Consider the following 71,579-nt stretch of genomic DNA (forward strand, 5'->3'; position numbering starts at 1 on the left):
TTGTGCGGCGCAGGCAGCGGTGGCTCTCTCTCTCTCCCCACAGAGCGGTTGTGTCGTCTCTGGAGCGGAGCGTGTGCAGCTGTGCGTGCAGTAGAGGGAGATGCGCCAGGATAGCTAGCGCCTGTGTTTGATGTTGTATTTGGGAATCGCTAGCTAATTCACATGGGAACATGATGGAAAATATAAACCAACACCCAGGACTGTTCTGTATGTGAGCACTGTCCTTATACACTGGCTGTTCAAGCGTCATATTTTAATTCCCTTTGTTAGTAGTGTGGAAATATAGATTGCTCATTATTAGTACAGGATCACTGTGGAATATCAGCGATATGTTTTGTTAGGGTTGGGGTTAGATGTAAATGCTGCTGAAGGAAATATAGTCTAAGCCATAACTGACCATGCAATACCATCAGTCACTTTTCATGGATCCCCACTGGACACAGTGTAGGGTACAGCAGTTAGCAGTGAACTCTGGACAGCTCCTGGGGCTGAACCTAGTGGACAGCTCCTGGTGCTGAACCTAGTGGACAGCTCCTGGTGCTGAACCTAGTGGACAGCTCCTGGTGCTGAACCTAGTAGACAGCTCCTGGTGCTGAGCCTAGTGGACAGCTCCTGGTGCTGAGCCTAGTGGACAGCTCCTGTGGCTGAACCTAGTGGACAGCTCCTGTGGCTGAACCTAGTGGACAGCTCCTGGGGCTGAACCTAGTGGACAGCTCCTGGGGCTGAACCTAGTGGACAGCTCCTGGGGCTGAAACGAGTGGACAGCTCCTGGTGCTGAACCTAGTGGACAGCTCCTGGGGCTGAACCTAGTGGACAACTCCTGGGGCTGAACCTAGTGGACAGCTCCTGGTGCTGAACCTAGTGGACAGCTCCTGGGGCTGAACCTAGTGGACAGCTCCCAGCTCCCCAGTTCTCCTCTATGCGAGATTCTCAATTGGGAAAAAGTTTGTCCTCTCCTCTACTCCTCTGTCCTCCTCAGTGACCCGGAAACTGATAAGTGGGCGCCATATGGAGAAGAATGTCAATTCGTTAATAGTTGAACGGAGTAGATTGCTCACCTCTTCGACAGCCTCCTCCGGCGGAGTATACTCAGGTTGTAGTACTGCAGATGAGTTTTGCAATCCGCCCCACACCCTTTGAATCAGCTGTTGTTTTATCGGAGGAGAAAAGCATGCACACATTTAAAATCGATACGCAACTTATTCATTTACCTATAAAATGTCTAGCACAGCTAGCTAATTATTTTGACCACTTTACACATGTATCTTGGGATTATTCCTCTGTGAACAATTTGCCTGACGACATTCCAGTGGAGAAGGAGCGTTATGTTTCATTTAGATTACTTTTGACCTTTTTCAAAAGGAGGTGAGGAGAGGACGCAAGGAGAGGATGCGAGGAATCAAGCTAATCTAATTGAGATTCTCTCTATGCACAGCTCCTGGTGCTGAACCTAGTGGGCAGCTCCTGGTGCTGAAACTAGTAGACAACCATTAAAAACTCAGCACTCTCAGGGGGGCGAGAGAGAGAGAGAGAGAGAGAGAGAGAGAGAGAGAGAGAGAGAGAGAGAGAGAGAGAGAGAGAGAGTGAGAGAGAGAGAGAGAGAGAGAGAGCGAGAGGGGCAGAGACAAAGGACACAGACTAGCAAGACTACAGTGTAGTCTTTGTGTGGGTTGTGTTACCTTCGAGCTGAGGTGGTCAGTATAGAATAGTGAGGCTCTAGACTTTACGTCGGTCGTAAAGCAAAATTGCTCCTGAAAACAGAGGTTGGATGGTCACGCTGTGAAAGTGTTGAAAAGTCTGCAGCCTAAATGGCACCCTATTCTGTATTTAGTGCACTTTGTGGGGAATAGGGCATCTGTTCTGAGGGTCAACAGAATTAAAGAAAGTTAAAAAGTTAAAAAGTGCCATTTTTATGTCCTTGTGGAAATACCAAATCATAAAAGCTTTTTTGTTGGTGTTTTTGCACTAAATACTAAGATGGTCTAGGTATTTGTTCTAATATGAAGAATTAAAGCCATTAACTTCTAGTGATCAGGGACATTTCTACCTTTCTCAGTTTCCAATAACATATTTCTCCAAGGTGCTCTGTTATTGGAGGGAATCTAATTTACAGTGGCCGTAATGTGACAAAGACGTATCTGACAATCATAAAATTATCTTTAATTAATAATATTGACTCAAAACTCACTACCCGATGATAAATCCGGGCTGGAAAGCCTCCCGATCGGGAGGTGTGATGTATTGTACTGCTCAAGGACAACGTTCCCCCTCGATGCTGCCTTTAAAAAAAGACGGATCGATAAGATATATCGTGCTTCACAGTGTCCCCCCCCACACGCACACACACACACACACTCACACACTCACCGCACACACAGAGAGGCACCGAGATATGAATCACACCCAGCCAAGACAGGCTCTGTTGCAGGCAGCCAGCATCAATGCCTCCCCTATTAAGCTTGCCTACAGTCTGTCTGGCTCTCCTCTGCCTCTCTGCCACAATACAACTGTCTGTGTGGAGGGGAAATGGAGCAGACGGGGTGAATGACACCCGGCTGGGCTGAGAACACACATAGCTGGGCATGGTAAACTATCCCCATGTTCTATAGACAGGGGAGAAACATAACCAATAATTAAGGAAAGGCTTTGAGGGAGCCAGGAGAGGCAGGGGAGACTTGGGAGAAAAAGCGGGGGGGGGGGGGACCTCCTGTGTTTTCTGTGCTGAGGCAGAGCTGTGGGATGATAGAGGGGGAATGGGGGGTGGAGGAGGGAGAGAGGGGGTTATGTCTCCTTGGTGGCAGTGACAAATGGTGGGACGATAGGACTGGGGAGCTTTAGGGATCTGATTTACTTCCACACACAGTATCTGTGCAATGGCCACGCACACACACACACACACACACACACACACACACACACACACACACACACACACACACACACACACACACACACACACACACACACACACACACACACACACACACACACACACAGTCATTACCCCTCTCCATAGGGTTCTGTCTCTCTCATCCCCCACCACGCGCCTCTCTCCTGCGGAGCCCGGCGGAATGCGGCAGCCCCCTTGGTTATCCAGCCAGCCAAACGAGCATAGCCCTTATCAGCCATGCAAATGAGGGGGAATTCATTAACACAGCCAGATGGTCCACTGGATAGATGGTGATGAAGCAGAGAGAGGGGAATCAGACCAGAGAATCTTATTTCTCATGATCTGAGAGTCTTTAGGTGCCTTTTACTGAGGAGGGGCTTCCGTGGCCACTCCACCATAAAAGCCTGATTGGTGGAGTGCTGCAGAGATGGTGGTCCTTGTGGAAGGTTACCCCATGTTCACAGAGGAGCTGACAGAGTGACCATCGGATTCTTGGTCCTGACCAAGGCCCTTCTCCCCAAATTGCTCAGTTTGGCAGGGCGTCCAGCTCTAGGAAGAGTCTGGGTGGTTCCAAACTTCTTCCATTTAAGAAAGATAGAGGCCACCGTGTTCTTGGGGACCTTCAATGCTGCAGAAATGTTTTGTTACTCTTCCCCAGGTCTGTGCCTCGACACAATCCTGTCTCGGAGCTATACGGACAATTCCCTCAACCTCATGGCTTGGTATTTGCTCTGACATGCGCTGTCAACTGTGGGACCTTATATAGACAGGTGTGCCTTTCCAAATCATGTTTAATCAATTGAATTTACCACAGGTGGACTCCAATCAAGTTGTAGAAACATCTCTAAGGATGATCAATGGAAACAGGATGCACCTGAGTTCAATTTCGAGTCTCATAGCCAAGGGTCTGAATACTTATGTAAAATTTAGAAACATTTTATTATGGGGTATTGTGTGTAGATTGTTGTGGATTTTTTAATTTAATGGGTCAGAATACTTTGAATACTCTGAGTACTTTTTAAAGGCACTGTATATAGAGACAGGAGAGAGAGAGAGAGTGAGAGAGTGAGAGAGTGAGAGAGAAAGAGAGAGAGAGAGAGAGAGAGAGAGAGAGAGAGAGAGAGAGAGAGAGAGAGAGAGAGAGAGAGAGAGAGAGATCCTTCTGCAGCTGTATAGGCTGAGAGACCATCATAATAAGCCCTGGTCTCCGTAAAGCTCCGACTAACACGTTGATTTAGTCACTTGATTTGTGGTGCATTTGCTGCATTTGACATGCAAAGTGGATGTGTTGATTTGAATGTGTTTCCTGTGGGAGATGTTGGCTGGGCTGCCCAGCCCCCGATTTGTCTCAAAAAAAGGGTTCACAGAAGGACAGGGGCAGTAGAGGGCATATGAACAGACTCACACTTCCACACGTATATACACAGTGCATAGCACACAGATAGAGAGGGATGGAAAGTGACAGGGGAGAGGGAGAAAGGGGGAGTGTGTGCGTGGTGTGTCGAGAGAGGGAGGATGCAAACAGAGAGGGAGAGAGATGATTGAACGTCAGTGTATGGGGGTGTGCTGTTTGAAACTCCAGCCTACACCAGCAGAATGTAAATCAGCAGGGACACCAGGGATACAGAGGCTGTCCCTGGCCCCCCTCTACAGGCAGGGACCGTCAAACACACACACACACTTGATCTCTGGTTGTTTCTCATAGGCATGCAGTAGCAGAGCCTACCTCCTCCTACACAGAGCAGACAGTCGGCCAGGCTCTGAGCTTAAGCCCTGAAGCCCCAGCTCCATTAGTCAGTCTGCATGCCTGGCTCATAGACACACACACACACACACACACACACACACACACACACACACACACACACACACACACACACACACACACACACACACACACACACACACACACACACACACACACACACACACACACACACACACACACACACCCTTCTCAACAGGCCTGGCTGGCAGAATAGCGTACTATAGGTTAGAATACGAAGTAGAAAATAAAATAATTCTCAACCATTCCGTTAGGTACCAAGTCAGCGTTAAAGGGAAAGCACTTGTATGTCTATGTCAACCAGGCTAGTAGCAGATCGGGTGAGATTGCTAACTGTCTAATAAAACATCTAACTGGAGTAAGGTGAAATAAATAAAGAACGCAGAGAGATAAAATGAAGTTAGGACCAAACGCCTTTTGCCACATGCACAAGTCAGAATGTACGGCCGTCATTAAAAAGTTAATTCATCTTAATTAACTTCTCTTTTGTCACAAATTTCTTTATGGCGCTGAAATGATTTACCACACAAGGGGAAGGAAGGAAACAGGGTTCAGTCTAATCCTGTAATCAGCCCACTGCAGGAGGGAAGGCACTGGAGCCGCTGATTGCTTTTCTGACAGAGACTTACGCTCTGAAGCGCCACCGCTTCTCTGCCCCAACATTTGAAGAACAATCTACATCGATGGTAGCTTGAAACGGAAGACTGCTAATCCAAAGCAGCAAGGAGCTTTAGGCTTTCTCGAATGGGTATTTCTCCATCTTTCTCCCCAGACTTCCTTTCCTTCCCCACTGCTGCTGTCCTGTGCTGCTGCACTTTCTCAGGCATTATGTAGCCAATGCCACACAACAGCTAAAGCCTAGGAGGGGAGGGCCATGGAAACGTGAACCTGTATTGGGGGTGTGTGGGATATGTAGGGTGTGTGGACTGAGTATGAGGTGTGTGTGTGTGTGTGTGAGTGTGCGCATTTGTGAGTGTGCGCAGATGTGTGTCTGCGGGTGTCTCTCTCTCTCTCTCTCTCTCTCTCTCTCTCACACTCTCCCTCCCTCGCTCTCTTTCAACACCCCCCCTGTCTACTCTACTCATCCAGGCTCCACATGAGTGCTTGAGTGGTGCTGGGTATGGCGGTGCGTGTGCTGAATCCCAAATCACTCTGAGGCACACGGAAAAGAACAACAAACGATTTCTCCCACTGTTTTCCTATGCAGTACGCTGCTGTTATTGTCATCCCACACGCTTGACGGCTGCTAGTCTCCTTGCCTCAGAGGAACCTGTTTTCATGCGCAACATCCACACACACACACACACACACACACACAAAAACGAGAAGCCTTCGTGACGGAAAGGCTAATGTTACTCTTATCAAAGCCTTCCAATGAGAGCTGAGCGTGTAGTCAGGCTGGACTCTAAGAGTTAGTCTTTCAAACAGCTTCAACTGCTCAAACTTCTATCTCACACACAACACCACACACAAAGTAGCCTACATTCTCCCTCTCTTCCGCGATGCTCTGCACTGCAGTAGCTTCTATGGCATCAGACGTAGTGAGAGTTGCTGCATTCAGACCCAAACAAGGCAGTGGGGTGTGTGACAACTGGGCAGCTCTCCAGATTCCAGATGGTCTTTATTTGGTTCCAGCAGCACGTCCCCTATCTGCCTGTAAATATGGAGGAGGGCAAAGAGCAGAGCTCGACGCCCAGGCAGCCAGGGGAATGCTGGGAGCTGGCGGTGGCCATCTTGCTCGCGACGTTATCTCCCTCCCATATGTTCACCCCAGGCAGGCTCATCTCGCCGTAATTGACTTCCTCCCATGGAGCCCCAGCCTGTAGCTGGAGGCAGAAGTGCACTCGTGGTGTCTGCTTTCACCCTGATAAAACTACTACACTCCTGCACATTTCCCCGGCTGTGGTGAGCAAGTCTGTGTTTGTGTATGTGTGTTTCTAAAGGCAGTGCCTTGCCTATGTCTCTGTGCGCCCGTATTTATGCTTTGTATCCATTGTCGACGAAAACAGAGGCCACAATATTGATAATTGACCTTGACGAGATTACAGTCCCAAGATTACAAGAGCCATGGGTTTGGCTTAACGTTACATACAGTACACATGTACATCTTCCATTACGTACGTTACGCCACAACCAAAACCACTGCATAAAGCTCCTATCCTCTCCGTCCTTTGTATTGTTTGCAGCACTCCTCTGGGCTTAGCCGTACTGGAGCCTGCTAAGGAGGATCTATGGCAAACAATGGTGTGGAATACTAAAGAGCTGCCTATTATTTCCTCTACCAATACATCTCTCTCTGCCGTTCCCCAAAGTATTTGAGTGACTGGCGCCGGAAAACGCTAGAAAGTCGCTAGAAGACCTGTGGCGGTCTTCCTAGAGCCACCTGCGTTGCCCGGGATCACCTGCTCGCGGCAGCCCTTTTGAATTCAGGGGCGTTGATTTTCACCGGCGCTCATTTACTTGGTTAATTTTATTGAGGCTTGTCATGTTGCGGAGGGAGGGAAGGCGGTAAATTATTCATCCCCCTTGAAATGCAAAAGACAGATGAGGCGAGCGAGCGCCGTTATGTAGGTCACTTTCTCTCGCTCACACGGCCGCCGCCACACTGGAGGGGGGAAGAGAGAGGGAGAGAGAGAGAGAGAGAGGAGAGAGAGAGAGAGAGAGAGAGAGAGAGAGAGAGAGAGACACACAGAGACACAGAGACACACACACAGACACAGAGACAGAGACACAGTCTACAGTATGTGCTGGGGGGTTAGGGTCATCTGTCCAATCTGGTGAAATGATCCTGTCTTATCTGGTGTCAAATCAAAAAAATCGAATAAAATCAAACTTTATTTGTCACATGCGCCAAATACAACAGGTGTAGACCTTACCGTGAAATGCTTACTTACAAGCCCTTAACCAACAGTGCAGTTTAAGAAGAGTTAAGAAAATATTTACCAAATAAACTAAAGTAAAAAAATGTCAAAAGTAACACAATAAAATAGCAATAATGAGGCTATATACAGGGGGTACAGCGAGTCAGTTTGCGGGGGTACAAGTAGTTGAGGTAATTTTTACATGTAGGTAGGGGTGAAATGACTATGCATAGATATTAAACAGCGATTAGCAGCAGTGTACAAAACAAATGGGGGGGGGGGGGGGGGTCAATGTAAATAGTCCGGTGGCCATTTGATTCAGCAGTTCAGCAGTCTTATAGCTTGGGGGTAGAAGCTGTTAAGGAGCCTTTTGGTCCTAGACTTGGCGCTCCGTTACCTCTTGCCGTGCGGTAGCACAGTAAGCAGTCTATGACTTGTATGGCAACTGCTCGGCATCTGACCGTAAGGCGCTATAGAGGGTAGTGCGTACAGCCCAGTACATCACTGGGGCCAAGCTTCCTGCCATCCAGGACGTATATACTAGGTGGTGTCAGAGGAAGGCCAAAAAAACTGTCAAAGACTCCAGTCACCCAAGTCATAGACTGTTCTCTCTGCTTCCGCACTGCTGCTACTCACTGTTTATTATCTATGCATAGTCACTTTACCCCTACCTACATGTACAAATTACCTCGTACCTGTACCCCAGCACATTGACTCGGTACCAGTAACCCCTGTATATAGCCTTATTGTTACTTTTTAATTGAACATTTTTTACTTTAGCTTATTTTGTAAATATTATCTCAACTGTATTTTTTTTAAACTGCATTGTTGGTTAAGGGCTTGTAAGTAAGCATTTCACGGTAAGTTCTACACCTGTTGTATTCGGTGCATGTGACAAATACAATTTGATTTGATTTGAAGTGCTCTTGATTCTGCTTTGTGGTTTCAACAGTCGAACCCATGCGTGTGCTTTTATGCCTGACAATACCCATCAGCAGCACCACAGGAACACAATCTACCGTACCTCCTCAATCCCCATCAGACAGGCCAGCCGGGCCACACAAAAGACACTTGTCATAGGTGCCTCACTCTCTGAGTGATCTGGCCCTCACCGGTGGCTGGTGTTACTGGGGATACAAGTGACATTGGGCGTAAGGTCACGGGCTGGCGTGAGGGCGTTAGAGTGAAGCCCAAGACAGGGAACGTTATCCATCAATGCTCACCCTTACAGGCATTGGCTGAAGAATCGATAAGATCTCAAGATCACGCACCACACTGAACAGACCTCGCCGCCACCATCTTCTTCTGGGCTATTGTTCGCTCGACCATTCATCATTGGCATTGGCTTATAGACTTCACATCTGAGTGCACCCTACTGTAAGGAATACCAATGGAATAGGGTGGTTCTTTGTTAATTTCTCTCTCTCTCTCCCCCTTCTCTCTCTATTTCTATCTCACGCTCTCTATCATCCCTCTTTGTCTGTAAGACAGCATGACTGTATTGCCCCCCCTCCTTGGCGGGGGGGAGGGGGGGGGGCGTCTTTTCGTCTCGGTAGGAACAGGCAGCCATTTTGGCTCGTGGCAGGGAACCTGATGGCGTAAATAAGGCTGCCATCAATCATTCTCAGGAGCCTAGCGGCGATAGAGGCTCTGATCCGAGCAGCAGCACTCACTCACAGGACAGACTCACTGGCTGGGCTCAACGCGCCAAAAGGACTGGGGGGGGAGAGGGAGGGAGGTAGGGGGGGAGAGAGGGCTTGCCGTTTACAGTACAGAGACTGTGGCAGAAGGAGAGGGACCAGGGATGTCACCTGAAATTGACATGAATAGACATATTTCGATATCAATGCTATACGTGGTCCCTCATTTCTCCTATATGAATCCAATATAATCTGTGGATGCAGAGGCTCTGCAAATGCGGCGCCAAATGAAAAAGCAGGAACCGACTTGAGGAACTGAGAGAGAGAATACATTTAGACATGTCAATACATGCTATGTGCGATCTTCCTAAATGAATCTGACATAGGATGAACTAATGGACGCGGAAGCCAGATTTCAGAAATAGAGAGAGACAAAAAAAGAGAAGAGCCTAGTGAATAGCCTGAGACAGTAGGAGGTTGATTAACATTTAATAAAGATCCATGAACTCTATTCAATCACTGGGGAACGGTGAGAACGCCCAGACCGCTGGAGCGCCAGTGTGGACGGAGACGCTGGCGGAAAGCTAATGAAAGAGGAAAGGTCGTAACTCACGGGCAAAGATTAGCGTACATCCGCTATCATTCGCTCCCCGCAGACCCCCACCATCCCCATGCATCTCCTCGTCAACCCACCCCCAGAAACCGGCCGGGTCCACGTCAATAGAGAGGAATTACCATTTACCCACAAAAATATGTTTAGCTTGTGTGAACCAATAAAATCGATGGCGCTGAGGAGAAAACAGATCTTCATTGACCTTTGACAAAACAAGCACTCATCACATGCATAGCGAAGGAAGGCTGTTTCATGGTGGAGATATCGATCGGCAACATCTCTGCACCTGCTATGGTTATGCCTTCCCTCATGTCAAATCTTTACTCGGCATCTGATGAGTCTTCCTCTGCTGGAACCACTGCCAGTCAAGTGAATTCATTAGTGAGACAAAAGAGAAAGTTGGGGATTTTAGGGATGCCTCTCACTGGCAGAGTAATAGGGCTTCCTTACAGCACAAATTAGTCGACACGGACAGGAGCCAAAAAGCAATAAGGCTCTCTTGTCTCTGTATCTCATTGAGGACACAACAGACTTTAATCTAATTCAAACTTAGAAAGAGGAGAGAGGGTGGGGGGGGGGGGGGGGGGGGGAAGAGTGAGAAATAATTAAAGATTGAGAGAGTAGAGAGAGATAGGAGACAGAGAAAGAGAGAGATATATAGAGAGAGATATGAGACAGAGAGAGAGAGAGAGATAGAGAGAGATAGAAGACAGAGACAGAGAGAGATAGAGATAGGAGACAGAGACAGAGAGATATATATAGAGAGAGATAGGAGACAGAGACAGAGAGAGATATATAGAGAGATATATAGAGAGAGATAGAAGACAGAGACAGAGAGAGATATATAGAGATATATATAGAGATAGAAGACAGAGACAGAGAGAGATATATATAGAGAGATAGAAGACAGAGACAGAGAGAGACAGAAGACAGAGAGAAGACAGAGAGAGAGAGAGAGAGAAGACAGAGAGATTGAGAAATAAATACAAGGGAGAAAAGGCAGCCCAGGTAGGCTTCCTTATGAGTGAAATTAAATTATGCTAATAAGTGGATTTTAAACCCTGTGTGAGACTACTTCGTGCTTTAGTTACAGTATGTCTGGCAGAGCTGAGGGAAAGGGAGACTGCTTTATAGCGTAAGAGAAAGAATGTGTGTGTGTGTGTGTGTGTGTGTGTGTGTGTGTGTGTGTGTGTGTGTGTGTGTGTGTGTGTGTGTGTGTGTGTGTGTGTGTGTGTGTGTGTGTGTGTGTGTTGTGTGTGAGCATACATGCATAATATTTGCATCCCCATCAGTACTGGGGAAAATGACTGGGTTGCCATCCTCTTCTTCACCAGCCTTCTATTTGAAATGCCGCAGTGCCCTCAGTTGGCAGTGCCACTCCACAGCCCCCGCCTGCTGTGCCAGGCTGACTTCGGAGCTGGAGAGGAGCCAAATCTGCACTATACCTCAGCCTTCACTGAGCCAGAGAGCTAGACTGACAGATAGCCAGACAGATGCACTGCACACCAGCCCTGCCTGGACATCCCTGGCTTCATGTGGTGAGCCAGGAGGAATCTGGAGGTGTGATTTGAATATTCAATATATTGATAAAAGTACTGGTTCATGAAATAATGTAGGGTCCTATATGGATACCAATGTGCAAACACACACACACACACACACACACACACACACACACACACACACACACACACACACACACACACACACACACACACACACACACACACACACACACACACACACACACACACACACACGAGAGAGAGAGAGAGCACCAGGCTCTAAATCAATAGTGAGGTTTCAGCCAGGGCATGTAGATGTGGGCTGCGGGCTGGGTTGTCAAGGTGACAGAGGAGCTGGGAGCTCTGTGGGATGTGTGATGAATCGGTGGAGGATGAATGACCCCCTGATCCACGGGTTGGTTGCTCTGCTGCTCGGCTGTGGGTAGGCTCCACTGGGCTGCTAAGGCTATGCTAGCAAGCTAACCGCACGCTGCCAAATGGAGGGACTCCCATGCATTACAGGAGGGGCAGGAGGCTAGACTAGCGTAAGGGATCTGACTGATATGAACATGCTGTACTTTGCAGACCTCAACAGAGATTTCACTGACATTACAGTGAATCATATAAAAGAATACGATCATGTATACACGGTTGGTTCAAAACAAGTGCATACTTGTAAAATCTTGTGCTGATTTTTGATCAAATGTGATGTACTATTACTGTACATCTTTAAACTGTTCTCTTCCCCCCCAAAATTGTCTACAGATGGTGCTCTCACGCCTTATGTGTTGGAGATAAAGACAGTAAGAGAGAAGAACACTGATGTGACTGACACTTCCGCAATGTGTTCATGCCATCTGCTCAGCTTGGCACCAGCGCTGGCACCCATGGGTTCTCTCTGATGATGAAACGCCTGTGCCATGTTGAGCAGGCTCTGGGGGGGGGGGGGGGGGGGGGGGGGGACTGTGGACCTCTCCAGGGGGCTACTTGCCAAGTTGGCATGACTGTGTGGCATGTGCCCATCAACACCCTATCACAGATCATTGTGAAATAGACACTAATTGCTTACTCAAAAATTGCGATAGGCACACACAATTTTGTTCATAATGTATACGTGTCTAGTACATGATTTTCATGTCCACCACATTATTTTATTCATAGTACATTTGTAGCTAGTAACGTTAAATGTTTTCTTATTAAACTATTCCAATTTGTTGTGGCTAACATTAGCTAGGTGGCTAACGTTAGCTAGGCTAGGGATTAAGGTTAGGGCTTAAGGTTAGGGATAGGGTTAAGGTTAGGGTTAGCTAGCATGCTAGGTAAGTAGTTAAAAATGTAGTAAGTAGCTGCAAAGCTGCTAACTAGCTAAAGTGCTAAAGCCGTCAATCATGTGACTCAAACACCCAATGTTTCGGTTGCTAGACCTTTGCATTATGCGCCTACCCATCCTCCCAGTAAAACCTCCCTCCTATCGTTTCTGTCTTAAGTAACCTACTGCCTTCATCTGCTATTGAAATGCACTGTATACAAAATCATGTTGTGGACACAAAAATATTGGTCGTCACGAATTTCGCACAAGTAATTCACGTCTATTTCACAATAATTAGTGATAGTGGGTTGGTGCCCACAGGTGTCTTTAAGTGACTCATACCGCAGTACGACCATGAAGGTTTAATGTGCCTCAAAAACATACCAGCAGTGTCACAGTCAATGGGCATAGGATGGAACACACACACATGCACAAAATAGTAGTGCACACATACACACACACACACACACACACACACACACACACACACACACACACACACACACACACACACACACACACACACACACACACACACACACACACACACACACACACACACACACATAAAGAAGCGCATGCATATGCATAACCAAACACACAGTGTAGGCTGGGGAGACGTCTGAACAGATTTGAAACTTTAGTTACTCTCCCTTTCACCAGAGCTGTTGCCTGCACTCATGAAGGCTCATTTAAACCACTCTAAAAATGCTCACGAATTACATCCTGTCCTTGGCTCTCTATTCAGGTACGGGACACAGTGGACAACTTTTGTTCAGAATGGAAAACACTATGCTATTTGCAGGGATTTCAGAGCTGCGTTTCCTGCAGAGACGATTCATACTTCAACGAGAAAGCGATTCAGGCATGACAACAACAACAAAAAACTTTGCTCTGACTCATCTCCCAATACAGGCAGTCAGACACACAGAAGCAAATCCACCCAGATTAAGTCTCCCTGCTGTGGTCTAGGTTGTGTGTGCCTCCACCGTCAGTGTACGTGTGTGAGAGAAAAGGAGAGAGAGAGAGATCCAGGATCTAAGATCTAACCATTTCAAAGAGACCATAGGGGGCTTCTCCTTGATATCCGCCCAACAAACCCAAGGTAGAGTCTCCAGAGGCTTCCTTCTCTCTCCCCTGCCTCCATATCCCACCACCTGCCTCCAGAGCCAGAGCCAGGCGAGCAGGGAGACAGGCAGGCAGGGAGACAGACGGGCAGGGAGACAGGCAGGCAGGTGGGCCTGCGCTGCATGACGCACACTGGCTTGGCCTGGTGCCATCAGATTGGAATCTCTCAGGGACCTAATTAACTTGACAGCAGGCCCTTACTATTCACTGATGAGCAACAGAGGAAGTCAAGCCTTGGTTGGCTATGGTCTGTGTCTGGCTATGTCCTCAACCAACCAGTCCACATTATCCTTCTGTAGAGGTCTTATCGTCTCAGCTCCAAAGGCGCTAGGGAAAGGCTATGGGATTGGAATTTGTACAGAGGTAACCCCTGTGGAATAGTAAAGGGAATTCTCCAGTCCAGACCGCTTGCTTGTCCATACACCTGCCACACTTCTGTGTTCCACATGAAGTCCAACTCACTGTTTTAAACATGAGTTTGATGTAATAGCCTAAATGGATTTAAATCCTCAAATCAAAGTAATTCAAGTATTCCTAAAACCTTATAGGATAGCACTTTATAATAACACCTTGTAATAAAGCATCTATAATGGATTAGTAAATATTCTATTCATTTATACAACGGGTGGGTCTAATCCTGGATGCTTATTGGTTAAAACCGCATTTCAGCCTGTGTCTGTTCCACAAGTTACCACCGTGAAATGCCTATTTACTCTATTCCATCTCACTGCGCAATCCGCTGTCTCATCAGCCCAGCCAGGCAATTTATAAACTTGATCTCCACTGTAAAAGCATCTAGACATTATCTTCCATTTCTTTTAGATTATCAATAGCGGAGATTTATATAAACCTTGCTGTCATTCTCTTATATTTGCAAAAATGTTCAGTATTGAAATTCGACCTCCAGCTGTCCCATAGTAATGAAGGTGTCGGGAGTCGGGATGAGACTGACAGGTAGGCAGCTTTTCTCAGCCAGTCGAAATCATGAATCAGCATAATTCTTATGGATATATACAAAAGAAATGTCAATAGAAAACAGGAAAAACAAAGCAAAGTGCAGCTAGTTTGCAGTCTTTCCAGCTTCAGTTTGAAGTGATTGTGTTAGCTGTGTTGTTGCTGTTGGATAGCTCCTCTGAACAACAGTTTCCTGACGAGAGAGCACATTTTCTATGTCAGGTGAAACCATGCATCATTAGCGCATTGTTAAGGATGTATCCAAATAAATGTCACTAGAAAACATCTTAAACAAACGCAAATGCAGCTACTTTGTTGTTAATCTCGCTGCACTGTTTGACATGACTTTAATTTAGCCATAGTTGGCTAGCTAGCAAGCAAGGGATAAGAACGTTGCCAGCCAGTTTGGCAATAGAGCATTTAGAACAAATGACTGCGTCGCTTCCATAGATACAGAACAAAAAGACTTAACGACTGGGTCGCGTCTCTGACAACCAAACCGATAGAATGAACGACCTGCCGGCTTGGGATGCAACCCTAGATTTGTGTCGGGATTATATGTTGTGGAAGGATGAAATATTACGAATACATTTATCAAAATAAAGTTTTTTATGAAAATATGTAAATCATTATTTGAATATATTGGTAACCCCTTGTATAAATGTGATATTGCCCTCGAAGCCGATGTTTGGAGGATATATTGGCACGGTTTACAACAACCGTGCCAATATATCCTCCAAACACCAGCTTTGAGGGCATTTTCACTTAATTATTAATCATTACTCCCAAATTTGTAAATGTTATTAAGCTAGTTACCGTTAGTCACACATTTATAGAAAAAAGTATGTAATAATGATTCATAAGATGTCAGGCTACTCCCGCTCCCTCTCTCCAGCGCTCGACGTCGCCGGTCTACTAACCACCAGCCCTGGCAACCATTATTACGCACAACTGCTCCCCATCATTACGCACACCTGCTCCCCATCATTACACACACCTGGACTTCATTACCACCTTGATTACCTTCCCTTTATTTAGCACTCAGCAGCCGCAGTCATCAGGCAGTATTGGTTTGTTTTCATGTTCACTATGCATTCCGTCTGCATCCTGTTCATTTGCCTTGCATCATTGTTATTAAACTCTCCTTCTGCACCTTACAAACCATGTACTAATCATAACTTAAGTATTTGTGTATGCCCTAGGAAACAGGACTGCCCGAAATTAGTATTATACAAACGTTCATTTACACTTAAAACATGCAAATTCACCTTCAATTAAACAATTGGCCTCTTAAATTTACCTTAATTTTAAAAGGCAAAGGGGGACCCATTAAACATACCCTATTACATTTTTGCAAATGTATATAAAATAAACTACAGTGAGGGAAAAATGTATTTGATCCCCTGCTGATTTTGTACGTTTGCCCAATTACAAAGAACTGATCAGTCTATAATTTTAATGGTAGGTTTATTTGAACAGTGAGAGACAGAATAACAACAAAAGAATCCAGAAAAACGCATGTCAAAAATGTTATAAAATGATTTGCATTGTAATGAGGGAAATAAGTATTTGACCCCTCTGCAAAACATGACTTAGTACTTGGTGGCAAAACCCTTGTTGGCAATCACAGAGGTCAGACGTTTCTTGTAGTTGGCCACCAGGTTTGCACACATCTCAGGAGGGATTTTGTCCCACTCCTCTTTGCAGATCTTCTCCAAGTCATTAAGGTTTGAAGGCTGACGTTTGGCAACTCGAACCTTCAGCTCCCTCCACAGATATTCTATGGGATTAAGGTCTGGAGACTGGCTAGGCCACTCCAGGACCTTAATGTGCTTCTTCTTGAGCCACTCCTTTGTTGCCTTGGCCGTGTGTTTTGGGTCATTGTCATGCTGGAATACCTATCCACGACCCATTTTCAATGTCCTGGCTGAGGGAAGGAGGTTCTCACCCAAGATTTGATGGTACATGGCCCCGTCCATTGTCCCTTTGATGCGGTGAAGTTGTCCTGTCCCCTTAGCAGAAAAACACCCCCAAAACATGTTTCCACCTCCATGATTGATGGTGGGGATGGTGTTCTTGGGGTCATAGGCAGCATTCCTCCTCCTCCAAACACGGCGAGTTGAGTTGATGCCAAAGACCTCCATTTTGGTCTCATCTGACCACAACACTTTCACCCAGTTGTCCTCCGAATCATTCAGATGTTCATTGGCAAACTTCAGACGGGCGTGTATATGTGCTTTCTTGAGCAGGGGGACCTTGCGGGCGCTGCAGGATTTCAGTCCTTCACGGCGTAGTGTGTTACCAATTGTTTTCTTGGTGATTATGGTCCCAGCTGCCTTGAGATCATTGACAAGATCCTCCCGTGTAGTTCTGGGCTGATTACTCACCGTTCTCATGATCATTGCAACTCCACGAGGTGAGATCCTGCATGGAGCCCCAGGCCGAGGGAGATTGACAGTTCTTTTGTGTTTCTTCCATTTGCGAATAATCGCACCAACTGTTGTCACCTTCTCTCCAAGCTGCTTGGCGATGGTCTTGTAGCCCATTCCAGCCTTGTGTAGGTCTACAATCTTGTCCCTGACATCCTTGGAGAGCTCTTTGGTCTTGGCCATGGTGGAGAGTTTGGAATCTGATTGATTGATTGCTTCTGTGGACAGGTGTCTTTTATACAGGTAACAAACTGAGATTAGGAGCACTCCCTTTAAGAGTGTGCTCCTAATCTCAGCTCGTTACCTGTATAAAAGACAACTGGGATCCAGAAATCTTTCTGATTGAGAGGGGTTCAAATACTAATTTCGCTCATTAAAATGCAAATCAATTTATAACATTTTTGACATGTGTTTTTCTGGATTTTTTGTTGTTGTTATTCTGTCTCTCACTGTTCAAATTAACCTACCATTAAAATTATAGACTGATCATTTCTTTGTCAGTGGGCAAACGTACAAAATATCAAATACTTTTTTCCCTCATTGTAAAAATACCTAATTTACATAAGTATTCAGACCCTTTGCTATGAGACTAGAAATTGAGCTCAGGCGCATCTTGTTTCCATCGATTATTTTTAAGATGTTTCTACAACTTGATTGGACATGATTTGGAAAGGCACACACCTGTCTATATAAGGTCCCGCAGTTGACAGTGCGTGTTCAATAAAAAAAAAATGCTATGAGGTTGAAGGAATTGTCCATAGAGCTCCGAGACAGGATTGTGTTGAGGCACAGATCTGGGGAAGGGTAACAAAACATTTCTGCAGCATTGAAGGTCCCCAAGAACACGGTGGCCTCCATCATTCTTAAATGGAAGAAGTTTGGAACCACCAAGACTCTTCCTAGAGCTGGCCGCCCTGCCAAACTGAGCAATCGGGGGAGAAGGGCCGTGGTCAGGACCAAGAATCCGATGGTCACTCTATCAGCTCCTCTGTGAACATGGGATAACCTTCCAGAAGGACAACCATCTCTGCAGCACTCCACCAATCAGGCCTTTATGGTAGAGTGGCCACGGAAGCTCCTCCTCAGTAACAGGCACATACAGGACTCTCAGACCATGAGAAACAAGATTCTCTGGTCTGATGAAACCGAGATTGAACTCTTTGGCCTGAATGCCAAGCGTCACGTCTGGAGGAAACCTGGCACCATTCCTGCGGTGAAGCATAGTGGTGGCATCATCATGCTGTGAGGATGTTTTTCAGCAGGAGGGACTGGGAGACTAGTCAGGATCGTGAGAAAGATGAATGGAGCAAAGTAAAGAGGGATCCTTGATGAAAACCTGCTCCAGAGCAAGACTTCACACTCGGGCGAAGGTTCACCTTCCAACAGGACAACAGCCCTAAGCACACAGCCATGACAACGTACTAGTGGCTTTGGGACAAGTCTCTGAATGTCCTTGTGTGGCCCAGCCAGAACCCGATCTAACATCTCTGGAGAGACCTGAAAATAGCTGTGCAGTGACGCTCCCCATCCAACCTGACAGATTTTGAGAGGATCTGCATAGAAGAATGGGATAAACTCTCCAAATACAGGTGTGCCAAGCTTGTAGTGTCATACTTAAGATGACTCGAGGCTGTATGTACTGAGTAGAGGGTCTGAATACTTTTGTAAATGTGATATTTCATTTGTTTTATATATAAATTAGCAAAAAAGTCTAAAAACCCGTTTTTGCTTTGTCATTATGGGGTATTGTGTGTAGATTGAGGAGGGGGAAAAAAATATTTAATCCAATTAAAATAAGGCTGTAACGTAACAAAATGTGGAAAACGTCAAGGGGTCTGAACGCCGCCGCTACTGAATAAGTGTGGAGGAAACACTGGGTCTACTTTTAGTAACCTGAAATTTCCAGTTAATTTTCCATTTTGTTTCATACACAGCTGAAGACACAAAGCTGAGGCTAATTAATGTCACCCCAGACTTCAGGAGTAAATCTGAAGTTTGGTACACAGACCTTTACCTACCCTAACTTAATCGAGATACAGTATCGCCTGCCGTATGTCAGGACCAAGTCAGCACATTTTCTTAAAATAACTCAATTTCATTATACATCTAATAGTTGTAAAGCAATGTGAACAAGACTACATATTGTGTTGTCTGTTTTATATGAGGGCCAGTATCTGTGGTGGAAAAGCACTTGTGTGCACCCTGAAAGAAGAGGAGAGGGAGTGGAAGAGAGAACTAGGAGAGGGGAAGAGAGGAGAGAGAGTGGAGCAGAGGAGAGCAGAAGTTAGGAGAGGGAGGGGGAAGAGAGGAGAGGAGAGGGAGGGAAAGACAAGAGAGAGGAGAGAGTGGAAGATGAGAGATAAAGTATTGAGAGAGAGAGAGGGGGGAGAGAGGAAAAGACCAGAGAGAGGGGGAAGAGAGAGGAAGAGGAAGGTGCAGATATAGAGGAAAAAAGAAGAGAAGACAAGAGAGAGGGTGAGGTCAGAGAGAGAGAAGAGACACTTAGAGCGAGCAATGGGGGGGTTGGCAATATGTTGACTACAGGCCCCCAAAAGTATTTAAGCCCATTAGAGGGAAGCGAAAAAATAAATAAATACTATTTAAAGCCTTAATAATAAGGCTTTCAATTTGAGACAGTGTCTTTCATTTTCCTAGAATCTAAAGGATAAAGTATCGCTGATGTTTTTTAACTTCTTTAAAGTGAACTGAGTTTGGTGTTTCTCCAGGGTCATTCCAAATATTTTAATTCAGACTTAATTCTTACTTGGAAAACTTAAGCATGTGTACATACCCAATATCCTTGATTTTTCTTTTTAATGTTTTCAATTTAGCTTTTAAGGGAAATTAAGGTGAAATATACGTGATTTGTAAGGAGTAAAACCCCTGAAAACCACTTACAACAGTCGTTAATCAGTTGGCTGCAGTTGCGCCTTCTTCACCACACTGTGTGGGTGGACCATTTCAGTTTGTCCGTGATGTGTACGCCAAGGAACTTAAAACTTTCCACCTTCTCCACTGCTGTCCCATCGATGTGGATAGGGGGGTGCTCCCTCTGCTGTTTCCTGAAGTCCACGATCATCTCCTTTGTTTTGTTGACGTTGAGTGAGAGGTTATTTTCCAGACACCACACTCCGAGAGCCCTCACCTCCTCCCTGTAGGCTGTCTCGTCGTTGTTGGTAATCAAGCCTACTACTGTTGTGTCGTTTGCAAACTTGATGATTGAGTTGGAGGCGTGCATGGCCACACAGTCATGGGTGAACATGGAGCACAGGAGGGGGCTGAGCACGCACCCTTGTGGGGCCCCAGTGTTGAGGATCAGCGAAGTGGAGATGTTGTTTCCTACCTTCACCACCTGGGGGTGCCCCGTCAGGAAGTCCATGACTCAATTGCACAGGGTGGGGTTGAGACCCAGGGTCTAAAGCTTAATGATGAGCTTGGAGGGTACTATGGTGTTGAATGCTGAGCTAGTCAATGAACAGCATTCTTACATAGGTATTCCTCTTGTCCAGATGGGATAGGGCAGTGTGCAGTGTGATGGTGATTGCATCGTCTGTCGACCTATTGGGGCGGTAAGCAAATAGAAGTGGGTCTGATATGGAGGTAAAGTGGCGGTGGTATGATCCTTGACTAGTCTCTCAAAGCACTTCATGATGACAGAAGTGAGTGCTACGGGGCGATAGTCATTTAGTTCAGTTACCTTAGCTTTCTTGGGAACAGGAACAATGGTGGCCATCTTGAAGCATGTGGGGATAGCAGACTGGGATAGGGAGAGATTGAATATGTCCGTAAACACACCAGTCAGCTGGTCTGCGCATGCTCTGAGGATGCAGTTAGGGATGCTGTCTGGGCTGCGGAGAAGGAGAGCCCACAGTCCTTGGTAGAGGGCCGCATCGGTGGCACTTTTCCTTTTGTAGTCCGTGATTGTCTGTAGACCTTGCCACATACATCTTGTGTCTGAGCTGTTGAATTGCGACTCCACTTCGTCTCTATACTGACATTTTGCCTGTTTGATTGCCTTGCGGAGGGAATAACTACACTGTTAGTATTCAACCATATTCCCAGTCACCTTTCCATGGTTAAATGTAGTGGTTCGTGCTTTCAGTTTTGCGCGAATTCCGCAGTCTATCCATGGTTTCTGGTTAGGGTAGGTTTTAATAATCACAGTGGGTACAAATCTCCTATACACTTCCTTATAAACTCACTCACCGAATCAGTGTATATGTCGATATTATCAGGTGGATGGATGATATTGGCAAAGGAGAAATGCTCACTAACAGGGATGTAAACAAATTTGTGCATAAAATGTGAGAGAAATACACTTTTTGTGCCTATGGAAAAATTCTGGAATCTTTTATTTCAGCTCATGAAACATGGGACCAATCTTTCTTATATCTCTCAGATATAAGACAGCCACTTCCTTTAGATTTTGGGGGGGATTATCTGTTGCTCCATATAGTTAATCTGTTATTTAATGTGTGTGTATGGGCTAATAGCAGTAAGGGCCAATTTTCTTTTTCATCATCATCATCATCATCATCATCAACAAAAAAAGAATTATACTTAAAATTCAAAAATCAAAATCATCCTTGGTATGACCTTCCTAAAACACTTCCATATTGCTTAGTAAACCCCCCCCCCCCCTCTCTTTCTGTCTGTCTGTCTGGGTGTGCTGTACTGCTGCTAAATCTCATGTGTGTGATGTCTGACCAACATTTTAACACCCCTGGTTGAGCCCGAACGTGTGTGTGTGGAAAGGGTGTGTGTGCGAGAAAGCGAGAGAGAGGGAAGCCGCTCACCGAATCCCAATAACATCTAATAGAAATGGGTGTTGCGTGTCATAGACTGGATTATCAGGCAGGGGGAACTATGGAGCAACTCCCATGTCTGTACAACACTACAGTGAATACAGGAGAGGTGAGTACTGTTGCAGCCAATAATATGACAAAAAGCCCTCTCCTCTCCTTCTGACCTCTCCTATCAACAACCCCATCCTCTTTCCACAGTCTCTACCCCCATGACCTCACCCTCTCCTATGACCTACTGTCTCCTCACCCTCCTCAAACATTCCCTCTTGCACAAGTCTCTTCTCTCTTTGGGTCACTCATTCCCTGCTCCTCTTATTCTATCCCGTCTTTTCTTTTCTCATCTACTTCCTCACAGGTTTTCCTAGCGTCGCTCCGATTTCTTCTCACTTCTTCTTGCCCCCCCCCTCTCTCTTTCAGTGCCTCACTCATTTCCCTGGGTCTCTCACATCTTTCCCTCAGTCTGTCTTCTCCATCTCCTCTCTCCTTCCTGTCCCGCCCCCCTCCCCCTAACACAGTTCTTCTCAGTTGGGTTCCTGCACCCCACAGTTTCTTCCCTGAATTCACCTCTCATTACGATGAAATATGTGCTCTAGGTGCTGCACAGGGAAAGCCTGGGGCGTGAGGGTAACCTAGGTTCAAAAGCTGATAGCAGCAATTAAATCTCTTTCTTTAGCCTCCGTGAGAGAAGCATAACAAAGATTTTTCTGACTTACTCAATGCAATGTTTTCACAGCAACAAATAGTTTTTTTTGGGGGGGGGGTTCTTTCTGGTGCTGAGAAGAATAAATGCTGCCATGAGATGGAGGGGAAAATACTAGGATTATGGACCCGGGCTTGTCCTACAATCATTTTGATGCTCTGCTGGTCTGGCTAAGCTTGTCGACATCAGCTTTGTGTGGTAGTGCAGTACAGAAATATTGAATCTTTATGTTCTGAGAATGCAGCTTTCTGTTTTGCTATTTTGAGCTACATTGCCCCGTCTAATGACAATTCCGAGGCACTGGATGTACCGAGCGCTGGGTGACAGCCCTGTCCTCCTCCTCCTGTCACCCCCCCCCCCCCCACACACACACACACACGGCCAGAGAAAGAGAGAGCAAGAGAGAGCGAGAGGAGCTCCCATCTGCGTAATGACATCTCACGCTTGGTTAGGGATCTGCAGGATAATTAGAGCCCTGGCGTGTGATGGATGGCACTGCAGCGGCGCGCCGCGCGGCCCGCCTGACCTTGGCATCATTATGGGACGGCAGGGCCGACTGGACCGGCTCGAGCACAGGCAAGCAAGCAGCTGCTGACTTTAATGGGACCATTTGTCCCCCCCTCATCCTCTCTTTCTGTGTATTTTTTCTCCTTCTCTCTCTCTCTCTCTCTCTTTATTACCCTGGACGGCTGATACTCCCCTTGTTTTGTTCTCTGGAAGGAGTGCTGAAAGCTGCAGGACCATGATGAAGGGTACAGTATAGGAGGAGATGGGGCTGGCAGACATACCCTCAGCTGGTCCACAGATAGATGGCTCTTCCCAGACATGACATTACATGCCAGACAGGCGCACAGATCATTGTCATTAGTGCCCTACTGTTGCACCTGATGTATGTTCTCCTGAGTACATATTATCAACACACCTACTACAATTGCAACAGGCTCTGTAAGATAATGTTCTATAAATAATGTAGCTTATAGCATTCTCAAAGAGAAAGAAAAGATTGGTACAAACACAGTTCCATTGACACAGTTGCATGCTGGCAGTACAACATATCTCCAAGGCAACATGAAGGTTGCATTTGATAGTCACATAACATATCATAATGCTACCTTTCTCTCTGATTCAACATAAAAAACCAACAAAAGGAAAATAATAAGCTGAACCCACAGTCTTTGTAATTTTGTTTTAAAAGAATCACTGCATGTCTAATAAATCAGTGTGTGTGTTTATTTAATATTTTTTATCATTTATTTCCCTGAACTTCCTTTGGCCCTTGAATTGCTCAGTCTGATTGTGTGGGTGTTATGAAACACGTTTTAAGATATTTACATGCACCGCCCTGATTGGCTGATAGGGGGTGGACTTTAGACCATCCTTAGCCAGACGAACAGACATTGGTCTATTATAAACAGATCACATTGTGAAATCATGATGTGGGACAAAGGTTTCATACCACCTGAAGTGCCTGAATTTCCAGGCATTTGTTTCAAACAGCTCTTATACAGAAAGGGCATCATCTTCACAATGTCAGTGTTATTTCGATCTCATAGTGTGGACATATCAAAAAAGGAAAATCACATAACTGCCCTGCCCCTTTAATCTAAAGAAAGCTATTGTGACCCTGAAGTTAATTTACACATTCTGCACAAAACACTGACCCCAATGTTCTAACGTGTCCAGGTAAAACTCAGTCATAATACACTCACAATAGTTATTTGTTACTGCGGCGTGTCTGTGTAGATGTTTTTATACAAGCCAGCAGGGGACAGTAAAACTTCAAGGCCGTTCTCTTTCCACAGGCACACACCGGAGCTTTTCATCCCAAGCAGCCTCTGTGGAGAAGAGAGACTTAAAAATGTCTCTATGCTGGCACGAGCTACCGCCTTGTTCTCAGACACCTCGTCAAGCTATGTGATGAACAACAGGTCTAAGACACACACTGACAGTTTACCAGTGTGGAGTTTTCCTAGCTCAAGTGGAGAAAACTCAGCCTCAGCTTGACAGTACATTTTACATTTTAGTCATTTAGCAGACGCTCTTATCCAGAGCGACTTACAGTAGTGAGTGCATACATTTTTTTATTCCGTACTGGTCCCCCATGGGAATCGAACCCACAACCCTGGCGTTGCAAACACCATGCTCTACCAACTGAGCCACACGGGGAGCTAACATGCTTATAGAATTCAAAATCCATGACCGCAGTGTTCAGTCTCCAAATATTGTCTCAATGAGGACCCACAAACACTGGTTTAGGGAGGGACATTTTATCAACTGAACCCTATTACTTTTTATGGATCTTGTGTAATTAGATGGTAAAAAGTGAAGACTTGCTGTAATTGATCGATACGTCTAATCTACAGAGAGTAAGAAACTGGGCTAAACCACCTGTCTGCTATTCTCAGATGGACACAAAACCCCATCTAATACCTGACATTTTCGACAAGCTACAGGATGGAGAGTTAGGAGAGTGTTCCTCTTCCTGAGCAGGTGTGTTCTGGGGGGGGGGGGGGGGTCTGGAGGCAGCCTTGAGAGGAGGAGCTGCAGAGTACCGCAGTGCCAGCCTCTCACCTTGTCAAGCACCCTCTGTGGGTACGGCTCACATGCAGACAGCAGGCTGGCGCTGCCCTCCCCCCTCTGCCAGCGGTGCATGTCTCTGGGAGTGAGCTGTCAGGCTCTGAGGTGCCCACACTGGGCCTGGCTACTGCCTACAGTAACCCAGCCTCACAGGCTCTACTCCAGGGGCACCATGCCAAGACTGGGCCTGGAAGTCTGTCTGCCAGTTCTGCCCGACCATTACCAGAGAGGGGAGGAGGAGGAGGAGAGAGGAAGGAGGAAGACGTGTGGGAGGAGGAGGGGATGGAGGTAAGAAGGGGAGGAGGAGATGAGTTGGTTGCTGAGGGACGGGGAGAGAAAGACAGCACGAGAGGCCGGAAGACAGAAACAGAGGGACGGTGGGAGAGACTGAATGCCGGTAAAGAGAGGGAGAGGGACAGAGAGATACTAATGAGGCTGATGAAGTAACCTCCCGTGGCACAGTGGGTAGCGAGATTCATCTGCTCATACTTTTCAATGACTTTAGCTTCAAGTTTCTTTGCATGTGCACATTCTTTTCTTCTCTCTTTTCCTTTCTTCTCTTGCTTGTGAAGAGTCTCTCAACATTGTTCACCTCCTACTCCCTTCATGTTGCTCCCTTATTTCCCCACCTCCAATTAATGTCCAATGACGACAGCAGGTTGAAAGACATTAGTTCACCCTGTTGAGATGATACAAACTAACTTGTTGTTCGACTACCTCTCAATTCGTGGAAACCAAACAATACTGAGTGAGTACTGCTGACAGAATGTCTTTCTTTTCACTGCGAAATCAAACGGTCACATTAGTTCTAAGGCAGGAGTTAGTTAGGCTGATCCAGACAGCTGTCATGGAAACAGATGTCAGTTCTGTTCCGAGGTGCCGCTTTGCTCCACAGAGGCGGCTGCCATGATGTTTGATTGTGACTCCCTCTGCCTTTCACCAAGAGTGGCTTCCCTTGATGTTTCCCCACCGTCACCACCGTAACACACACGATTGCTGGATTCGTTAGGAGAGAATCATTCTCCACACGTCTTCTAATGCACATGACAAGAGTCAGCTGCCAGCCGTCTCTGAACTGCGTCGGCACCAGATGTGCGGTAACGACTAGGACTCAGTCTACTACTCCTCCCCTGCATCTCACATGGATGAATAGCGTTAAGATACTTATCCTCAAGCCACACACAAGAGAACTCAATATTATACCAAAAACAAGAACAGATTCAAATGGATTATCTGTATAACCACAGGGCTTTGCAATATCTTTCACTGTGGCAGTCAACACCCTGATAGAATACCATCTTCAAATCTAGATTTTATCGTGAGTTACACATGCAGACAACACCCAGTGCTCTTAACAGTAACCAACGCAGAAGTCTCTTCTGTCATCCGCCGTGACTGACCTGCCCTGAGCTTGGCAAGCGAAATTAACAACTAGGCAACAAGAGCTAGTTAGCCACAAGAGCTAAATAGAAGAGGCGGTGTCAGACAGATGAATGCCTGAGCAGCATATTTGCTGATGGAGCAAATGTGTTGAGACGAAGCCCTAACGAGCTTCAGTCCGATGTGGTGAAGCGCCGTGACCCCTCTCCACCCCGTCTCACATCGACCTCCGACTGCAGCCGCAGTATCTCCAACACCCAGCCCCAGGCAGGACTTCACATCTCCAGACAAGCCGGGAGCGTGCCGTGGAGAAGCCAGCCAGCTAAGGTCAGAGAGAGGCACACTCATTCCTGGTGCTCTGGTTTTCTACAATCACCAACCTCACAGAGGGGAAAGGCTATATGGAGATTACTCTCTCAGCTAGAGCTGTCATTATTTTTCCTCACACACGTATAGGTCCACTGTCTAGACACCAGCTTACTGAATGGATGAGACACGTACTGAGAGACTAAGTAGTATCTGCCAAGAGCTGACTGAGTAAAGTGGAGAAGATGGAATTGTGCACCAAGTAGTCAAAGAGAATATCAACAAGATCATTTCATGTCAGAGTATACATGAATAGATGATCTTTGAAGGGTGTGTTGTTTTTTTAGAAGAGGGAAACGTTAACGTGACCACTAGTCCTAGTAATAGACAGGCTTTTGAGCAAGACAAATAATCCTTAGATCACACACACATATGTCATAAGTGGCCGTTATCTTACAGCATGCATATAGAAACCAGAGAAATCCATCTTCTATGTGAGGAATCCTCTTTCCACAGAGGAGCCTAGCATGGAATGTAATTAAGAGAGCCAGTCCTATTCCGAGGTATTGGACCTGTTTTGATGCGCTAGAGCTCCATCTACTGTCTGAAGTGTACATTACACAGTGGTTACAGAACTGTTTTATCTATCAGAATGGAATGATTTTGGAATATTAAGAAATGTTCATACGGTACAAGCACAAGCTGAATTTTTTTCTTAACTTAGAAATAACCATAAAGATGTCAAACAGGATGGAACTAGATGTAATTTCATAACATTTAGAACATGGCAGCCCAACAGAAAGGACAATATATAATTCCCATATTCCATTCAAAACCATAATCCAAATGTTGAATGAACTGCCCAGGAGCAGTAAATTAGATTATCTTTCTTTGGCTAATCTAAGTGTTTCGCTGCTCCATCTCTGGACAGCCTGTCGGCCTCCTCGTTTCCTAGGTACCCAGCGTGGCCTGGGATGTGCAACTGGGGGAAAGAAGAGAGAGAAGATAGTCAGAGGCAAAAGGGGACTGTTAGTCATTTCAGTTGTGCATCATCCATGACTGAACGTTCTAGTGCAGGGGTTCCCAAATTTTTTGGGGCCACGACCCAACTTCGATATCAGAACGATATCAGAAATGTATTGCAACCCCAACCAACCTTTATTTGGGGCTATGACAGTCGATTTCAAAAACAGTCAGAGGATTTATGATCTTCTTAACTCACAACTAATGAGATGGGTATGCATGCATGTCCTGGGGAGGTTCTCAAAAGTCAGGGGGCGTGTGGTCGACAATGCACACCTCGTCACTGCTGTCTCAACCTTCAGAGTTTGGATCGGACACAGACAAGAGCCCTGAATCCTGCTTCACATAGATATGAGCTGGCGAAGGATACCATGAACTTTAACACTCAGAAGGAGATTTCAGGGATCCCTTTGAGTCAGAGCGGTGTGTGGGTAATTTAAAAAAATATATATCACTGGGGGAAGCACACCCCCCCCCCCCAAAAAAAGTAAAAGTAATATTACAACCTACACTGCGTTGTTTGCTGTAAATTCACATGCCTTGTGACCATGATCTATGTGCCTAAAGGCCGAGACAATAAGACGACAATGGCAGAATAAAGAAAATCAACCACACCTTTTGTTTTATCACAAAACCGGAGAGCCACCTCTGTCCGGTGAAGTCCACGACGCATATTGCATGTAACAGACAGTTACATGACTTACAGCATGGTTAAGAAAAGTTGATGTTTTTGACATTTTCATACCACTAAACAACTATTGATTTAGAACCAGAGAGTTACCTCAAGTCGCAAAGAAAACAGGATCTATCTCCACTACTCCACCACCATTTCAACTTCAGCATTACAACAATATAAATCCCCTATGCTTAGTCTAACACAGTGACAACTAAAAGATACCAAAAACAATGTAGTCCAATCAACATATGTTAAAAATTGTTCATGGTTCTGATTTCTGTTTGAGCGAACATGTGTTCGTGGAAGAAGAAAAACATGTTGACTCATCCTACATATAGAGAAACGCCAATGCCATCCTGCTCTCTTTCATGCTGTTGTCATGACGTTGCCCTCTCTCTGGGAACAGGGAGCACAGTTGACCCCCTCCCCCTTGCACCATCCCCCTACCTACCTCTCCCTACCCAGGCCCTGTGAAGGCGGTCGTAAAATTCTAAAGGAGAATGTCCTGCCGCATGGCCCAGTTGAGACAGAGAGGGGTTTCATAGAGAGACAAAGGAAATTCTTCCAACTCACAGAATTGGGCAACCGAACGACATTTATGGTCTGGAGAAGGTATAAAAGATTGGTGAAGAATCCAGCTACGAACTGGTCCGCTTGGTACAATTTTGTGATACCCATTGGAGACAATAGTACCATATTACCATACTAAGGTTTATATAATAGCCTCAGCTATGGGACTTGCATCTAAATGGTTGTATACAATTATTTAATAAGATTAAAGCTATTTGGAATATGTTGAGAGGATATGTACTGATGTTAACCTGTTGGGGCTAGGGGGCAGTATTTGCACGGCCGGATAAAAAAAACGTACCCGATTTAATCTGGTTACTACTCCTGCCCAGTAACTAGAATATGCATATAATTATTGGCTTTGGATAGAAAACACCCTAAAGTTTCTAAAACTGTTTGAATGGTGTCTGTGAGTATAACAGAACTCATTTGGCAGGCCAAAACCTGAGAAGATTCCTTACAGGAAGTGGCCTGTCTGACAATTTCTTGCCCTCCTTGATCATCTCTAACAAATACAGGGGATCTCTGGCATGACGTGACACTTCCTACGAGCCGTGGGCTCTCAGAAGGCGGGAAAAAGCTGAACGATGTAATTCCATCCCCAGGCTGAAACACATTAGCGCGTTTGGCAAGTGCTCAATCAGAGGGCCATTAGACTGAGGCTCGTGCATGAAGGGATAGCATGCTTTTACTTTCACTCTCTTTGTAATAAAAAACGATTTCCCGGTCGGAATATTATCGCTTTTTTACGAGAAAAATGGCATAAAAATTGATTTTAAACAGCGGTTGACATGTTTCGAAGTACGGTAATGGAATATTTAGAATTTTTTTGTCACGAAATGCGCCATGCTCGTCACCCTTATTTACCCTTTCGGATAGTGTCTTGAACGCACGAACAAAACGCCGCTATTTGGATATAACAATGGATTATTTGGGACCAAACCAACATTTGTTTTTGAAGTAGAAGTCCTGGGAGTGCATTCTGACGAAGAACAGCAAAGGTAATAACATTTTTCTTATAGTAAATCTGACTTTGGTGAATGCTAAACTTGCTGGGTGTCTAAATAGCTAGCCCTGTGATGCCGGGCTATCTACTGAGAATATTGCAAAATGTGCTTTCACCGAAAAGCTATTTTAAAATCGGACATAGCGAGTGCATAGAGGAGTTCTGTATCTATAATTCTTTAAATAATTGTTATGTTTTTTTGTGAACGTTTATCGTGAGTAATTTAGTAAATTCACCGGCAGTGTTCGGTGGGAATGCTAGTCACATGCTAGTCACATGCTAATGTAAAAAGCTGGTTTTTGATATAAATATGAACTTGATTGAACAAAACATGCATGTATTGTATAACATAATGTCCTAGGGTTGTCATCTGATGAAGATCATCAAAGGTTAGTGCTGCATTTAGCTGTGGTTTGGGTTTATGTGACATTATATACTAGCTTGAAAAATGGGTGTCTGATTATTTCTGGCTGGGTACTCTGCTGACATAATCTAATGTTTTGCTTTCATTGTAAAGCCTTTTTGAAATCGGACAGTGTGGTTAGATTAACGAGAGTCTCGTCTTTAAAATGGTGTAAAATAGTCATATGTTTGAAAAATTGAAGTTTTTGCATTTTTTGAGGTATTTGAATATCGCGCCACGGGATTACACTGGCTGTTGAGTAGGTGGGACGCTTGCCCATAGAGGTTAATGTGATAGAATTGTATTTCTGTTCAAAGCTTAACTCAGTCATCGGCACGCCCCCAGGGACACAGACAAGACCTGGCGTCATGAGACAGCCTTTTTCTGTCATTCCGAATAAAACCCCCACCCAGGGTTACTTTCTTCAGACCAGGCCTCCACTCCATTACGAGTTGGCCAATAGGTTTGACCATGCATCCCTCTACTGAAGTAACCATACCACGTGGTTAAACTATCGATACCGACAGAATAATAACAAGTCTTTGATATTAATTAATAGTCTGCAGCTAGAAATTCTATCATTGAATGCGAAGACCGACGAAACATCCATTCTATAACGACATTAATGAATGTCGCTTTGAAAGAGCCATTCTAACCAAGAGAGAGAGGGAACTCTCCAACAGAACGACCTTTCCAACGAAGATCACGACGACACACTGAGCGTAAATATATATATTGATTGCAATTGTTTCCGAATGAGTGAGCGTTCATGTGCAAAGGATTAGCATATCAATTGTTAATATTTATCAACTCTGTTGTGCCTTCTCAGCTGCCCCCAACCCCCTTATTTGTTTAACAAGCCGCCATGCCAGTTTAGCCCACTAGGGCACATTACTCTACCAATTCTTTGTGACGATAACTACTGTTTGTATGCTTTCTGTGAATTACTTAGTTTAGTAAATAAATGATTTTAAGACAATTGATGTATGGATGACTTTTAGTAAAGACTGGGTTCGTGCAGATACAACAATTTACGACGTTTGGAATGAGACTGGACGCGAGGTAAAGAATACACCATTTAAACCAGAAGATAATCGGCCTGTACTATAATATAATATATAATGTTATAATATAGGAAAGTTATATTAGGAAAATTATAACTTTGTAATCTGAATATTTTCCTTGGTGCCCCGATCTCCTAGTTAATTACAGTTAAACGATTAATCAGTTTAATTGCGTAATAATAATAACAGGGAGTTATTTGATAAACATGTCTTCAAGTTAATGGTGCCCAAAGACACGACACTGACGAAACAGTTTATCACTCTGTCATGTAGTACCATGTTTTTATTTTTTGTTGTCCTAGGCTACCTGCTTGCTTGCCTAACTTCCATTCATGGGCAACGTTAGCTAGTTAACATTAGCCTTCTATATCCATCTACTGTACATATTGATCTTTGATCCTCTTAGGCCAGGGGCACAACAATGTATGACTTAATGGTTGGATCAGAATCGGCGTTATAATCATTGGCCAGTACGGAGAATTTAGTAAAACCACAAGTCCAAATCTCTATCTCCATCCGTAGCTAATTTAGGAAAGAGACAAATTTTAGCTAGCTAGCCACCAGAGGACAACAACAAAATGAGATGCAACAATTCAAGTTGTTTCTGTTAATAACGTATACGATAAGAAAGACGCCAAATCCAAGCTGGCTTCCCTTGAAGAGGGGCGCTGTTTCACTCGCTCAGATGCTTTCAGCCTTTTGCGAATTTATGAAACACAAAGACTAAAGATACATTGTTTTATGTTTTTTTTGTGTGTGTGGGGGTGGCTTCCCTTGGCGTCCATGAATACATGCCACTGCTCACTTAATGTGCTAGCCACCGAAGAACTAGCTGAGGATGGTCTCCAAAAAAAATCAATTTTGCAGCAGTGTAGAGGCAGTAGCCATTAACCATGGGAAGGATCCAAGTGCAACAGTCAAGTGTAGGCCAGCTTTTTCGAGCCAATTTAAAGCACTCTCATTGTTTGATGTAAGAGAGCTTCTTCTTCGAGGTTTATTGGCAGACTACACTCATAAGGTGTATTGCCGCCACCTACTGTACGGGGTAGTAAAAAAAGACCCCAATGAACAAATTTATACTAAATACCAAAAAACACTAACCAAATTCACACTACTACACTGAATTTCAAAAAATAAAAAAGAACTGTACTCCTTCAGTCAGATTTAAATGTCTATTCAGATCCCTACATAGGTTCAGGAACCTGGGAGGGGGGACCTCTTCATTCAGTACTCCCTGTAACACTTCGGCTGTAAAGTCCTGGAGATCCAGAAATCTATGCCGCCTTCACATGTCTAGCTTCTTAGATTTGTTATTAGTTTGACTAGTGCAATTTATCACTTGTGCTATAAAACGCAACAAAGTCCACCTTCACTATTAGTGTGTCGGGATCCTTCTCCTGCATGGCATTCACTGCAGACTGTGGGACATCCACTGCCATCTTCTCTCTACTCACACCTTCAGCGATTTTTCACTGACTCCATACAGGAGACTTGCTGGGCGGCTCTGAGCCTAGCTATCAGGGCGGCCCTGACCCTAGCTAAAACCCGTTTGAGGTGTCAAATGGTGAAGTATGAGCTTGGAAAAGTGGAGTCTGAGTGACCAGGAGTGGTCTTATTTTGATTCATTGTATTTCTGAAGAACTGAGGAAGATTGCAGTGGGGCTCAAAAGAATCCGGACAATAGAAGTTTTGAACTTCGGAGTAGAACACTTGTCAAAGGAGTCATCTCAGGGGTGACGACGGATGTTCATGTCGAGTACCTGAAAATAATTCCTGGTGTGGTTGGTGCCCGGCGAATGGAGAAAAAGAAGAAAGTCTGTTGGTCGTGTTGTTTTTTTGAGGAAGAGCAAATACCTCCGCATGTGAAGCTTGGTTAAGTAAAATAAGCAGTAAGAGCTTTTGTCCCCAAACTACTGCAGTGTAAGAATTGTAAAGGATATGGCCATGTTTCAAGTGTGTGCAGACGAACAAGAGTATACTGAAGAACGGTGTGTAGAAGAACGATGGTGTTGCAATTGTGGTGGGGATCATGATCCTGAGTTCCTGGAGTGCCCGGTAAGGGTGAAGGAAATTGAGGTGGCAACAGTTAGAGAGGTCAATCGAATCTCCTATGCGGGGGCGCTTAAAATAATTGAGAACACTAGTGATGCTAGTGAAGATATGGTAGTGAATACACCACAGACCGTAGTAAATGTTTGCTGTCAGACAAAAGATAAGATGTGTGTTAAAAAGGTGGATTTTGTTGCGTTCATTGCCACAGTTATAAACTATACAGCACAAGTCTCAAAGAAGTCGAAGAAACTGGACATTACTGTGGCAGAAACGTTTTTGGGACTCAAGGATTTTACATCGGAAGACTTGCAAGGGGTACCGGCACCGGAAGACAAAGACCCGGTGGGGAGCGTGGTGAAACTGTCACTGTCAGTCTTTGAGTTTTGAGTCAGTCTCTACCAGACAAAGTCATGTTAGGATATATCAGTTATACTGTTAGAGGACTTGTTCAGAATCCACTGCACTGTTTGAGGTACAACGTTTATGGTCATATCGCAGCAGTGTGTAGGAGGGAGATTCCAAGATGTGGGAAGTGTGCAGGAGGGTATGGGATAGAGGATTGTGGAGCTTCGGTGGATAAAGTTGTGTGTGTCAACTGTAGGGATGCCCATGTTGCTGGGGATCGGAGGTGTCCGGTGCGAGAGAGGCAGGATGAAGTGGCCAGAGTCAGAGTAGTGCAGAAGGTGTCGTTTGCTGAGGCAGTGAAGAAAGTAGAGGAGGATGGGGTGAGGGGTCAAGGGTGAGGGATCCTGAGAGGATTTGTAGTAGATTTGTGTCAGAGCAGAGGAATAGGGCAATGAGTGATTTTATGCTTCAGTAAGGTTGGCTTCTGAGTGTTCATAGCAATGGTTACCAACTGTATTGCAGAAACTTAAAATAAATCACAGAAAATAGAAAAAATAGGAGAGAAGTATTTCAGAAGAGTCAGTGTGTAGGTGTCCTGTCCACCCAGGCCGTTTGCATGGTGCAGGAGCAGATAGGGTCAAAGTATTGGAATCGGGTAGCGGGTTTTTAATTAGTAGATGGCAGCTGCAGAGAAGTACCTGGGTATATAAGATTTTACTGCAGAAGTTAATGGGGTGGTGATTTTTATGAAATGGTGGTATATACTGTAGGGTTATGTGGTGGTGCTATTTTGTTCCTTTTAAGGAACAGGAATAATGAAGAGAATTTAATATAGGTAGGCTGTGACTGGTCTCACACAGTACAGTATGTGGCGGTGTATGCACCTTAAAGTTGGATGCGATCCGCCAACCCAATCCCAAAGAAGACCATTATAGAAACTGGAAGATTTGGTAAAGTATTGAATTAAGGGCATACGACTTGCTTTATAAATACTTTGAACAAATACATTTCAAAATAAATGTATTTCGTGAAGGCAACTCCATCACTGTTCCATTTTCTGTGTGGTTAACCACAAATGTTTTTGAGATGCGGGTACAAACATTACTTATAATGATAAATGTATATATTTTTTTATTATAAAAATATTTCACCAGGCTTTTGGGAGTTTCTCCTGCTATCACATCTTCAAATCAGGTGAACCCACATATTTTTATTTCGCCTTTATTTAACCAGGTAGGCTAGTTGAGAACAAGTTCTCATTTGCAACTGCGACTTGGCCAAGATAAAGCGTAGCAGTTAGACACATACAACACAGAGTTACACATGGAATGAACAAAACATACAGTCAATAATACAGAAGAAAAAAATAAAACAAAAAGTCTATATACAGTGAGTGCAAATTAGGTAAAATAAGGGAATTAAGGCAATAAATAGGCCATGGTGGCAAAGTAATTACAGTATGGCAATTAAACACTGGAATGGTAGATGTGCAAAAATGGAATGTGCAAGTAGAGATACTGGGGTGCAAAAGGAGCAGAATAAATAAATAAATAAATAAATATAGTATGGGGATGAGGTAGATAGATGGGCTGTCATGACCCCTAGTTTGGGAACCACTGTTCTAGTCTGAAACTCAAAACACTTGTGTACGGAATCTCTGAAGTGAAAATATGTAGAGCAACATTGATATTTACCCATACAACCTCCAGCTCTTCATTCAGCATGTCAAGTTTTTCAAAGTCCTCTTTGTTGATGACGGGGCCACCAGAGTTGAGCCTCCAGTTGTTCAGCTTCCAGTTCTTCACCCAGCTGGTGACACCTGACGGAAAAAAAACACCGACATATGCCTTTTCTTAATTGCATACACCTCGCCTCCTTCTCAAAATCCATTGGAAGAGAAGGTCAGAGAGAGGGACCTCTGGATTTCTCATCCAATGGTCACAGTAGGCCTAGCTAGTAACATTAGCTGCTGCATCATGCCTGCAGCATTACATGATGCCATGCCACATTTAGTCAGGCCCTTGCTGATAGTGTTGGTAGAGTGTTATAAGCAGCACATATGTACCGTTTATGGTGAACTTGCTGTCTGTATAGAGCACCAACTTCTTGATGTTCATCTCTTTGGCCTGCTCCAAGGCTTTACATGCTGCCTGTTATTTAGAAGCAAAACGTGAGATTTCGTCTCGTGGGGTTGGTTACAATCTAAAGGGAACTGTGGCAATTAAATGAGTCGAAAATAATAATCTGGTTTAGAGTTCACAATTAAAGCAAATATGACATTAACACAGTACTTGCCTGTAATTCGGCTCTCTGGTTGGTCTGTCTTCCATCCAGTGGTTCAGCTACATTCCTACAATAAAGACAGTCAACATGAACACTTCTGGACTATATTGTGTCAAGCTCTCTTGAAGTATAATTTACTACAGGCCTGAATCAACTCACAGAGGATGGTCACGTCCCCAGTACACTCCGATGCCAGCTCGGGCCCCGGCCTTCCCATTGCCTGAACAGCAACCATCTGTGTACACCACCACTGCATCACCTGGAGGAAAAGACAATACTTTGTTTTCCCCCCCATTTATTCACCCCAAAAACATTGACGGGAACCATTTCAATCTGCAACATTAACAACACATTGAGAATGTCTGTACCAATGTAGGTGAATCCATCAGATCTTTTTGAAGATGGCCTGCTGTATTGACTCTGTTTGGCAGGGGACATCTCCTCCTCGTCTATGTGATCATAGTGCCTCTTCTGACCAATGGGTATGTACTCAAGAGCCTCCGGTGCTCTTCTAGGGAGTGTTGCCTCATAGCTGGCTCCTAAAAGATAATATTGTGGTCTGAGTGCAAGTCTGATTTTGCCATGCTTGAATGGAGCACTAGTTCTCTAATGATTAGACTGCTGCCATTCCTAGAGCCAGTAACATCAGCACCCATCGTATTGCCATTTCAGTATAGCGACATATAGAGAAGGAACATAGCCATCTACTGTATCTACCCTCTGACACGTCTGGCGTTATCGATGTTGCTTGGCCTCTGACAAATTCCCAGGCATCCTTTTCTGCTGCAAACTTCTTGTAGCTGGCATATGGGAACTTGTCGACTTGGCTCTTACATTCATCCCTAAAAGAAAAGTCAACACATGCAATTCTATGAAAAGAAATTAGACTAGAAATTATCATATAAATGTCAATGAGTTTTAAGACACACTACAGCTGCAATCAGCTAGCTAGCCAACTACACCACAACTCACCAAGTTTTGTAAACGCCAGGTTTGAATCCTTTCCTCACAGCGTAGAAGAATTTGCCTTTCACGATGTCCTCTGTGCCATTGCAGACCGCCCTGCGTACTATACTATACAGACCAGTCAATCTGAACATCACTTAGACCAGCAATTACTTGAAAGTGGAGGCACCGGTCATTGCACGGTCTTAACATGAGCAATGTGAACAAACTAACTGTGTTGAAATGCTAGGGAAACGATTAACTAGTTGTCATTGGAACTAGTACAGGCATGTAAACAGTGCAGATAGCATGTTACTTAATCCAACAAAAATATTTGGCTGGCTAGCTAACGTTAGGCTAGGTGCTATCTGACAAGCAAAGATGTTATTTCTGTGTGACAAGCGTAATGTCAACATATAAAAGTTAGCTAGCTATACATTGTAACATGACGTACTTATTATTCTCCTTTGCCTATGTATTTGCATTAATTAATTACTTTTTCTTTCGAAATACACTATCTGCTGGGGGGAGAAATAAAGTCTTCAAAATCCTAGCTACTTCCGTGATCCCATGACTCCCTAGCACGATGTACTTCTAGGTACCTCTCGCGAGATTCCGGCCTCTTCCCTGGCCGTTGTTGACTGAGGTTGGTTTTGATAATGCTCTCACTAATCGGAATTTCTTTTCAAAATGTTGTACATGTGCATCAAATCCCCTGTTTTTTGTATCAGGGTGCATGTAAGTCGTTTGATGCGTTAGATTGTTATATTCCCGCTTTTGGATGGCCGGTGTGTAATGAATTATGAAGTGTTTCAGGATAGACCTAACGTGAATGACTGGTAGTATAACTGGCGCGGTTTGAGGCCCATGTGTTCCAAGAATAATTGCTTGTAGTCAATCGGCGAGTCCGTTTTTTAACCGCATAGTTTAGTATTTTACCTTTTGTCTAGTGGCCTGTCAGATTTGTAGACTTGAAATTTGGTGTATGTTTGAGTACTGTGTTCCCTGATGTTAGTTGCTAACTAAAGTTAGCCATGTGATAAGGAACATGGGTTGAAAAACACTGCTAGCCGGCTAACGTTGACTAGCCAACAATTTAGCTTGGGGACATGCGACCAAAAGTTTAGTAACGTTAGCTAGATTGATTCAATGCAATTACTTGCTCAGTTGTTTGCGAGATCATATGGTTGAGTGTAGAGTGGAACCAACCAGTGTCGACTTCGTTTGATCAACCTTAGCTGGGTGATAGTAGTTTGACTATCGTTATGCTAGTTAACTTAGTAACTGCATGTACGTATGGTGAGATGGCGTTCAGCATGGACCACTTTGCTGGCTGTTTAGTTGCATCTGAAACATTCAATTATGTCCAAAGATGTACAACATGCTCAAATGGTTTTCTTGTCTGTCTTGTTTTCCAGAAACATAGGCCATGTTCAGTACCAGCGCCAAAATCGTGAAGCCCAATGGCGAAAAGCCAGATGAGTTCGAGTCTGGCATTTCCCAGGTAACCAATGGCCAATATGTTAGCTATTGCATGTATGGCAAATTTAAACAACTTCTTTAACTTAGTCACTTGGCTAATGCTGTTTGCAGTATTCAACATGTCTGCCTTTCTAGGCTCTTCTCGAGCTGGAGATGAACTCAGACATGAAGGCTCAGCTGAGGGAGCTGAACATCACTGCTGCAAAGGTGAGGATCATGCACTGCACTACATGGAGCATGTGTTATTTCTGACTGTTTTACTCTGACCTTTTTGTATAACTGAAGATGAATGTTTATTTAAATGTTGGAGGAGTTTCTGATGCCTAGGAAGAAGAACTGTGTTGGGTTATTATTTGAGTTAAACCCCGACGTGGACATCCTGTGAGGTTGCTCTCACATGGCTCTGTCCTTGTGGCGTATGGGAGCGTAGCGCTTCACAGTGCTGTGACGTACAGTCCCGTTCCACGACGTTGGAGAGCAAGCTTTGTCCCCGGCCATCAGGCTGGTGAGGACGGTGTTCTGTATATTCCTACATCTTCCCAGAGCCCTTTGGGCCATGACTGGGGGGCTAAACCATGCAGTGCATATTTTTTTTTTTTTAGCTCTCTGGATGAAAAAGTATCTACTAAATTGTTTGTATTTGCCTCTAAGTTAAAACAATTTTTTTTCCCTCTCCCTCAGGAAATTGAAGTTGGTGGTAGCAGGAAAGCCATCATCATCTTTGTCCCCGTGCCCCAGCTGAAATCTTTCCAGAAAATTCAGGTGCGACTCGTGAGGGAGCTGGAAAAGAAGTTCAGTGGCAAACATGTCGTCTTCGTTGCACAGGTAAGAATGCAGCGGTCCTGTTTTCTGAGTTGCAGGGGCAGTTAGCTTGGTTCACAGCAACAGCTATGCAAACAGAAGGGGTTCCTTTTGCGAAGACTTACTGAGATGCGTGTATGTATATGTGTGTGTATACATACATGCATACATACATACACGTGTATGTGGACACCCCTTCAAATGAGTGGATTTGGCTTTCAGCCACACCGATTGCTGACAGGTGTATAAAATATAGCGCACCTCCATGCAATCTCCATAGACAAACATTGACAGTAGAATGGTTTCACTGAAGAGCTCGGTGACTTTAAATGTGGTACTGTCATAGGATGCTACCTTTCCAACAAGTCAGTTTGTCTAAAACGTCTGCCCTGCTAAGGCTGCCCCGGTCAACTAAGCGCTGTTACTGTGAAGTGGAAATGTCTAGGAGCAACAACGGATCAGCTGCAAAGTGGTAGGCCACAAGCTCACAGGACGGGACCGCCGAGCAATGTTCTCTAGTGGAAAGCCTTCCCATTAGAGTGGAGGCTGTTATAGTAGCAAAGAGGGGACAAACTCCATATTAATGCCCATGAGTTTGGAGAGAGATTTTCGACAAGCAGGTGTCTACATACTTTTGGTAATGTAGTGTACATGCTGTGATTGTAACATTAATATCAACGTGGACATCCTGTGAGGTTGCTCTCACATGGCTCTGTCCTTGTGGCGTATGGGAGCGTAGCGCTTCACAGTGCTGTGACGTACAGTCCCGTTCCACGACGTTGGAGAGCAAGCTTTGTCCCCGGCCATCAGGCTGGTGAGGACGGTGTTCTGTATATTCCTACATCTTCCCAGAGCCCTTTGGGCCATGACTGGGGGGCTAAACCATGCAGTGTACATTAGTTATCAGGTATGCTTCTTGGGCTTTTAAAGTCTGCCTATGTAAATTGGTCATCCTTAATATTTTCATTAAACTTGCAGAGGAGAATCCTGCCCAAACCAACCAGGAAAAGCCGTATCAAGAATAAGCAGAAGCGTCCCAGGAGGTGAGTTATATTATCATACCTGCATGTGCATGACTACATACTGTTTGGAAGAGACAATCAAATGTGGCTTTAAAGTTTGTGTGAATGGGTACTAGTTTATAACTTCAAATAGTTCCTGCCATATCTGGTGCTGCCATAATTGCTGACCATTTTTGGACCCAACGTGGACATCCGGTGAGGTTGCTCTCACATGGCTCTGTCCTTGTGGCGTATGGGAGCGTAGCGCGTCACAGTGCTGTGACGTACAGTCCCGTTCCACGACGTTGGAGAGCAAGCTTTGTCCCCGGCCTTCGGGCTGGTGAGGACGGTGTTCTGTATATTCCTACATCTTCCCAGAGCCCTTTGGGCCATGACTGGGGGGCTAAACCATGCAGTGTACAATTTTACTAACATGTTGTATATGCTTTCTACCACTCCAGTAAACCTGCACATTGTAGATATGGTATTGGCACCGACCCTGAAACGTACCCAGTATATAGCTTGCTTACTTTCTCGTGTTTTTATTTGTAATACTGATATTGGTTACTGCATTGTTGGGGAAGAGCTCGCGAGAAAGGCGCTTCTCTACTTCAGCATGTGACAACTTGAAACTTCAAATGGGATTTTGAATAAATCGATACGGTTACAAGATGAACTGGAGACTAACCCTGTGATGCAAAATCAGCGTTCCCTCTTATTACCTTGCGTTATCTAAAGCAGACTCTGCTTGTCTCCAGTGATGTGATTTCGAGACGCCCGCATAGTGTTAGATTGAATTGGTCTTTCCATTACATGCATTCAGACATCTATACAGAATCTTCCTTTAACTTTGAATGAGACTGATGGTAGGAGAAATTGTTTTTGTAAGGTTGCATTTTGTTTTTGTTGCCAAATGTCTAATGCAAGTTCTGATTTATTTCTCCAGCCGTACTCTGACAGCTGTGCATGACGCCATCCTTGAAGACCTGGTCTTCCCCAGTGAGATTGTTGGCAAGAGGATCCGCGTGAAACTGGACAGCAGCCGGCTCATCAAGGTCCACCTTGACAAGGCGCAGCAGAACAACGTTGAACACAAAGTGAGTGTCGTGTAGCAGTTTGCTAGTTCACCCAACTTAACCCCAACGTGGACATCCGGTGAGGTTGCTCTCACATGGCTCTGTCCTTGTGGCGTATGTGAGCGTAGCGCTTCACAGTGCTGTGACGTACAGTCCCGTTCCACGACGTTGGAGAGCAAGCTTTGTCCCCGGCCTTCGGGCTGGTGAGGACGGTGTTCTGTATATTCCTACATCTTCCCAGAGCCCTTTGGGCCATGACTGGGGGGCTAAACCATGCAGTGTACAATATATATTTTTTGATGTCTCAGGTTTTTGTGTTTTGTACAAAATCGTTATGACCTATAAATGTTAGTCTATGCAGTGGTTAACCAGTGGTTGCTTTTCTATTTTCTAGGTTGAGACCTTCTCAGGCGTCTACAAGAAGCTCACAGGCAAAGATGTTGTTTTTGAGTTCCCCGAATTCCAACTGTAAAGTGCAGATGACAAAATAAATGTGTTTACTGTTAACGTCATTGCTCTGTTCTCTGGGGGGGGGGTGTGTGTGAGTCATGCTAGTCCATTCATGTTCAAGACGGATGTCTTTTCAGACAGAAGGACCTTGATAACCAAAACGGTAGGACCATTACCTCAAATAATTGTACACTTGGAGCAGCTTTGATAATTGACATCTAACAACTGCTAAGAGGGTTTGTTCAGACTTGCTTTTGCACCTGCATGCAATGGTAGTATTCACATGTATTTTTTGCACATTCACTGATGCAGAATGAAATTGACTAGTAATCTATTTGTCAGTGTATTCTGGTGGTGGGCCGTAGCAAGCCATCTGCTTTAGTTGGTGAGAAAGATGGTTTTTATATATTGTGTATTTCTGCTGAACAAATTTCCATTTGGCAATGTCAACTCTTGCACATTTTAATCAAAATACTTATGTTCGCTAGCTGGACAGGTAATTGCTGCCAAGTTTTAAACGGAACCAATCAAATTGTGTAGAATCTCTGATCACCAATCACATCGGCATCTTAGGTAGTAAGTAGACAGCTGGTGACATCGAGAGGGCTCTCCATCCGACAAACTGCTATCAAATAAGGTATTTATTTCTAATATGTGATACCATCATTCCAAGCTGTGAAATGACAACTGAACACGGCAGCCTTTTAATGTAGCTAGCTAGTAGTTGCAACAAGATCTGTTGCTTGCTAGCTCGTGATAAAGACATCTGTTCGTGCTATCTTGTCATTCTAGGACAAGGAGAGATTTAGCTTTTAAGGTTATTCTAAGTAATGTAAGACTACAAACATGTACATGACAAGTAGTGTAAATCTAATAGTCAAAGGCAGGACCCACCAGGGGCGGAAATGACGGGGGGGACACGACCCCCCCCCCCCCCCCCTGTCCTGGGAAAAATATGATTTGTCCCCCTCAATATATCACTGAAAGATAACTATGTAATTTAATAATATTAATAATACGCAATGAAAGCAATTGTGCTGATTATAGACACTTAATAGCGCGTTTTTAAGTTTCAAAAGATTGCGACCCCCCCGCCCTTTGCCTCACAATGGTTTGATCCACTGCCAGTTCCTTAGCTTGATACGTAACTGCCGTGAGGTTCATCCAGTCAATCGCGCGCACACACACACTAGCTGAGTATGCAGAACTAGCGCGCAAATATTAACTATTAAGCTAGCTAGTACCTATTCCATTTATGTGGCGTCGTCAAAGATGGAATCAGCATGCAGATGATGTAAGTTAGTGCTTCAAAGTCCCTGTGATAAGGTTAGCGATAAACTGAAGTCCAAACTGAACAGAACTACACTCTCTTCTACCATTGTCTTAAATATATTTAATGGTCTCATTGCAAAAGCTAAATTGTCGCAAGGGAACTTTTATTTATTTTATTTCACCTTTATTTAACCCGGGTAGCAAAGATTATAGCAAACACCACTGAAACTGATTGGTGCTCCCTAGCTTTGCAAATTCAGCTATTGTTGGAAGCCAGCCAATATGAAACAAACTATTAAAATTACAAAAGGTTGTAGCATATGTTGTGTAAATGGTGAACTCATACAGCTGTCAACTCTTGTCATTTTAATCCGTTTCACATTTGCTAGCTACCTTTTAGATCGAAGCCCATATAGAATGATTGAAGATGATAGAAGCCCATCTCCTACTGTAAATAACCTACACAATGTGTGTGTAGCCAGCCAGCCAGCCAGGTAGAAAAATGGCAGAAAAATAAAAGACTGACATCAGAGTATTTTTCAATACACCAAAAAGCATAGTAAGAACCCTAGTAGCCTAATATCTCAAAGACTAGTTGATAAAATGTTCATAAGAAAGAAATGAAATTCTAATGGAAATGTTTCACAATGATGTCATTAGGCAGAGCAGGCAACAGATGGCTCACAGACAGCAGAGTTGGGGACAGATATGCAGGGACAGACTGGCAGAGACAGGGAGTCTCAGGTAAGTTTGTTGAGTCTTTGTTTGGCACATTATGAAAGGTTCTCCTTTTTTTTTACTTGTAAAATACACTGCTCAAAAAAATAAAGGGAACACTTAAACAACACATTGTAACTCCAAGTCAATCACACTTCTGTGAAATCAAACTGTCCATTTAGGAAGCAACACTGATTGACAATAAATTTCACATGCTGTTGTGCAAATGGAATAGACAACAGGTGGAAATTATAGGCAATTAGCAAGACACCCCCAATAAAGGAGTGGTTCTGCAGGTGGGGACCACAGACCTCTTCTCAGTTCCTATGCTTCCTGGCTGATGTTTTGGTCACTTTTGAATGCTGGCGGTGCTTTCACTCTAGTGGTAGCATGAGACGGAGTCTACAACCCACACAAGTGGCTCAGGTAGTGCAGCTCATCCAGGATGGCACATCAATGCGAGCTGTGGCAAGAAGGTTTGCTGTGTCTGTCAGCGTAGTGTCCAGAGCATGGAGGCGCTACCAGGAGACAGGCCAGTACATCAGGAGACGTGGAGGAGGAGGGCAACAACCCAGCAGCAGGACCGCTACCTCCGCCTTTGTGCAAGGAGGAGCAGGAGAAGCACTGCCAGAGCCCTGCAAAATGACCTCCAGCAGGCCACAAATGTGCATGTGTCTGCTCAAACGGTCAGAAACAGACTCCATGAGGGTGGTATGAGGGCCCGACGTCCACAGGTGGGTGTTGTGCTTACAGCCCAACACCGTGCAGGACGTTTGGCATTTGCCAGAGAACACCAAGATTGGCAAATTCGCCACTGGCGCCCTGTGCTCTTCACAGATGAAAGCAGGTTCACACTGAGCACGTGACAGAGTCTGGAGACGCCGTGGAGAACGTTCTGCTCCCTGCAACATCCTCCAGCATGACCGGTTTGCAGGTGGGTCAGTCATGGTGTGGGGTGGCATTTCTTTGGGGGGCCGCACAGCCCTCCATGTGCTCGCCAGAGGTAGCCTGACTGCCATTAGGTACCGAGATGAGATCCTCAGACCCCTTGTGAGACCATATGCTGGGTTCCTCCTAATGCAAGACAATGCTAGACCTCATGTGGCTGGAGTGTGTCAGCAGTTCCTGCAAGAGGAAGGCATTGATGCTATGGACTGGCCCGCCTGTTCCCCAGACCTGAATCCAATTGAGCACATCTGGGACATCATGTCTCGCTCCATCCACCAACGCCACGTTGCACCACAGACTGACCAGGAGTTGGCGGATGTTTTAGTCCAGGTCTGGGAGGAGATCCCTCAGGAGACCATCCGCCACCTCATCAGGAGCATGCCCAGGCGTTGTAGGGAGGTCATACAGGCACGTGGAGGCCACACACACTACTGAGCCTCATTTTGACTTGTTTTAAGGACATTACATCAAAGTTGGATCAGCCTGTAGTGTGGTTTTCCACTTTAATTTTGAGTGTGACTCCAAATCCAGACCTCCATGGGTTGATAAATTGGATTTCCATTGATTATTTTTGTGATTTTGTTGTCAGCACATTCAACTATGTAAAGAAAAAAGTATTTAATAAGAATATTTATTTCATTCAGATCTAGGATGTGTTGTTTAAGTGTTCCCTTTATTTTTTTGAGCAGTATAGGAACATAATTGGAAAATGCTATGGATACCCCTACTCTCAACTTAAACTGGTGACTGAACTAAGATTTGTTAAAGGCAATGGTATTGCTGTTGTGATTAGTTGTGTAGTTTTGGGTACCGGTAGTTAGGAGTACGGCAAACACCTTATTTCTTTGGTTCCTCAATATACATTTACCATATTACAATGTAGGCTATATGTTACAGCACTACTTTTGGTGTCCCCCTCAGGAATTGCTCTTGAGAAAATTTCATGTAATTGTCCCCTCCAAAGTGGATATCAGATTTTCGCCCCTGGGACCCACAAATGTCATTCATACTGATGAATGCCACATTATTCCTATCAATAGGATTGGGGGTAGGATTTTTGCAGCCCACCCTGCAAGTCTGTCGGGGTGTTTCATTTTGTAGCTTACAAACTACATTCCTTTGCTGTGATTTATTTATTCATTCTCACTTTTGTCTCGGATTGTCTGTTCATCTCTCCTGTGTCCTGCTCCCAGAGATCAACCAAGTGCTATTCACCAAGCATGGGCTGAATCGCTCACCTGTGAGGAGAACATCCTACTGCAGTTTGAATTAGCCCTGATGTCACTATTTAGACATTGGGACCACATGCATTTTGCAGTTTTTGTCATAGTCTAGTGCATTTTAGAGTTGGAACACCCAATACAGATGCAGTTGCTTGTTTGAGCATCTTTATTCACTAAGGTTTTTTACCTTAGTCTTCCATGATCTATTCACCTAGCCCAGCCGTCACTATATAAATACCGAGACCATTTGTCTTTCTTTGTGTTTTGTCTTAGTCACGTCAGGGTGTTAGGTTGCCCAGCAGTTAAGAGCATTGGACCCGTAACCGAAAGATTGCAGGTTTGAAAACCAAAGACAACTAGGTCTAAAATCTCTGCCCTTGACTAAGGCACTTAATCCTCATTCCACCAGTAACTTGCTTGGGAAAAGAGGCTGTTAAATGACTAAAATGGAAATGTCTACATCGGTCAGCTACATTGTTGACCGGGGTGGGATACTATTGTGTCCTCATTACAAAACATTAGGAACACCATAATATTAAGTTGCACCCCCATTTGCCCCCAGAACAGCCTCAATTTGGCTGGGCATGGATTTCTACACTGATTGATGTAGTGACCTCAATAAGCGATCATAGCATTCACCTGGTCAGTCTAATGGAAAGAGCAGATGTTCCAATTGTTTTGTACACTCAGGAGGTGACAATATATTTACATACGTCAAATACTGCCCGAGACACCTTTGTTACTTGTCTCCATTCTCAAATGGTGAATCACTTTTGTGGTGTTCTTTGTTCATATGTATATGCGTGAAACGTACATTATTGAAAATATTTCTCACACAGTCATAGTAGAATAGCGAATGGATTGGCGAGATTCTGGCACTGTCAACTTTTAGAAGGTTAGTAGAAAAGGTATTCATTTAAACCACCTAAATATACTCCCATTCACTGAACATTGAGTATTTGAAACTCGAACATTAATTTCCCAACTGCTGTTTCTATAATCCTACAGGCTCTTTATCATTCTCCATACCTTATATTCCAATGGATCCAACATTATGCATGCCCACCATGGTATTGGGCAGCTGCTATTTGAGAACTCATCTGGTTTAGAAATCAAACTGCTTATCTTTTTGCAGAACACATTGTACACCTGTTTTTAGAGAGGATGTATAGCGAGGTATGCTATAAGTGCTAGGCTATACCATATGTATTGGCTAATATGCATATGCAGCTGTTTTTTTAGAACCTCCATTCTAGCATGACAGACATCTTTCTCTATACATGCTTTTATGTGTTTCCATCCTAAGTGTATGATTTAATGTTTCTTTAAGCCTGCTACTAGTTGCTTGAAATGAGACATAATCATGCCAAAACATGATTCAACAACTGTATTCACGGACAGATGGCTAATGAAACACAAATTGACATGTACAGTAGGTGACTAGTCTGTTAACATTGGCTAGCTTTTAATAAATTGTCTAAATGGCCAACGAAGTACCTCCTTTATATGATCAAGACAATTCGTATTGCATACTGCATAATACTGAACAGAAATATAAACGCAACATGTAAAGTGTTGGACCAATGTTTCACGATCTGAAATAAAAGATCCCAGTATGTTTTGCACAAATATGTTTACATCCCTGTTAGTGAGCATGTCTACTTCGCCAAGACAATCCATCCACCTGACAGGTGTGGCATATCAAGAAGCTGATTAAACAGCATGATCATTACACAGGTGCACCTTGTGCTGGGGACAATAAAAGGCCACTCTAAAATGTGCAGTTTTGCCACACAACACAATGCCACAGATTGCAATTTGCATACTGACTGCAGGAATGTCCACCAGAGCTGTTGCCAGAGAATTGGAAGTTCATTTCTCTACCACAAACCGCCTCCAATGTTGTTATTTGGCAGTACATCCAATCGGCCTCACAACCGCAGACCACGTGTAACCACGCCAGCCCAGGACCTACACATCCGGCTTCTTCACCTGCGGGATCGTCTGAGACCAGCCACCCGGACAGCTGATGAAACTGGGGAGTATTTCTATCTGTAATAAATCCCTGGGGAAAAACTCATTCTGATTGGCTAGGCCTGGCTTCCCAGTGGGTATGCCCTCCCAGACCCATCTATGGCCACGCTTATGCCCAATCATGTGAAATCCATAGATTAGGGTCTAATTCATTTATTTCAAATGACTGATGTCATTATATGAACTGCAACTCAGTAAAATTGTTGCATGTTGCGTTTGCATTTTTGTTCAGTATATTTAAACGTCTTTCCAAAACAGATATTTATCTTATTTCAGTCTGGGAGCTAGCTTGCTATATATGTTCCTTTTCATCAGACAGCAGCTCACGTTTTCACAAGAGAGCCGAGTGTTGAAATGTACTTTTCATGAGAAAATGTGCAAGAATTTAACATTCAAGAAATGTCAAAGTCATCTGAAGAATGTTTTACTGGTATATACAAGAAAAAACTGCTCCTGCCTAGACAGGAGTGACCAGTTCTGCCCAACGGTGAAGTCAGGTCAAAACAAGAATGTAATGAGTAGTATTCTGTTTTCACATGCAAAAGTGATTGCTTTTGATGAAAACGCTTTATCTGCCTTCCCAATGAAAACTAGTTAGAAAATGTGAACATGTATTTTATGGAAAAGAGATGTACGTTTCTGAATGACGGATCATGCTGCCTTTCTAAAAACATAACCAAGCGGTTCAGATTGCTGTTCGATTTTAGCAGGGCGCGCCTCCCTCACGTGACGGACCATAGCTCAGTGCACCTCTGGCCAGTTTAACATAATCCCATCGTGGTTGTACAAGGTGCTTTCGCTTTCTTCCCACAAAAGAAAGCTAGAAAGAAAGAAAGCAACAATCTTGAACAGATATTCAGTATTCAAAACAAAAAATTCCATTCCCCCACCACCTATCTCGTTTAGTTTTTAACACTGCTGTCAATGACTTCCCAGTCACTGGACTTTGCCCTGGTGGATTGATAGAAAAAAACAGGCACCAGAAGAATCTATTCATTAGTGGTTGTGGACTGCTTTTCAACTTGAAGTACAGGAAGCTGTAATATATAAAGCAGATTTATCTTATTGTATGAGGTAAATGAGAAGAATATTTTCTCATTCTGGATTGAGTTACATGTAGGGATTGTAAATTATAGTCTGCAATAGAATGGCAGACCGAAAAGCAGTGAAAATTGTCAGTGGTCAACCAGACTTTCTGCAGTTTAATAACCTGGCCTGTGAGACAGCTGGAGGGAAAGTAAGTCTTACACCATGGACACAAGATTGACATTTTGAAAACTAAATAACGCAACATGAGACAACGTTCATCTGTTTACGCGCTCACTATCATTTTAGGTTATTTTTGCTACAGACGAATGGTTTGCACCAGCTAGCAATCTTTTGAAGGTACTGTGCACACTTACATTACTAATCCACTGTCATCTGTTGAGCCACTACCATTCACATCTACAACCCTCTCCCTTTGTTCACTGCACGTGGTTGGAAGAAAGAGCCACCAGAGTTCATAGCGTCTGCATTCACCGAGTACGGAAAATGGATGGATGGCTGGGAGACGAGAAGGAAAAGAATACCTGGTATAACTTGAGAGACACAAAATTACAATCATTTCAATGGTGGGGAAATGGAATGATCATAGGCAGGCTAATCTGAATACAGAAGCTTGATCTTGATCTTGTCTGCTATCTCTGCTAGGTCATGACTGGTGCATCATCCAGCTGGGTGTACCTGGCATCATACATGGCCTGGATGTGGACACGTCCTTCTTTACTGGAAACTACTCGCCATTTGCCTCTGTTCAGGCTGCATGTCTGGGTATGGATGACTGTGTAACAGGCTGTGTTTACACAGGCAGCCAAATTCAGATATTTTTCCACTAATTGGTCTTGACCAATCAGATCAGCTCTTTTGCCAATAATTGGGCAAAAAAATCTGTCTAATATCTCCTGATAGGTTAGAAAGATCCATAGGGTGTTTTTACATATGGAATTCAGTATGCTGGTTTGATTTCCTAGAGTGTTTGTCAGAATTCTACAGAATAAGTTTTGCTTTCACAAGACAGGAAGATAACTGTTTCAGGGTGTGAATTAGCAAGACCCACATTCTACATGACATTAGCAAACAAACCCGTGTGAAATGGCTAGCTCGTTCGTGGTGCGTGCTAGTAGGGTTTCAATCAGTGACGTCACTTGCTCTGATACCTTGAAGGAGTTGTTTTGAAATAGAGTGAAACAGGGAGGTACTACCTGAACTTGTCCAGTAAGAACGCAGATTTTCTGTAACTTTTGTGGAGCGATAAGTAACGATGCTACGAGCGTGATTGTCACCGATGTGTGCAGAGGGTCCCTGGTTCAAGCCCAAGGTTGGGGCGAGGAGAGGGACGGAAGCAACACTGTTACAGTTACAATTGGCAAAAGTCATAGTCATGTATGTTTCTGTGTTTTGTCTGTCTGATCAGATGAGGCCCCAGCACTGACCCTGGAGGGAGACCGCACTGGCATGGCTGCTTCCGAGAGTCAGTTTGAAGCAGTTGCTAAGGTACAACCGTTTACACTGACACTGTACACACACACACACTGGAGAAGATCAACGATCAATTGTGTTTAATTGACAGTTGCACTCTGAGTCATGGGAGGAGCTTGTTCCTGTGACAGAGCTGAAACCTGGATTCTCCGACACCTGCCATAACTACTTCCCGATCACCTACCCCACGAGAGTCACCCACCTACGACTCAACATGTACCCAGGTAACACCTCCACGTCAGATACTCTCTCCGATATTGGTTACATAATTTCTCATCGATATTCCTGATAAAGGATCTGTACTTATGCTTCTGTTGCAGATGGGGGGATTGCTAGACTGAAGGTCTATGGCGTTGGACAGAAAGACTGGTCTGCCCTGCCTACACAGGACCAGCTAGACCTGGTGGCCCTGGTCAACGGTGGGGTCTGTCTGGGCTACAGCGACGCCCACTTTGGCCACCCCCGGAATATGATTGGTATGCCAGTGCTGTCAGTCTGCAAACATTTGAAAATGGGGCTTCTGTCATCATACTGATTAAGGAATCAATCACTTCAGTACAGATAGCACTGGAATATAAAGTAAAAACAAATAGGGCAATATTTATTTTCGCACTACTGATTTGGAAATTCTGAGTAACAAAGACGTATATAACAAAGACAGATATAACAAAGGCAGAATTCTTTCAACCAGCTGTGTCCATCTCATTTGTTGATCTATCTTTAACTAATGAAGTGCACACATGATTTATCTATTTAGCAAATGATTCCAGTCAGTTGAGCCTTTGTAGCTGAAAGATCTCATGATGTACCTTAGGGATTTGCAATTGTTGTCGAAAGAAGCAAAGCAGTGCGAGTCTTGAATAGTTAGGTGTTCCTTAATATATACAGGGAAATTACTGGCAGGCCGGTGAAATGTTTTAATGAAGATGTCAATATTGGCATCGGTCCACAATCTCATCGGTAGTGCATACCATTGGTAATGAACATATCAAAATGAGACAAGTCTATAGACTGGGTTGACCGGGAAACGTCATACCCTTGTAGGTTTGGGAAGATCTGCAAACATGGGCGATGGATGGGAGACAGCCCGTCGACTGGACAGACCCAAAAACCTACAGGTAACTTCAAATCTCATTTTATTCGTCACGTGTACAGGACACAGCGAGTGTAAACGGTACAGTGAAATGCTTACTTGCCACTCTTCCTCAACAGTGCAGAATAAATTCAGCTAAGTTTGGCACATGCCATAGCACTGGATCGTGTTCAGTAGTACACATCAGAGTAGAGCTTTTTGAAATGTTTGCTACAGAAAATCTGTGTTCTTTTTGGACAAGTTCAGGTAGTACCTCCCTGTTTCACTCTAGTTCAAAACATTTTCTCCTTGGTGAACACGACTCTGTTGTATCATCTGGTGACATGATACTGTGCTCCACAGGTGGATGGGAAGGGCATCCTACAGGTACCAGGTTATGAGTGGGCCGTTCTCAGACTGGGGCATCCCGGAGTCATCAGCCAAATTGAGATAGACACCAACCACTTCAAAGGTAGAGTAACACACGCACGCACACACATTCTGTCTGTTCCAGTCTCTGTTAAAGACTTGGTTACTAGGGTTAGGATTAGGGCAGGTAGGCTAGTGGTTAAGAGCGTTGGGCCAGTAACCGAAAGGTGGAAAAATCTGTCGTTCTGCCCTTGAGCAAGGCAGTTAACCCCAAACAACAACTGCTCCCCGAGCGCCGATGACATGAATGTCGATTAAGGAAGCCCACTGCACTTCTCTGATTCACAGGAAGAAGACATTTCGGTTGAATGCATTAAGTTGTGCAACTGACTAGGTATCCCCTTTCTCTAGTTATGACAATGTAACAGGTTAGATTACAAGAAATCACAATGGAGACATCCACATCTTTCGCCTCTGTTGTAAGTACGGCAGTCCACTGTACAGACTACTGAGACAGAGGTTTTGTGTTTCTCTTACTGTATCATGTGATGTCAACACGCAGGAAACTTCCCAGACTCCTGTAAGATAGAAGCGTGCTATCTGACCCCCGAGGAGGAAGGGAAGTATGTGAGCGGCAGGTGGAGCAGCGATCCAGGAAACAAATGGCGGGTGCTTCTGCAACCTCAGAAAGTATGTCAACCATTATCCCTATAATTCACTCCAATGCCTGGGCCCGTTAGAGTGCTGATCTAGGATCTGTTTTGCCTTTCAGTAAGTTCACAATGCATAGGGGGACTTGATCCTAGATCAGCGCTCCTACCGAGACTTTATCAGCACATTTTCATCCAGAAAGTTTTTTTCAGCATTTTAATCAATTCAGTATTTAAATGTCCATATTCCAGACAGATGGGGAGAAATTCAAGTGTGTGTGTTTCAAAACATATTAGTTAGGTAAACAATATTGAATGTGCATGTATAATAACTAAATCAGGTCTTGGCAAATGTAAGGAGGATATCTGTCTCATCTGTGAGAGGTGTTGTGCTTCACACTTCACTCTCTAATGTGCTCAAGTTTCTGTGACGTGAAATGTCTGCCAAAGTCAACAGTCCATCCAACTTGCTTTTTTCCTCATGCAATTGTACCAGAATTCTGCTTACGTACCAAAACAAGTCATAACCTACAGCCAGTGATGATAATAACCATTCCAAACTGCAACAGTAAAACACATCAGTTTGGTGAGAACTGTTTTCTTTTTGTTCTAGCTCCAGGCCCATCACAGGCACTTTTACTCATGTGACCCGCTGGCGCTGTCTGGGCCGGTCAGTCACGTGCGTCTGGTCATTGCCCCAGATGGAGGGGTCAGCAGACTTAGACTCTGGGGACGTCCGTCTTCCACAAGACACACCTCCAAACTGTGATGCATTAGGCCACATTATTGGATGAGTTTTGGTGAGCTCATTGTGGAAATTAATGGCCTGACTGTAACATGTAGTCTACTGTAGGCTACATATGAAGCTTAAAAAATAAACTTTCATCTGAAAAGATACAACTGGGTCTAAGGAGATGCATAAACTATGTCTTTTTTTACATTATTTTTGAGTTTAGAACTTGTATTGGATGCAATTAAATTAAGAAATCTTGCATAGCTGCAACAGTGGGTCTCACAGGGTTAAGCAGTTATAGGAAACAATGGTGTGTGTGCGTTGTGGTGTCAATGCCATGTGAAGAATTGTTGCAGACAGTAAACAAACAAGTGCTTGCACTTGTTGGGGATTCAGCACCACGGACAGCGTTAATTGGAATCCCCACGATCTGACCTTCAGACACTATTTAGGCCTAGTTGTGGGTTTGCACTGTAAACAAGTCAATAATATTATATATTCTATTTGTTTCCCACATTCAGAGCGCTATCTAGCCTTATCAACCGCAAACGTTTTTTGTCATGTTTAGGCTACAATGTAGGTAAAAAGTGAAGCCAGACACGCCGGCCTACTTAATGTAGCCTAACATTTATTTTGCCATGTGACTATGAGATAATAAGATGGAAGTAGACTGAATTGTAAACAGCTTAGTATCTTGTGTTGCTTATTTGTTACAGACTTGCCCTGTTAAACAGAGTCACGCTGCCATCTAGTGGATCTTTAACGTTTTCATTTTGAAGACTGATTGAAAATACTGTTATTGAAACTAAAAGTATGACACACAATTTCAATCAAATACTTTAAAAAAAAGTTTGCAATCATGTGCCCAGCAATATCAAACTATAGGTCTAGGCAGCTGTATCTCTAAGGCAAAAGAAAGAGAATACAGACCATCTCACATTCATCCTTGAATCTCCTATTTCATGTGGATGCAGCTGGTGTATCTGTGATGCCAAAGTCACCGACATGGAAAACCTGTAATAAGAAATGGGCCTATGAACTGCAATTAAGTGTAGGCCTATTTATGTATTTGTTTATCTAGATAGCCTGCCCTACCCCATTACATGAAGTGAAAATTGTTCATTGCAGCCTACCCAATGAGTTTAAGCTTCCAAAAGATATGCTGAAAAATATGGTAGCCTACATGCATGTGTTCTGGTGGTGTGCTAGTGGTAATGGGATTTGATTGAAAAGCTAGTTTGGAAAAAACTGTCCAAAGCTTTTGAGTTTGTTTTAGCTTTTGGGTTCGTAGTATATCATGATGACTAATTCAAAGCGTAAGACAGTGATAAGGGAAAAGTGGATCGTACATGTTCTACCAAAACAAATCCACAATAGGACGGCATAGGCTACAGTGCATTCGGAAAGTATTCAGACCCCTTGACTTTTTCCGAATTTGTTGCGTTACAGCCTAATTCTGAAATGGATTACATAATTTTTGCACTCATCAATTTACACACAATATCCCATAACGACAAAGTGAAAACAGGTTTTTAGACATTTTTGACAATATGTAAATAAGGTATTTCTGTTTTGTATTTTTAACATAAGTATTCAGACCCTTTGCTATGAGACTCGAAATTGAGCTCAGGTACATCCTGTTTCCATTGATCATCCTTGAGATGTTTCTACAACTTCATTGGAGTCCACCTGTGGTAAAATCAATTGATTGGACATGATTTGGAAAGGCATACACCTGTCTATATAAGGTCCCACAGTTGACAGTGCATGTCAGAGCAAAAACCAAGCCATAAGGTCGAAGGAATTGTCCGAAGAGCTCAGAGACAGGATTGTGTAAAGACACAGATCTGGGGAAGGGTACCAAAACATGTCTGCATCATTGAAGGTCCTGAAGAACACAGTGGCCTTCATTATTCTTAAATGGAAGAAGTTTGGAACCACCAAGACTCTTCCTAGAGCTGGCCGCCTGGCCAAACTGAGCAATCGGGGGAGAAGGGCCTTGGTCAGAGAGGTGACCAAGAACCCGATGGTCACTCTCACAGAGCTCCAGAGTACCTCTGTGGAGATGGGAGAACCTTCCAGAAGGACAACCATCTTTGCAACACTCCACCAATCAGGCCTTTATGGTAGAGTGGCCAGACGGAAGTCACTCCTCAGTAAAAGGCACATGACAGCCCGCTTGGAGTTTGCCAAAAGCCACCTAAAGGACTCGCAGACCATGAGAAACAAGGTTCTCTGGTCTGATGAAACCAAGATTGAACTCTTTGGCCTGAATGCCAAGCGTCACATCTGGAGGAAACCTGGCACCATCCCTATGGTGAAGCATGGTGGTGGCAGCATCATGCTGTGGGGATGTTTTTCAGCGGCAGGGACTGGGAAATTAGTCAGGATCAAGGGAAAGATGAATGGAGAAAAGTACAGAGAGATCCTTGATGAAAACCTGCTCCAGAGCGCTCAGGATCTCAGACTGGAGCGAAGGTTCACTTTCCAACAGGCCAATGGACACAGCCAAGACAATGCAGGAGTGGCTTCGGGGGAAGTCTCTGAATGTCCTTGAGTGGCCCAGCCAGAGCCCGGACTTGAACCTGATCGAACATCTCTGGAGAGACTTGAAAATAGCTGTGCAACGACGCCCCCTATCCAACCTGACAGAGCTTGAGAGGATCTGCAGAGAAAAATCCCTAAATACAGGTGTGCAAAGCTTTTAGCGTCACACGGAAGACTCGAGGCTGTAATCGCTGCCAAAGGTGCTTCAACAAAGTACTGACTGAAGGGTCTGAATACTTATATAAATGTGATATTTCAGTTTTTCATTTTAAATACATTTGCAAACATTTCAAAAAACGTTTTTTTCTTTGTCATTATGGGGTGTTGTGTGTGGATTGATGAGAAAGAAAATAAACAATTTAATCCATTTTAGAATAAGGCTGTAACGAAACAAAATGTGGAAAAAGTCAAGGGGTCTGAATAGGACCATTTCTGTGTTTTGACTTGCAGAGAGTGGAAGAGGAGTAGTAGTGGCAAGAAGCCAGGGGAGCAGGGCACTGACAATAATGCAGGTAAGAGAAATAGGCCACAGCATTGGTTCTCTATATCTGTCTTGTGATGTGCAGGCCAATTGTAATCCGTTTTCAATGAAACTGTAGTCTAACTGTAGTCAAATATTGTAGCCAGGATGAACAGTTTTACTCAAAGAGACCTATAAAACAATTATATCACTACCAGAACATGGTATTGAGAGAGAATATAGATTTCTCTTACATTTTCTTCTACTTCCTCAAGGTGCTGGAGTAGCGGTACTCCTGCTGTCTTTGTGCTGACTTGCGGTAACTCTGTGGTTCTAAATCAGTAGTTGTATAGTAAACTATCGAAAAACATGAACTTGTTTGACCATGCTGCAGGTGATAATTGTTTTGTAGGCAACGTTTGCTTTGTGGATTTCACCGGATAGATGTTGGTCTCTGGTTTTGTGATGAAACAAACTATGTGTAGTTGAATTCATTCCGCCACTGTGTGACTGTTGTCTTTTTGTTGTCACGGCCTTATTGTATATCACGGTGGCTCATGAACAAATGGATTACAGAGCAAACAACGCAATTATCACAACATAGGTTGTAACATGGCTTTTTTAGCTGTCTTGGCTTGGCTTCCTCAGTGATTTTACCCACGCACTGCTACTGTGAGTGAGATTGATTTGATCATGTATTGCTTGTTTGTTTTGAAGTTCCCAGAGCTCACTGAAAGTCCACCTAGGGACGTCAGAGGACAGTAACATCAGCAGTGTCCAGGAGCAACTCTGACCATGAGATTATGTCCTCTTGCCCACCTGAGCTGACTGCTGGTCTTGTCAAGGAGGTGATTGAACAGCTCAACTCTGTCCTATCTATGACCATCAGCAGAACCCTTTCTGGGCAGTCCTCCCCTGTTGCCTCTGGTACTCCGGCAACTGAACAGATGGTCAACATGGTCCAGAAGTGTTTCAATGATCACACCAATCCAGAGGATGAATTAGATGTTGAGTCCTGCATTCCACCTGCGACAGACAAGGTGAAGACTGTTTTTGAAGACATGTTGGATAAATGGAAAAAAAGAAGATCCGGAAATCATCTAAGCTGCTTTGAGAAGTGGCTGTGAAAGTTAAAATGTTGGCATCTGGCAGTGACCTTGCATTGGAGCACCTAGATGCTGAAGACTCTCCTGTTCCAGAGAACCTGAACATACAGTATATTGCAAGGCATTGGTGGAAAAACCTTGACACTGTTAAGTGCGAAGTTCAACACCAAAGCTTCAAAGGCTGTGGCCGAGATGGTAGCGAGAAGGTTTTGTAGCGTTACCTTTTTTTTTGATCAGACTTCCCATTCATTTAGTGCCACTCTCAGCTTAATGAATACGTCTGGCCCATCTGACAGGATCCTTGATTTCTGTGGCCATTGGGCTCATACAGACAGATGTGGATTTGGAGGCGTCGAAAAGAATTGACAACTTTGTTGATGATGTCAAAGATCTTGTGAAGGAAGCTAAATTAGATAAACCAACAAGCACCCAGAGAGATCCCCAAATGGCACATTGCATGTCAAAGCAAATAATTATTTCAAACTAGAAAAACAAGCCAAAGCAACAATGGCTCAAGGCAAAGCAATCCTCAGCCATATTCTGATTTCCAAAAGAAAAATTAGACCAAACGGTGACAGCAGGAGAGCTTTCACAAATAGAGAATGTGGTTGGAATTATGCTGGAGGACATTGAGAAGGTAAGCAGTGGATGTGGTGAGGACCTGGAATCCATTTTCCTCTTTGCCAAGGTCATCAGCCAAATCAGCATCATCAGCAAAATTACAGAAAAGAGTGGGAATTTGCTCTCCCTGGCACTCCCATCCCTTCTGAATTACCAGAGAGTAATACTCCACCCATTGTGAGATGTTCAGTCATCGACATGAGTGAATCCACTGAGCCAGAAACATTGGTGTGTGATGCCAGGAAATCCATGTCTGCTATAACAGATACCATGATAAAGGGGGAATATCCAGAGGAAGAAGGGCAGGTTACAGCTCACTGTGATCTGACAGCTGGGATTGCTAGAATGGAGGAGGTCATATATCAGAGTAGGATTGGTGCTCTCTCCCATGATCTTACTCACCAAGTCAACCTAATCAGTGACAGTGGCGGCTGGAAAGATTGCATCCGATACAGTTCTTACTAAGCTGAAGAGAAAGGACAAGAAGGTTGGGAATCCAACAGCTTATGAGCTTGTTCAGCTGTTTGCAGAGGAGTCTGTGAAGCGTCTCCTGCATCCTAGCCTTGTGCTTTCTTTAGCATCAATGAGTTTGGCTCAGGGAGTCAGTGTGTCGGCTAGCACGTCCGAAGATAGGATTTCCTGCTCCTCTTCTTCATCAGTATTCAGTGAGTGGCACAGTCAGTCTGTTTAACAAAGTTATGGTAAGCCAGGTCATGGACTTTGGTTTCTGATGCCCAAAGCAGAGGGTCATCTTCAACCGAGAAACCAGAATGCCTCCAAGTATCTTTGACAACTGTCACTGACCCAGGCTGTTTAATGAGTGGCAAGTCCTCCCCTCGGCCATCTCTCTCCCATGTCAGTGCGGCAGTAAGTGAACCCTCCAAAGTAGTACGAGGCTTTGAAGCCAACATGTGTGGAGAGAAAGAGGATACCACCAGTCGTTCTGGTGTAGCTCAGAAAATCATCAGTGATCAGATGTCGACGGGCCCAGATGTGGTCAAATATGCCTCGCCTCCATCCCAATCCTCTGACAACTCAGACATTGATGATGCCTTTACCGGCCTCGTCAACATGCTAGGGGTGAGGCTTCTGTCCAAAATCCAAAACCCAAATGGATCTGTACCCAGTTGATGTCGCACGCACATCACAAGACCTGATCCTCGACGGTAATGGCTGTCTTGTGTGCAATATCAGGCTCCTCTGAGACCCAAGCTTATCCAGAAAGCCTGAGGATTCATAAAGAGTACAGGGCCGTGTAAAAACATCTGTTGGAGGAGTTTAGCTCAGAGAAAATCCTCCAACTGGCTGTGTCGACTCACGACTATACCTTTGATAGGATTCTTGTCAAGTCCTTGAGTAAAGAGCTCCTCGACCTATGTAATAAGGCCCGCCTCAAGAACATTGTTCGAAGCCACTGGATCTAAAGCTTTTCCTCTGGCTGAGGATGCGAAGGCTAGCAAAGTGAAGTTCTCCTTCCTAGAAAAGGCTTGCCTAAATTGTTCAAGGTGAGTAAATAACTCAATTGTGTGTCCCAAATATAAAACCATCCATTCATTTATGAATCTTTCTGGTGTGTTAGATTCTGTTGTTATTATTATGAGGTTGTTTTTTCTCTTCTAACACTTAATCCTCAAAGAAGGGGAACAATAAGGATTCACACCTCTCAGAGTCTGAAGACCAGACTACTGCTGAGAGTAGCCTGGGTAAGAACATACAGCAGGACATTTTGTATTCGATATTGGTGTACAAAGAAAAGCTATTGCAAAATAACAAAAATGATCTAGTCTAATTATCTCTTATGTAAAAGTGTTTCTATTTTCCACAACTCAAGTTCCTGGTTCTCATGTACCAGTGTAATTTATGTTGTAACTGAGAATAGATGCTATTGTACATTATAACATCATTCCTAAATTAAAGTACGTGTCAAATCGGTCTTCTGTAGTGCCCAGCATAGTTCCACATGCTGCCACATCTGCACTTCCAGAGGATCTTCCCTCCACGTCTCAACAGGAGAAGCCTTGCAAGCATACCCTTGTCATCAGGATGTTTTCGGCGATCTCCAAAGGCCTGTCCAGGCGCTTCTCAAAGAGAAAGTAACCCAACCAACTTATTGGCTAATTGATTAAATATCATTGCATGAATTGATGGCCTTTCTGACTTCTTGTGGGGGTCATGTGTTAAATCAGATTAGAAAATAACTTTTTTTAATGTTAGTCTAGTAATTAGTGATTACCACTTAACAGGGATTAATGCAGGTTGAGGACAAGCATGGAGTGGCACACTCAATTTAATCATAACATAGTCATAGCTATATCACCATCTACACAACCAGACTATTACTAAACAGAGTAATGCTGTCTATGTGTAGATTCTAGATCACACACACACACACACACACACACACACACACACACACACACACACACACACACACACACACACACACACACACACACACACACTGGGCCAGTAACCGAAAGGTTGCTGGTTCGAATCCCAGAGCCAACTAGGTGAAAAATATGCCAATGTGCCCTTGAGCAAGGCACTTAACCGTAATTTCTCCTGTAAGTCGCTCTCAATCAGCGGGTCTGCTAAACTGTAACGCACACATTAAATGCTTTATTTGAATCCACCAATCAAATTTACATTAAAAAAAGGATACAAACTTTTCAAAGGTCCCTGTATGCAAGTCACTGAAGGGTACAGGGGGCACAGAAAGAATCTCCTTCTTCTGCCTACGACAGCTGAAACAGAGGAGTACCCAGCTGCCAACTGCTTTGGCTAGTTTTTGTCAGGCCCACAATCTGGAGGCCACGCACTGCAAGCCTGTGTACGGGGCAGAGACCGCCAAATATCAGTGCCACAAACTTGCCTCCACCCAGGCTGAACAAGCACGAGGGGCTGGTATTTAAGAAACTAGCCATCAAATGAGCAGCCCACTTCCAAAATGAGCTGTCATTGTGAGGAACTGTAGTTTTTCAGACATTCTTTCTGTTTCGTCCTCTGTGATGTGAGTGATCTGTTTTTTCACACACACACACACACACACACACACACACACACACACACACACACACCACACACACACACACACACACACACACACAAAATACTTCAGATACTTCCTACCTCAGTCTAAAATAACTGATGCAATATTAACTACAGGCCTACTTAGTTCATATGTAATGCATTAATAAAGGATGCAGGACACTCAGTGACAAGGAAATCAACAGTTTCTTTTGTTTTTTAATCACTGAAGAGAATTCGGTGCCATAATACATACCATACCTGCATATATCCAGTAGGGGGCAACATATACAGTATACACAAGACACAGGACTACTACATTCTATCATCAGTCACTCATAGGAATATAGTTTTATTTAAGATTTTTCAAGGGGTGCTGTAGAACCCTCAGCACCCCTACTTCCCTCAGTTATGGACATAGGACCAAATGATAATGTACTACCAAAACTATAAATGCGATTGAACATACTCGGGCTTTGGGCTATCAAATACCATGAAGACATAACGGACATAGGCCTACATGATATAATTGCCCAAATTGTAGTGGGTAGAGAATGATAGAGCAACGCATGATGACCTGTGACGGAGGGATCGTTGACGACATGCTGGCGCCAAAACACATTGTGGGATTCAATCACGATTTATGGCATTGTCCGGATTGGGTGCGTATGTTTTCACATTTTAGGGGCGAGGCATTCCCACACTTGCATCTTCCTTCCGGAACAAGAGTTCCTGGCACCATCATAGGTGTGAAGACTGATCAAACTTGAGTTGACATATGAAGTGTAACTGTATGAATTGAATTGTCATGTTTGTAATCTCATTATGTCACAACTGTTAGAAGGAGCGGACCAAGATGCAGCGTTTTCATAGTTCCACATATTTATTTAACCAGTGAAACCGAATGCAACAATTAAACACTTCAAAATATACACAAAACAAAACTGTGACGCAGGAGGATCAAATACACTCACAACGAATAATCACCCACAAACACATGTGAAACAAACATCAACTTAAATAGGACCTCCAATTAGAGACAACGACAACCTGCTGCCTCTAATTGGAGGTCATGCCAAACAACACCAACATAGAAATGCAAAACTAGAAACTGAACATAGACATACAAAAACAGACAAACACCCCCTGTCACGCCCTGATCTACTCCACCATAGAAAATAACCACTCACTATGGTCAGGACGTGACACAATAGCTAATAAAGAGCTGAACATTTTGATATGTCTCACTGTATTGTATGTGGAGCAGATATTTATTTCCAGAGTTACTTGACTAAACTGGTTTCATCAAAGCAGTAGCGGCCCTGTTGTGTGCTCATATTATTTAGATTGAGTTGTGATGATTAGATTAGAGAATGTGTGTGATGTTTTTATTCTCTTTGATTTCTTTGTTTTGGCTGGCAAAGTGAAGCTAATAAACGTTGGGGGTTATTGAAATTGGGTTCCGCCCTGGGTAGGATAAAATGAGGATGTTTGTCCCCATTCAATTTGTGTCATTTGTAATTACAAATCTTCTGGCAACACTTTGACTTTGCCACAGTTACGGTGTGTGCTATGTTCTAGACTTAGACAAAATGACTTATGGTATGTACTCTTTTGATAATTGTATCTTATTGCATTCCTGTAATACATCTGATTACTTTTAAATTGATACATACTGTTGTCCTCATACTTCAGAGTAATATTATTTGATTGATGTTTTGGTTTAATGGTACAGTTAATTACACAACACATCTTATACTTTGGTTTCCAATTTGGTGTAACCTTCAGGTTCTAACGTAAACTCACTCACTTTTGTACATCGCCTTGGTCCGTACAATTGACCTTATTTTAGCGCCCAAAAAACGTAATACCTCCAGATCAACTGTAACGTGCTTTACATTGGTATTGACAATTTCTCCCCTTTACAACAAAATTCATGCCGAGACCGCCACGCTGCCTGTTTCTGCATGATTCAAGAAGGCAATGAGCTCCGTCGGGTCTTTTTTTAAAATGGTGGGTGGGGAAGCGAAACTAATGCGTGGTAGTGAGAAGGAGAGATGTCGTGTGGGAAAACAGCTTTTTTTCACTCGATCTGTCCAACTTATCACCTTATCGCCTCTAAAATGTAAATAAAACACTATAAAGAGTTTATATAATGTGTCATTACATACCTATTTGAAGGTTTGTGTCGAATTTGAATCGGGTTTTTAGGGCGGTGCTAAAGTGATCTTCAGAAGTAAACAGCGGCTTTGAGAGTCATGATCGCTTGCAGTGATGACGCAAAAAATTACTAGGTATCCCCCCTTACCCCGTCACTGTCAATTTCTTGTTTTTAAACGATGAGAGAAGTGCTACACCTGGTGGAGAGAGATTGTAAGACAAAAATAGTTGCTTTATGCGTGCTGTACGTTACGGCATGACACGTCACGATGTAACGGAGGGTCAGTTTTTTCAACTTTTCTCCAATACTATAGAGCCATTACCATGTCGATCAACGCTTCAATAGAAACGTAGTTCACACCCCAGATTTTGAAGTCAACACAGTCACTACAGTCCCATTTGTTTTCTTTGCAGCCTCGTTTGAATGTCGCGGTTTGCACCCAAGGTGCTTGAATTTTCGAGCTCTCCCCATATATTTTGAGGTGACCTGGTGTCCCCATCAGAGACGGAACACTTAGCCAATCACTGGGCAACTAGAGAACATTACCAACCGGAAACACCTGCATTTTGGAGCTGCTTTAAACAAATCAAAATATATTTTATATTTGAGATTCTTTAAAGTAGCCACCCTTTGCCCTGAAGACAACTTTGCATACTCTTGGCATTCTCTCAACCAGCTTCATGAGGTAGTCATCTGTAATGCATTTCAATTAACAGGTGTGCCTTGTTACAAGTTCATTTGTGGAATTTCTTTCCTTTGTGCCAATCAGTTGTGTTGTGACAAGGTAGGGTTGGTATACATAAGATAGCCCTATTTGGTTAAAGACCAAGTCCATGTTATGGCAAGAACAGCTCAAATAAACAAAGAGAAACAACAGTCCATCATTACTTGAAGACATGAAGGTCAGTCAATCTGGAAAATTTCAAGAATCTCGAAAGTTTCTTCAAGTGCTCTGATGAAACTGACTCTCATGAGGACAGCCACAGGAAAGGAAGACCCAGAGTTACTTCTGCTGCAGAGGATAAGTTCATTAGAGTTACCAGCCTCAGAAATTGTAGCCCAAATAAATGCTTCACAGAGTTCAAGTAACAGACACATCTCAACATACATTTTTCAGAGGAGACTGCATGAATCAGGTCTTCATGGCCGAATTGCTGCAAAGAAACCATTACTAAAGGACACCAATATGAAGAAGAGACTTGCTTGGGCCAAGAAACACGAGCAATGGACATTAGACCAGTGGAAATCTGTCCTTTGGTCTGATGAGTCCTTTACAGTACTACTTAAGTTGTTTTGGGGGGTATCTGTACTTTATTTTACTATTTTTGATTACTTTTACTTTTAATTTAAAAAAATTGGGTTCCAACCGCCATGCCTTTGTGAGGCGCAGAGTAGGTAAACAGATTGTCTCTGCATGTGTGCTTCCCACCATGAAGCATGGAGGAGGAGGTGTGATGGTGTGGGGGCGCTTTGTTGGCGGGACTGTCGGTGATTTATTTAAAATTCAAGGCACACTTAACCAGCATGGCTACCACAGCATTCTGCAGCGATACTCCATCCACTGCTTCACATTGACTGTACGTTTGTTTATCCCATGTGTAACTCTGTGTTGTTGTTTTTGTCGCACTGCTTTGTTTTATCTTGGCCAGGTCGCAGTTGTAAATGTTCTCAACTGGTCTACATGGTTAAATAATGGTGAACCCCTCCCCCCAAAAAACATTATGACAAACTAAATGTCATTACATTGTACATTAGTTCATACATATTCTGTAACAATTTGGACATAATTATATACAAAGGAAGTGCCTTGAACTGGGAAAGGAGTGGAGAAGCATTACTTACCTACCATTAATTCTATTAGCATGAAACAGTCTGAGGGAAAATGGTGCGCAAAACTTAGGGTGCAATACCGTCAATCAACCACAGGATGTCAGTCAAGTACCCATGAAATAAACCTATCAATAGGAATAATTGAAACAATAAAAAATATTCAAACATGTACTCAAGAACATGTATTCAAAGCTTATGAAACTAATTTTGGTGAACTTTACAAATAAAACAGGACATATTTCTTACTCTGTTACATTGGCACCTCTGCTCTAATTTGACTAAATTAATTTAATGCTAGAACATTGATTGCAAGGATCAGCTTTTTGTGTCTAGTCTATTGTTAATTGCATAACCGTTAATTTCACTGTCTGAAACTGGTAACGCCTAGGCTCGCTACCTGGCTAGATCCGTAAGACACGAACAGAGCTTCTTGCATTTAAGTACACATGATATGGAGACAGATTTAAATACTATTAGGATAGAATTTCTCCTAAATTAATTCTGTCATCCACAGAAAGTTGGAGTGGATTTCCAGTCTATAACTACAAAATAAGGGGAAAGTGATGTCACGTGTGGATACATGATTGGGTCTAATTCTGCTCCAATTTCAATGCAGATCTGTGCTCTTCCTTAAAATATGCAACGGGGTCGTTTACTGAGATTTCGCCACCCGAGTATTGCGTAATGTTTGATGAATGCAGATACTATTTAAGTATATTTCCGCTAAGTAAACCATAACATAATTTAGTCATCTACTTAGCAGAGTGAGTGCTGTAAGTGTTTATGCTTGATAACACATCCACCCTACTTTTCTTTGTCACCCTAACAATGTTTGATCTAGCGTGGATGACAGCCGTTAACAAGCAATTTATTTTCAAGCACTTTTTCCACATTTGCTGGTTATACGATCAGAATGGAAGCAGAAAGATTTAGGCGTCTTCTCCCCTATGACAATACATTTCATGTTCAGTAGGTGTCACTACAGCTCCAGCAAATGTTGAAATCCAGCAACTCCCTCAGTATTGATGCTATCGTTCCACAATGCCACGTTAAATTGTTCAGATAAGACTGTCTGTTCTGTTCTGAAATGGAGTCTGAAGTCCAATATTTTGAAACAGTCTAGTCCTAGACTCTTAGTCCATATCATACCAAATCATGCAGGTCCCTAATCCTACTGTAATCAATTAGGATACATTATGCATTGGCTTATTCTCTATAAACCCTTAGCACAAGATGGAGGAAATACTTAAAGGCTAGTGCACACCACACTGAGGTGTTGTGAAATGGGTCTATGTGAGCTGTCTATGGTGGGAGGAGAGCTGGTCTCTATTTCACGCTAAGCAGAGTGCTAGCTCTCACTACTTACGCTAAGTGTACAAAACATTAGAAACACCTTTCTAATATTGAGTTGCACCTGCTTTTGCACTTAGAACAGCCTCAATTCGTTAAGGCATGGACTCTACAAGGTGTCGAAAGCATTCTACAGGGATGATTGCCCATGTTGACTCCAAAGGTTCCCATGATTGTGTCAAGTTGGATGGATGTCCTTTGGGTGGTGGACCGTTCTTGGTACACACGGGAAACTGTTGAGCATGAAAAACCCAGTAGCGTTGCAGTTCTTGACACAATCAAACCGCTGCGCCTGGCACCTACTACCATACCCAGTTCAAAGGTACCTAAATATTTTGTCTTGGCCATTCACCCTCTGAATGGCACACATACACAGTCCATGTCTCAATTGTCTCTAGGCTAAAAAAGTTATGTTCATCCTGTCTCCTCCCCTTCATCTACACTGATTGAAGTGGATTTAACAAGTGACATCAATAAGGGATCATAGCTTTCACCTGCATTCACCTGCTCAGTCTATGTCATGGAAAAAGCAGATGTTTCTAATGTTTTGTACACTCAGTGTATAAGGACGGCATCCATATTGTGGTTCTCGTTCTCTATTGTGGATCTCTTTTTCTCAGAGATCTTCCTCCCCTCTTTTTTCTCTTCCCTCCATTTCATCCATCCTTCCTCCCCCTTTAAGGTATATGATGTTTAGCTGTGAGAGTGAAACCAAAGATGGTGGAGGAATCAAGATAGTTCATTCAGGCCTTTTACCATCAAATTAAATGGTCAGTTCCGGTCTACTTAACTGGGTGTGTCTCCCATAGACATCAATGCAAAAGCAGCTCGGTCTGGTCTACTTAGTTCATTGACGGAAGAAAAAAAAACATTCTCCTTACCGGCCAATTGGTTCAAAGCATTGCTGTCCTGGCAGGGAAAGGGACACCCATTTACACAGAGACAGTGGGGGTGTTAATAGTCCAACAAAATTCAATGAAGGAGGAAGTTTTAAAATGTATATTGAAGGAAGAGGAAAACAACAAAAAGTATCCTCTGTAATGTTGATCTCATGAATATGCAACTGTAATGATGCAGGGTAGGTTAAGCATTGAGATGCTTGGAGACAAATCTTGACAAAGCACAGCTCTCTCTCTCTCTCCCTCTCTTTCTCTCCCTCTCCTTAATTTTCCATTGAAACATTCCATTTTTATTTGATTGCTAATAAAGAGCCCTTGAGTCAGATAGAGGGTGAATCACGGCAGGATGCTTTTCTCCTTTTGTAGCATTCACATCCCATCAGTGGCTGGACCTACTCATTCACTCTCACTGACTAGCTCTAATCAACATGATGCATTCTCAGTAGATTACCACCTCTATCAAGGGTTCTCATGGTGCAAGAAGATACATTAGGTATGGTGAAGAACCAATATGTCAATGCAATATATATATATATATATATACAAAAATTGATCTGGGTATGGTGAAGAGCCCATATGCCAATGCAATATATATACACTGCTCAAAAAATAAAGGGAACACTTAAACAACACAATGTAACTCCAAGTCAATCACACTTCTGTGAAATCAAACTGTCCACTTAGGAAACAACACTGATTGACAATAAATTTCACATGGTGTTGTGCAAATGGAATAGACAAACGGTGGAAATTATAGGCAATAAGCAAGACACCCCCAAAAAAGGAGTGGTTCTGCAGGTGGAGACCACAGACCACTTCTCAGTTCCTATGCTTCCTGGCTGATGTTTTGGTCACTTTTGAATGCTGGCGGTGCTTTCACTCTAGTGGTAGCATGAGACGGAGTCTACAACCCACACAAGTGGCTCAGGTAGTGCAGCTCATCCAGGATGGCACATCAATACGAGCTGTGGCAAGAAGGTTTGCTGTGTCTGTCAGCGTAGTGTCCAGAGCATGGAGGCGCTACCAGGAGACAGGCCAGTACATCAGGAGACGTGGAGGAGGCCGTAGGAGGGCAACAACCCAGCAGCAGGACCGCTACCTCCGCCTTTGTGCAAGGAGGAGCAGGAGAAGCACTGCCAGAGGCCTGCAAAATGACCTCCAGCAGGCCACAAATGTGCATGTGTCTGCTCAAACGGTCAGAAACAGACTCCATGAGGGTGGTATGAGGGCCCGACGTCCACAGGTGGGGGTTGTGCTTACAGCCCAACACCGTGCAGGACGTTTGGCATTTGCCAGAGAACATAAAGATTGGCAAATTCGCCACTGGCGCCCTGTGCTCTTCACAGATGAAAGCAGGTTCACACTGAGCACGTGACAGACGTGACAGAGTCTGGAGACGCCGTGGAGAACGTTCTGCTGCCTGCAACATCCTCCAGCATGACCGGTTTGGTGGTGGGTCAGTCATGGTGTGGGGTGGCATTTCTTTTGGGGGCCGCACAGCCCTCCATGTGCTCGCCAGAGGTAGCCTGACTGCCATTAGGTACCGAGATGAGATCCTCAGACCCCTTGTGAGACCATATGCTGGTGCGGTTGGCCCTGGGTTCCTTCTAATGCAAGACAATGCTAGACCTCATGTGGCTGGAGTGTGTCAGCAGTTCCTGCAAGTGGAAGGCATAGATGCTATGGACTGGCCCGCCCGTTCCCCAGACCTGAATCCAATTGAGCACATCTGGGACATCATGTCTCGCTCCATCCACCAACGCCATGTTGCACCACAGACTGTCCAGGAGTTGGTGGATGCTTTAGTCCAGTTCTGGGAGGAGAACCCTCAGGAGACCATCCGCCACCTCATCAGGAGCATGCCCAGGCGTTGTAGGGAGGTCATACAGGCACGTGGAGGCCACACACACTACTGAGCCTCATTTTGACTTGTTTTAAGGACATTACATCAAAGTTGGATCAGCCTGTAGTGTGGTTTTCCACTTTAATTTTGAGTGTGACTCCAAATCCAGACCTCCATGGGTTGATAAATTGGATTTCCATTGATTATTTTTGTGTGATTTTGTTGTCAGCACATTCAACTATGTAAAGAAAAAAGTATTTAATAAGATTATTTCTTTCATTCAGATCTAAGATGTGTTGTTTAAGTGTTCCCTTTATTTTTCTGAGCTGTGTGTATATATATATATATATATATATATATATATATAATATATATATATATATATAAACATGGATCTGGGTATGATGAAGAGCCCATATGCCAATGCAATATATATATATATAAAATTGATCTGGGTATGGTGATTGTCACACATGCACATATGATGTAGAGGACAACCATATATGTATTATTTTCTAGAGAGAGAACGGAACTCATCAAACCATGACTCACTAACCACTATTCTTATCTTTGGATTGGTATTAAAAAGGCTCAAAGTTCTGAATTATGAATTCGCAGAGCTGCGGAGAGAGCCTGAGAGTCCGACTGATTCATGAAATGAGCTTAACTAGGAAAACTGTGATCCGTTGCCCATTTCGAGACTTAAGATTGTGATTTAAAGCATTTTTATGCACAGCTGCCAAAATTAGGTATCAAATGTAAATTAAAGAGCTTTTTAATACATTCCAGAGTAAAAAGTAAAAACATCTCGAGCCAGAAGACTCATCAAGGTGGGTCTGGCAATATGACTCTCAGCAATAGTAATATTCTGCCACATGCAGCCACACAAAGAATACTTGTATTGCCTCTAGAGTGGGAGAGAGTGAATATTAAATACTATTACATGGCCTATTTGCCAAGCAGCTGTGCTTGTGAAATGCATTCAGTGTAAACTCTATGAGCCAGTGGGAGATGGAGGGCTGTTAAGAACTGGAATTCATTGTTAGAATGTCCCCTCTGTGGGACTCAGCACCTTTCATACTTAGCTTTAGAAAATAATGTCATAGACTTTATCACAAATATTTTGTTGTGTATCAGTCTGTGTGCATACATGTTTGAGTGAATATTGTATTTAACGTTACCTCAAAGTACACAAGCTTCATAGAAAATGACGTGATATAGTCTGGCATGGCCCTTTAAAGCAGTCTTGTCCGAGCCAGAAAGGCAGCAACCTTTTTTCTGTTGCTAGGCTTTTTAGAGTCTCATTTTAGTCTTTGGTACGACCCAACCGGGGCTCGAACCCCTAACATGCTAATCTCAGGGAGGACACTCTAATCACAAGGCCACTGAGTTGGTTATATGGTGTGAACCTTTAGTGCCCCTTATCTGCTTTCATCACGTCTTCTTCCCTGTTGAAAGCTCGTCCTATCGCACTATTTCATTCTCATGTTTCTAGCATCAGCTTTCCTAATAATATAACATCAAAACAGCTGCTTTACTTTCTGTCACAAGGTTTGGGTGCATATGGCAGATCATTACACTAGCATTAGCGCCACAAAAGGCCAGGGACGGAATATTATTCTCCACTAAAACAAGCGTGGGAAGTGAGAACTATTAGTCAGAAAGATTTGGGTGAAATGGCTTTCAGGTTTTCTAATTAGATCATATACTGTATCTGCTGCAGCCTTTGGTGTGTTTAGGTGACTTCAATCTGCAGCTCAATTCTGGTACAGAACCTCTCTAAAATCATATTGAACATAATATCAGAAATAGTGGATCAGGGGGAGACACGTAGTGGGGGATCTCAAGTTAGGTTGCTCTCATTTCTGAGTTTCTGAGTCGCTGACATTGAGGGGCTCTTCTGAATAACCTTGCAGATGATGTACTTGGTCACTGATGATGCATCCCAGTTTATCTTCTCATGTCTCATTTCAAAATGTCCGGCGTAATGGTCTGAAAAATAAGAACAATAAAAGTTGTTGGCACACTCAGACTAATGAAGCCTAATTATCCACCAGCTTTGGAACAGAACACAAAAGGAAGAATATTTACTGGCCCAAATACAATGACAAACAATGAAGAGGAAATATATATATCA

The 71,579-nt window shown here is 43.8% G+C and overlaps 3 protein-coding genes, 1 long non-coding RNA gene and 4 other non-coding genes across 9 annotated transcripts; 7 read left to right on the forward strand and 1 right to left on the reverse strand.

The window, feature by feature from the left end:
• Nucleotides 1–27,629: 27,629 nt before the first annotated feature.
• On the reverse strand, nt 27,630–37,814 carry rnaseh1 (ribonuclease H1). 2 transcript variants are annotated; one of them, XM_082961450.1, is made up of 8 exons: nt 37,278–37,814; nt 37,023–37,147; nt 36,674–36,844; nt 36,465–36,564; nt 36,314–36,372; nt 36,088–36,168; nt 35,717–35,841; nt 27,630–27,865 (listed from the first exon to the last, which is right to left on the reverse strand). In XM_082961450.1, the coding sequence occupies exons 1-8, from the start codon at nt 37,403–37,405 to the stop codon at nt 27,779–27,781; spliced, it is 876 nt and encodes a 291-aa protein (XP_082817576.1). In that variant the 5' UTR covers nt 37,406–37,814; the 3' UTR covers nt 27,630–27,778.
• rps7 (small ribosomal subunit protein eS7) lies at nt 37,771–42,117 on the forward strand. The gene is made up of 7 exons (XM_014144917.2): nt 37,771–37,896; nt 38,669–38,754; nt 38,868–38,939; nt 39,414–39,557; nt 40,512–40,576; nt 41,481–41,631; nt 42,005–42,117. Exons 2-7 carry the CDS (start codon nt 38,680–38,682, stop codon nt 42,080–42,082), a joined length of 585 nt encoding a protein of 194 aa, XP_014000392.1. The 5' UTR covers nt 37,771–37,896; nt 38,669–38,679; the 3' UTR covers nt 42,083–42,117.
• Nucleotides 39,098–39,322, forward strand: LOC123727438 (small nucleolar RNA SNORA73 family). Its single transcript, XR_006759434.1, has one exon. It is a non-coding gene; the product is annotated as a small nucleolar RNA SNORA73 family (small nucleolar RNA).
• LOC123727416 (small nucleolar RNA SNORA73 family) lies at nt 40,208–40,432 on the forward strand. Its single transcript, XR_006759412.1, has one exon. It is a non-coding gene; the product is annotated as a small nucleolar RNA SNORA73 family (small nucleolar RNA).
• LOC123727405 (small nucleolar RNA SNORA73 family) lies at nt 40,735–40,959 on the forward strand. Its single transcript, XR_006759401.1, has one exon. It is a non-coding gene; the product is annotated as a small nucleolar RNA SNORA73 family (small nucleolar RNA).
• Nucleotides 41,674–41,898, forward strand: LOC123727427 (small nucleolar RNA SNORA73 family). The gene has a single exon (XR_006759423.1). It is a non-coding gene; the product is annotated as a small nucleolar RNA SNORA73 family (small nucleolar RNA).
• A 1,100-nt stretch (nt 42,118–43,217) lies between the features above and the next one.
• On the forward strand, nt 43,218–48,263 carry LOC145860884 (uncharacterized). Its single transcript, XR_014380639.1, has 3 exons — nt 43,218–43,354; nt 43,993–44,076; nt 48,137–48,263. It is a non-coding gene; the product is annotated as an uncharacterized LOC145860884 (long non-coding RNA).
• A 938-nt stretch (nt 48,264–49,201) lies between these two features.
• On the forward strand, nt 49,202–53,765 carry allc (allantoicase). The gene is made up of 11 exons (XM_014144915.3): nt 49,202–49,491; nt 49,590–49,640; nt 49,741–49,828; nt 49,947–50,066; nt 50,710–50,789; nt 50,866–50,998; nt 51,095–51,250; nt 51,819–51,892; nt 52,210–52,318; nt 52,778–52,905; nt 53,479–53,765. The coding sequence occupies exons 1-11, from the start codon at nt 49,402–49,404 to the stop codon at nt 53,632–53,634; spliced, it is 1,185 nt and encodes a 394-aa protein (XP_014000390.1). The 5' UTR covers nt 49,202–49,401; the 3' UTR covers nt 53,635–53,765.
• The last annotated feature ends 17,814 nt before the right edge of the window (nt 53,766–71,579 follow it).

Source organism: Salmo salar, chromosome 15 (genome assembly GCF_965601325.2).
Source record: "Salmo salar chromosome 15, fSalSal1, whole genome shotgun sequence".
In the NCBI taxonomy this organism is placed as follows: Eukaryota; Metazoa; Chordata; class Actinopteri; order Salmoniformes; family Salmonidae; genus Salmo; species Salmo salar.

Excerpts from the sequence above, each read along its gene's own strand:
- rnaseh1 (XM_082961450.1), bottom strand. The coding sequence starts at position 37,405 with ATGTTCAGATTGACTGGTCTGTATAGTATAGTACGCAGGGCGGTCTGC. Across the intron at positions 35,842-36,087 it reads CAGCAAGTTCACCATAAACG|GTGTCACCAGCTGGGTGAAG; the intron begins GTACATATGTGC and ends TTTTTCCGTCAG. Across the intron at positions 27,866-35,716 it reads AAGAGCTGGAGGTTGTATGG|TTGCACATCCCAGGCCACGC; the intron begins GTAAATATCAAT and ends TCTTTCCCCCAG.
- rps7 (XM_014144917.2), top strand. The coding sequence starts at position 38,680 with ATGTTCAGTACCAGCGCCAAAATCGTGAAGCCCAATGGCGAAAAGCCA. Across the intron at positions 39,558-40,511 it reads ATGTCGTCTTCGTTGCACAG|AGGAGAATCCTGCCCAAACC; the intron begins GTAAGAATGCAG and ends TTAAACTTGCAG. Across the intron at positions 41,632-42,004 it reads AGAACAACGTTGAACACAAA|GTTGAGACCTTCTCAGGCGT; the intron begins GTGAGTGTCGTG and ends TCTATTTTCTAG.
- allc (XM_014144915.3), top strand. The coding sequence starts at position 49,402 with ATGGCAGACCGAAAAGCAGTGAAAATTGTCAGTGGTCAACCAGACTTT. Across the intron at positions 50,999-51,094 it reads ACGACTCAACATGTACCCAG|ATGGGGGGATTGCTAGACTG; the intron begins GTAACACCTCCA and ends CTTCTGTTGCAG. Across the intron at positions 52,906-53,478 it reads TGCTTCTGCAACCTCAGAAA|CTCCAGGCCCATCACAGGCA; the intron begins GTATGTCAACCA and ends TTTTTGTTCTAG.